This window comes from Musa acuminata, chromosome BXJ3-1, assembly GCF_036884655.1.
Source record: "Musa acuminata AAA Group cultivar baxijiao chromosome BXJ3-1, Cavendish_Baxijiao_AAA, whole genome shotgun sequence".
Classification (NCBI taxonomy): Eukaryota; Viridiplantae; Streptophyta; class Magnoliopsida; order Zingiberales; family Musaceae; genus Musa; species Musa acuminata.
In genome coordinates this window covers 40,911,156-40,983,244 of record NC_088349.1, presented here as the reverse complement: position 1 = coordinate 40,983,244, position 72,089 = coordinate 40,911,156, and the positions used below count along the sequence as shown (strand labels likewise).

The window sequence follows — 72,089 nt, the reverse complement described above, 5'->3', positions numbered from 1 at the left end:
TATTGTCCGGTCCAAGACCACCTAGATCTAATAATATTTTAATTATCTAAGTTGGGAGTTGATTCGGAGTAAACCGAGATCCTTCTTCTAAATTGATCCCAAATTAATTTCTATTAACATCGAACAAATTAGACTCCAATTATGCCTAACCTTGTAAAATTACGTTAAGATATTCTCAAAAATACTCCTTTCCAATGCTTAAGTTAGTACGTGATTTAGAGGATTTAACTAGCATTATAAGAGAAAATATTATTTAAGATGTGAGATGTTGATTATCTAATATTAAAATTTTGGTCACTTGATACTAGAATATCAACTACCCGAGGATCCAGCGCTGAGATGATGCCAACCATATTAGTATTTCTCTTTCACCATTAAATCACCTCTTCAACTGGTCCGTTTGCAAAGAGAATCACTCCAGAGGTTTCACGTTTAACAGCTATGACAAGCCTTAATGGTAACTAATAGTCAAATAACCTACTAAACTACTACTAATAGCATCAAAATTAAAAGGAGGGACATGTCTGCACTATAAACTTGACTCTTACCGGTGATAAAAGGGAAAGGAAAAATTGAGTTAACTTTATCAAATCATATTTCAAACAAGGAAAAATATAAATTTCAACTCCACCAGAACCTAGTCGGTATCAAAGTACATTTTGCTTCTCATGCTTAAGCTCCAAAATAAGCATAAAAAAAAGAAAGAAACACGTCAACAAAGTGTTTAATACGATCAAATCAATTGATAGAGTTAATGATCTAATCTATATTTTGAGTAACGGAGGACTAGCTTCGATCATAAAAAGATAATTAAATCAGGAAGAATCAATGTTAGACCATATTGGAATATGTTAGAAGATTGGACGTCGAGCCAGAGGATCGATTGACGTATCGATAGAAGGCTTTCTGCCATGAGTTCGAGCATTGGGCCAAGAAGATCGAACATTACGCTAAGGAGATCAAATGTTGCGATAAGGCAACATGCCGATTGGGTAATACGTCGAAGGAGAAGACGATGCGCCGAAGGGTCAGATGAAGCGCTGAATGAACCAATGACATATCGAACAACATGTGATTAATGCTCTGTAATAAGTCTAGATCAAAGTAGTTTTAGTTCTAATTAGATTAGTTTAGAATATAATTAGGCCTACTCAATTAGGGGCTCATTGGGCCTGAGTTACAACTATTTTGGGTCAAGTAGAAGGCCCATTCGATCACCCAAGATTATGTGGAACCACCCATGAGTTGGAAAAGTCAATAGCACACTTTTCCATGCTACCAGGCAATGATACCACTCAATGTCAAACTGGGAGGCGATGGTACCACCCAGTGCAAGCGATAGTGTCGTCTATACCCTAAAAACTCGAGGATTTGAATTTTGGCTTCAAGTTTTGAAGCCATTTGGGGTCTATAAATACCCCACAAATTCTTGCTTGCAATACATACAAAAAGAGAGCAAAAACTCAATGATTCCAATATTGTAAAACTCTTTTAAGTATAGAGTCCCTCCTCCAAGAGCTTAGTGATAGTCCTAAGGGAGGTGTGTGAGGGAACACTTATAAAAGAGGGGTGTAAAGGTTCTCTCCTGAACTTGTGAAAAGAAGAAAGAGTGTAAGGATAGTTGATTTTTGTCCATTAGAAAGAAGATCGACGGTGAAAAGTTGGTGGCCTCGAGTGAAGCAGAATCGAGAGTGGACGTAGGTCACAATGACTGAACCACTATAAATCGATTTATATTTATGTTTTGTTGTTTACCTTTATTGCAAACTGCTTTACTTCCTCGTTACTTTAGCTGCATACTCGTATGAACATTTTCAAAGTTAAACACTCCTTGATACGATTTTATCGTACGAAGATTTTCAACTCGACGTAAGTTTTACATACGCACCAATTCACCCCCCGCGCCCTTCTCTTAGTACCGACTTGATCCTAATACAAAGAACAAATATATCTACAATAAATAATGTGCAAGCTTCTTCCCCGACGAGTTAATGCTGAGTTCTAGACCAAATCTATAGGAGCAAGCTAATTGCACGTACCAATGGTGCCAGCATAAGTTCTTGAGAAATCCTAACAAATTGAACATACTGATGACAATTCAGAATTTCATATAAAATGACATTTTATTTAATTATATACTTGTACTACAATTATATACAAGCCAGTATATAATTGTATATAATTAAATATAATTGTAGTACAATTCATATACTTGTATATTTAATTATATACAAGCCAGAATTTTTTGTCACGTCTTCACTTTCACCCCATATGCATAGGACATACAAGGAAACAGCAGTTTAATTGCATAATAGCTCATTATGGATGCCCAACGATAACACAGACTTCTAACAAAGAGCCACTCATGAGCTCAGCCATAGCCTCAAGTATCAGGCACGAATTTTCTACAATAATCCATGGACTAAGTGACACAAACGGATGCAAATTTCTCCAGCCCTTCAGCAATATATTCACATTGCAGGAGAAGATATCCAAGCAACTTCATTATATACTATGCACAATGAGTAACATACTACTAGCCGTCTTTCATTGTCACCTCAGGCACTGAATCCCTTCTGGAGAGAACTCCACTGACCGGCAGGAATGCTAATGGAAGCTTCAGCAGACACCTCAGCCATCATCTCCTTGCTGATACCGGCATTGCAGATGTTTGCTAGAGACCGCATATGTTTCATCCCATACTGAGATAGAGATCCACAGTGTGCTTCAAAAGTCCTCACCTGGAAAGAGAAAAAAAAAAAAGACATCACAGCTTTATAAAATTCAAAGGAACAAAAACCAAAGAATTTCCCACATATTCCATAGGTTATAGGTTATCTAACACAAGTTTCGTTGTTGAAGTTCCTCAAGAACGAAATTGAGTACAACTGGTCTTGCAAATCATGGATCTGTAGATTGTACCTTCATATATTTTTATCCAATAGAACTGGAAATAATACACCTATTTATTCGCCAGTAAATTATAAAGCAGAAGTCTTCACTTAGATAAAAAATTGTGCCATGTCCAACCAAATTGGTACAGACAAGAAAATGCTTGAAAATAGACTCAATTGCATGATGACAAGATCATGTGATCACAGGCCACTGAAACATCAATATGATAGAAAGGTATTGCTACAAAAGCAGCCACAAACCAACTAGGACATGTTTCACAATCCGATCTTGTTATCATGGCAAACATGAGCCAGAAACCAAAATTGGTATTTCAATCTTGATTTGTGACTGCCTTAAATAGCCATAATTACATTCATAATTCATTCTGTTCATCCATAATTACATCCTTAAGGGTCTTTTTTCTTGTATTAAGTCGAAAGGAACATGCTTAAAGGCGCCCATACAGTTACAGTTAGTTTAACATTAATGAGAATCCCCATCAAGATATGATAGTGTTTGGAAATTCCCTGGTTGTTAGCATCCTATGCAACAATGACAGGCCAAGTTGTCTGCCATCAGAGGTGAAGCATAAGATACAACTTGGGAAGGACTCGTAGGCATGCTAACAGAAGACAATTTTGAAATTGTTAAAAATCATGTTGATCAATATACTCACCATCGATTTGAGGCAGGACCAATCATCCACTAAAGGCTGGCCTGCAGGGCGAACAGTTTTCAGCACTTCTGACCCTTGCTTAGAACTGAACAACAACTTCCCGATGAATTCTATACTATTGTCTACATGCAACCGATGTGATATTACTTCGAGAAGTTCCTTCTGAGCGTTACGTTTATGAGAAGAGCCTTCACGTGCCTTTTGATACTTCAATAAGAAAGGTAAAGTGTCAGTCTGAAACAACAGATGAAGCAATTGAAAGAAGTAAAAACACAAAGTTGCACTAGGTAATGCCAGAACCATGTACTGCATTTAGGGATCAGAAAGCATGAGAAGAATGAACAGAACAAGCAAAGCAAACTACATAGTAAGGATGATGCCAACCTTATGCCAGAGTAAGGAAGATGCCAACCTTTAACCGAACATCATGGTTGGTCGAGTCCCTTGAGATTATGGTGGTTCGGAGGCCGAATAGGATAGGAATCACAAAAAGTTATGATCAACAAAAGTTGTCTACCTTTTGGGCTTAGTGTGATTGGTCGAGTCCCTCAAGGTTACACTAAGACGTTGATTCGATCCCGATCCCCACTAAAAGTCTACCGAGGACTTCCGTTTCACGTGTTGAGGGTGTCGCGTGACTCGCTAGTAAAATAGTGGGAGTAGATTAAGATAGAAGTCTATATCTTGATTGTTTATTTTTCTACAAAATCTACATGTTATTTATTTCTGCTGCATTTTTATTTTCGAAAAAATCTCGCTTTCAAATCCCTTACATGGCATATTTGATGTCAACCACCTCACTAGTCCAAATTATACGGACTGGCTCCGCAACTTGAGAATTGTTCTCACGGTGGAGAAAATCACATACATATTTGATATAGTGATGCCTACGCCCGAGGAAGAGACAAGCGAAGAGACATGAGATATCGCTTTTTAGGAGTATGTCCCCAAATACTTCTGAAGAAAGGGCGAACATAGATAGAATACCCTATGCCTCAATGATAGGATCTATCATGTATGCCATGCTATGTACCAGGCTTGATATAGTGCTTGCTCTGAGTGTCACAAGCATGTATCAGGCGGATCCAGGCTTGGAGCACTAGAAAACAGTAAAGTATATCCTTAAATACTTGAGAAGGATTAAGGATCTTTTACTGGTATATGGAGATAGTAGCCTCAAGGTTGAAGGCTACACGGACTCGAGTTTCCAATCTGATATCGATGATAGCAAGTTAAATTCGGTGTATATGTACACTTTAAATGGAGGAGCAGTGTGCTGGAAGAGTTCCAAACAAGATACTATAACTGACTCGACCACAAAGGTGGAGTACATTACTATAGGAAAGGCAGTAAAGGAGGGAGTCTGGATGAAGAAGTTCATCACAGATCTAGGAGTCATGCCTAGCAACGAGGAGTCGATTCCCTTATATTATGACAATAACGGAGCGATTGCTCAAGCGAAAGAACCCAAGTATCATCAGAAGTGTTTTGATGAAGTTCCAACTTATTAAAGAGATCGTGGCCCGAGGAGATATAATAGTGGAAAGAGTTCCATCTGAAGATAACATCACAGATCCATTGATAAAGCCGTCGTCTCATATTGTCTTTGAGCGTCATAGGGATCTGATGGGGATTATACATACAGATGATTAATTTTAGGTCAAGTGGGAGATTGCTACTCATAGGTGCCCTACAAGCCAATAATGTGAGTGATGACACGTGTAACTTGACACACATTTTTTTGCTTATTATTATTATTTGATATTTTATCATTATATAGTACTTTATATATATATATATATATATATATATATATATATATATATATATATATATATATATATATATATATATATCCATGGATTTGTGCAATGAGAATCGGATCGTGATGAGGTCACGATAATGAGACCGATTCACATTTAAATACAGACCCTAAATAATCTCGGTCATATGTAACTCGAGAGGGACATCGAGATAATTAGATAGACTGGTGTGTTGTATACCCGTCCATATGATGGATGTACAGGTTCTCATTGAAGAAGGAGTTTACTGATTAATCCGCTTATGAAATGCTAGATAGTTGATTATGCCTTATAGTTAGTGATTCTGTAGTTCTAGTGGAATATTTAGTCATTCGACTAGACACCAAGGATGTCCTATATTAGTACTTCACTCTTTGATATAAACTTATAGGTTTGGAGGTTCCAGATCTAGCACAGCCGGTCATTGAGAGTGGTATCCAACCTTTCGAAGATTATTGAGTGTCGATAGAGGATCATCCGATCTTGGTGTCATAAGAGGAATATCCAATGACTCACGGCTAGCTCGATATTGGGCCCAGAGGGTCACACACACATGATAGGCGTTACGATGAATAGAGGTTCAAATATGAGATATCTGCCGGAGCCACTATTTTATTGGATATCCAATAAGCCCCTGAATTATTGAATCCTATAGATGAGATCAAATAAGAGAGATTATTGGATAGAGATCCACTAATCTAAAAGGCTTGGGTAGTTGGATTGAGATCCAATACCCATAGGGCTGGATCCACTAGGGTTAAGTTGATATGGGACAGCTATAAATAGGAGGAAACAAATGATTCATAGGCTAGAGCCTCTTTGGGTTGCCATCTCCTATTCTCCTTTCCCTTTCTCCTCCTCAGATAACAGGCCTAAAGATTTGAGGAGCATCGTTGGAGCCCTACTATGTGGATCACTACTAGAGAGAATGGCATTTGACTTCCTTTATCCTCTCCTACAGATCTATAGGGATTTAGGGATATACGATCTCCCTAGGTTACACAATATTTAATGTATACAGTTTTAAGTTTTATTGATTTTGCACAAGAATCTTCGTACGACAATGAACACATCTTTGGAAAATTTTGAGATTTTATTTTTTGTTCTTTCGTTGCGCATGTGATATTGCCCCCCAGATTTCCCCACAATGGTCTAAGAGGACAGGCTGCCTTGCCCGTGGGATGTCCCATTGTGACCCCTCCAATGTTTAAGTTAGAGGGATGAGGGAGGAGAGAGTTAATAGTATTCATAAAAGTGTAGTATTCACCCGCTTGCCCCTGTTTAGCCTAGGCTTAGTTTTTATACCTGGGCATATGACAGCAAGGACAAGGATTGGTGAGGGTGCCCCCACCCTGATTGTTAGGGGACAATAATGGAGGTGGCTTACTGACATGTTATCTTGAGGTCGACATTAACATTAGGTGATCGGGATGATATTTACTATCTAGCCTTTTAGTCGCTTTGAGTTAGATAAGGAGTGATCCCTCCTTTAGTCGTCTGAAAGGGAGGTGTCGGGGAGGCAAACCATGCCATCGATTACTAATGCAGGGGCGTGCCCCTTTCTTCAACTGTGGTGTCAGCCAGGAGTGAGTCTTGCGGGCTTTCTTTGGGAAGTTGAGACAGATAGGGATCACGGGTTGATCCCCTGTCAACAGTTGCAAAGAGTTGATGGGGGCTCCCATACTTTTACTTAGGTGGCCTCCTCAGTTCGGATGGTGGGATGAGTTAGTGGTGCTAGTACTTTCTCTCAAACTTAGTATGCTTATATAATCAATTCAAGTGTATATCACTAGTATCCTCCATATGCTATGGAATTTGAAACTATAAATTTAAATCTTGATAAAATACTAGTATCAATAATCTATTGGTTTGATATGATCATATATTGAGCAGTTCATAGACATGTACCACCTAGTATCATCCAAAAGGATCATATATAAATAATACAGACCAATATTATACCATGTTTGGAACCATGTATTTAGGTAGACATAAGGTCCTACAAAATAATATATGTAAAGATAGGGACTCATATAAAATAATCAAACAAACAATGCTTTAGCTCAAAATTCGTGTCCAGAACTTACCTATCATATTTGGCTCTTTCAGAAAATCTAACTTGTGAACCCACTAGTGTATACTAGAAAGACCAACCTATACAAGATAGTAGAATGAACTAGCGAAAAAAACTAATTAGTCCACTAGTGTATACTAGAAAGACCAACTTATGTAAGATAGTGGAATGAACTAGAGAAAAAACTAATTGGTTCTGAAATCTAAATAAGGCATTTTCACTAGGTGCTCAAACCAAGTAAATCATCTCCAAGGTGTGTAATACCCTACCTTCATAAAAAAAAAAAAAAAAAGTCTATCATAGTACTCAACTTAAAGAATTTTCTCCCGAATGGTTTGGAATTTAGGATCACTTGGCTTCCCATAAAGCTGGATGATAGCATTTCTTTTATAACCTTCCATAAACAAATTAAAACAAAGAAGATATATAACAAACAGACCATAAAACCATGAAAAAATAGATTAAAATTTAAAATAATTTATTTCCCATAATAAGATGTCAAAACCAACCATTAAATAGATATGGCAAACATATTAGTTTTGCACCATCAAATTCATTTCTAAGTTTACACAAATATATGCATAAATTTTTCTCCAAGTCATTAAGCACACCTGAAATTTAAAAAAAATTAAATAGCCTAATGGTTTAAAAAAAATTTATCTAACAAATTTCTAACACAAGAAATGTAAATTATATAATTAATTGTTCAACATTATATCTTTGAATATGTGATAACAATAATGCTCTTAAGTAGTTACACTACAATATATATTTAGAAACAAACATCAGGAAATATGTAAAGAAATATATGCAAGTACTTGTCTGTGACATTCCCATCTGCTCCAGGTTCTTCAAACACTTTCAAATATCAAAGTAATATCCTCAGCAGGAGAATAAAGATATACACTTGCCAGAATATGGAATGAAAGTCTTGTTAAATAACACAATTCCATTGAATTGGTAACTTTGCCCATTTCTCGAAGGATGATATAAGTGGCTACAAGGAAGGATTGTAGTTGAGCTCTTTCTATATACAGGACAAAGGCTAGTAACAACACCAATGCATATGTTTACTATAGCATTGAAGGGTCAGATGATGCTACTACCATCATTCTATCCCATGTCTTTGTAACTAAAATGGAAGCTACTGATTTAGGAAGAGCCCTTACTGACCAAGAGCAAACCAAATTTTGTTTAACCATGTCAGATAGTTCATTCACACCATTGAAGTCAATAATTCTTCCAAGATGATGCAATGCAATAGATGACTATTCTGGTTCTGAATGACCAACATTATGTAGAATAAGCCCACCAATAAAGCCTCATTTCATTATTAGTTTACCGTTAAGTTTATCAATGCTCATTTCACATAATGATGATAACCATTTATCAGTCTACAAATACTATGAAATTTTTGATGCATTACAATAGAAGATCAAGATTATAAAACATAGAGAAGAAACCGTAGGAGAGAGTAATGTTCTCAGGCAACTTAAATAGAAAATCAAGCATAGCAGATGCTACTTGCCAACAAAGAGATATTAAGATATGAGCTATCTCGGGCATTTTATTATCCAATGCTTGCATGTGCTCAACAGTAATCGATTCAAGCACGCAAAAAATAATAGCCTTGGCATTTCTAGCGACATGACATCCCAAAGGAATAGTATTTTTGTAACATGAAGATGATTCCTTATTGTTTCTAGAAAATGACCACCAACAAAGGTCCGCAAACTGCATGGAAGAGAGTTTAGTTGCATACCAATAGCTTCCAAAATTATTTCTCCAAACTCACCAAACTGTTTTCTTATGTTTGGGAATAACATATGCATGTGAGGAAAATGTACTTGAAATGATAGTTTAACATCTGACTGATCAGAAGACTCAAATTCTGTGGGAGTGTGTTTTGGTACCTGATGGATATGAATATGCAGATTAAAAATTCTATTACTAAATTATCGGTAAGTGCTAACTCATCCTCAAAAACTGAAAAAACGATGAAATTTGTGAAAGACCAGAGGCAATAAACAAGTGTTCCTTCAAGTATTGCTTTGTATTTCAAGATACTGACATCCATCCTAAAAGTCTAGAAAATGAACATGTGCAACTTGAAAATCTAGATATTTTCTGCATCCATGATAAATGTGGAACTAAAGTTCTGTAGATGAAACCAGCACTTTTGATACCAATGGGATATGTCCGTTCATCATTTCCAGATTAATCCTTCAAGAAGTGCCCAGCACCTTGGCAGCCCATGTAACTTTACCATTTCAAGTTGTATGTTGCCTGCTTTCAGTTGGGTGTACAAAATTGTAAATTGTCCACTAAGATTTGCAGCTGACTGCAGTATAATGTCATTAACATTCTCTACAGAACAGGATAACTCAGTTGCAGAATGCAGTAGAAAGAGGGGAGACTCTGTAGGAGGATTACAAAGTGGCAAAGCAATGGTTGATTCTGCCTAATCAAAGTTGCCACATCAGATTCAATGTCGACTTGTGATATTTCTAAAGCCTACTGATTATCTTCAAAATAATATGTACAAGGTTTCCAAAGAGCCAAAATTCTCTCAGATTCGAGGTCCAGTTTAGCGGAAGCAGAATTTGTAGAACAGTTATATCTCTTTACTTTCAAGATAAGCTATTGTCTCCAGATTGACATTACATCTCTTAAGGTCTTCATAAAACACCACTAATCCATTTTTATTCATGAATTTGGATCCAATGATTTTCATCTGATTCATAAGCTCTGAATTGCATCCATATGAAATCGATTATAAAGAATGAGTTGGCATAACATTCTGCAGCCAAGAGTATGGATTCTATTGCAGCTTCATGGCTTTCTGGGGTTGTCATGCTGGGAACACAAATCAGCTGCCAAATGTTCAAATTGGGAAGCCCTATATACCGAATCTTGATAGTTTACAAGTTGTAGATAATCTGCTTGTGAATACAAGTAATCAGCAAAGAAACCAATATTCTGAAAGTTGTTATTTGAAATCTTATTCACCTCTGAAACACCACAACTGAAATTCAATCTGATCCAGTCCCCAGTAAAATAATTTGAAACACTTGTCAGAACAATTTTTGACAGATCTCTAGGAGCAAACTACAGATTAGCATCTTGGAGTACATCTTTTCTTGTGGCAGCTTTAGATGCATCAATCTTTCTCTTTGCTTCATCCGGATTACTGGATGTGCTAGAAGCCCCATGAGAACATATCACAAAGTTAGAAGAAACAGCTAAAGACTCTTGATCAGCCACCTTAGGAAATGAACATTTGCAAAGGTCAATATCTGAAGGAAATGGCATATGTGGCCCCAAAATAAAAAGGAGTACACTGCAATATAGAAAGACAATGAAGACAGTATATTGTCAGCTAAAAACCAAGTAATGTAACAACCAACAAGGTGCATTTGATAAGATTCATTTTGTTGCAGGGAAAAAAAAATAATAATAATTTCTTCTTTTTTGACTCTCACATCTTTTTAAACTGTAGTCTTCACCGATCACTTCATTCTCTCTCTTTGCATCTCCAAAAATAAGCATTATAAAGTATAAACTATAAAGATGTTAAAATTTTTTTAATTTCTCTATGATATTAGCATATGCTGTTACAATAGACCTTGGTGCAATAGATTCACGTCTCCATTCACATTCCACAAAAGGAAGAATGGCAGGCCTTCGTAATGCAGTACATATAACATTGAATGCAATACAACAGTTCTTCTATTTCTCCAAGTGTATATCATTAGCATCTTCAGAAGTTGTATTCTTTGTTCCAGTAATCACAGGATCACGGAAGGGTTCTAGCATCTCTAAAAGAAATAGAAGCCTATGTTTAAATTCCTACAAGGATGGTAAAAGCAAGGTTCGCCATACCGATGTGTACCGCCCGGTACGGGCGGTACGTACCGGTCCGAGAGGCGACCGGTACGCGGACCGCCCTCTACCGGGCGGTACACCAAAAAAAGCCTGTATCGGGCGGTAACGGTCGAAATTTCGACCGTTACCGCCCGGTACCATTCGGTAACGGTCGATTTCGACCGTTACCGCCCGATACCACTCGGTAACGGTCGAAATCGACCGTTACCACACTGTAGCAGTGCTACAGTGCTCCAACGGTCAAATTGACCGTTGGAGCCATTTCTCCTCCTATTTAAACTAATCTTCTCTCCCCTATTTCATTATACACTCTTAAACTCTCTCTCAAACATTTCTTTTCTCTCATAAACTCTATAAAACAACGATTTGTGAATTCAATCGAGGTAAATTTGGGAAGATTAAGAGGAAGAACTTTCTAATCAAGAGGTATGAGTCAAACTGCTCGAGGAACTACCGATACCCAACGGTCACACTCGTCCGCCCAACGTGCAAAGGCAAAGGGGAAGGCAATAGCATCAGTTGCATCGTTGGAAAGAATCGAGTCGGGCGACGAGACACCTTCACAATCACATTCTCTTTCTCGTTCGGTCCAGAGACATGACAGCAACACGGACAGTAGTGCCTCAACAGATGATGGCGGTGATACCGGGCAGTCGTTGGTCTCGTCTGCACAACTTGAGGGTGGTGAATGGACTGAGGAGCAATATTTTACACATGCCACTCAAGATTCAGATCATGGAACTCGACAAGGTACTGGTTAAGTTTATGCGCGGAAGGGAAAGGAGAAGGGGAAGGCAGTGGATGAATATGAACAAATGCGACAGAGCATACATGATATAGACACAGAAAGAGACTCATCGTATTCACAGCCATCGTATTATGAAGAATCATATGGGCAACAACAGCATGGTGATAGTTGGTCATCCTTCTCTGAGCAACAGCATGATACAGAACAACACCAATATATGCCTCAAGAGCTGCCTCGGACAAATATGATTTATGACGATCAATCTACGATCAGTATCACATTGATGCATCAATGGCATACGGTGTATCAATACACTATGTCATGGGATCAATTTCATGATTGGGTCCAACAAACGTATCATATTGATATGTATCGGATCGAGGACCCCGATCCACCACCCGTGGAGGCTCGTCGTTCGTTTTGGTGGTAGAATTAACAATCAGGTATATCTAGATATATGATTATTTAATTCATTTGAATTTTAGAGTTTATATTGTAACAAAATAGTCTAACAATTCAACTAATTTTTCTATAGATATTTCAATCTATAACGAGCTGAAATACGAACCTCGAACAAGACTACCTCAAAGCCCGAAAAAAATATGTGATGCTATTTTTACCAAATTTACATTGATTTTGCTAAACTTATACTATTACTATATTTATTTATAACTTGAAAACTCTATCCTAACTTTTTTTTTAATTTTCAGGTATTTTCGGAGGGATAAATCGGTGAAATCAGGTGTACCGAGCGGTACACCTCGGTATACCGCTCGGTACGCCGTACCGTACCGTACCGAGCCAGCGTCGAAACGCCGGTACGGTACGGTTCGGCGAACCTTGGGTAAAAGCATCATCTATCTGATTGGAAAGAGTAAGCAAAATTATGCTTGATACTTTAATAGAAGGTCAAACCTTATATTTTGACAGTACATCATCCATATGCTCAGACAAGGCCAGCAAGATATATTTCAAAGCAAGGATTGAAACATCGTACCGTACCGACATTTCGAGGTTGGCTTGATATGGTACGGTACGCCTAATTTAGGTGTAATGGAGTTTAAGATAATACAAATATGAGAAAAAAAGAGTTTGAGATAGTTTAACAGAGTATGAGAATGAAATGGAGTGAAATAGGGGAGAAGAATGGTTTAAAAACATGAGAAGGGTTTGAGATAGTTTAAGCGTTCCTCCTGGTAATGGGTGGTCCGCATACCGGTAACCTATCGGACCGGTACGTACCGCCTGTACCGGGTGGTACCATTCAAAATTGTATACCTTGCTTCAAAGCAGCATAAGCACGACTAGTAGATTCTGGAAACACCCGGTAGGGGCATTATGAACAGAGTCAACCAAACATGAAGCATGAAAATAAGTGCATAATCTATCATATGAAATTTTTTCCTTTTCTTGAATTTTTATTCAGGAGGAAGTGGATAGAATTTGGATAATAACGGGGGCATTGTGATGAAATTCACAGTTTCTTGAGCACACAGATGAAAGATGGATGTCACATACAGGGTTCATGAACTAAAAAGTACTAAATGACAGTAACTAGAACTAAAGGACTTGCATTCACAGGATTAGAAGTGTATATTTTAAGTGTATATTGGTATCTTAGAAACATGTAAAAAATAATCTGTTACCCATTAAGAAATATATAGCTTTCCAAGCCACAACAGTAGTTATATTGGTCCATAAAAGTCCCATAAGAGTTGAGCACAACACTCCAAAGAACTCAGAACACTGAAACAGTAGGTTCTTTATTGGCTCTCTAGAAAAAAAGGAAAACTCCAATCCAACAGACAAAAGTTTCAGTTTCACAATAACTGCTATGATGATCAGGATCAAATTCAAGAGATCAGGGTTTTATTCAAGTGTACAAATGACTGATATTGTTGGAATCTTCATAATAAGGTAATAGATGGATCACAAAATAACATCTATGATAGGTCATAGAAAGTATTTTTTTAGTTCATCAGGATGGACATGTCAGTACAATACATGCCGATCAGCACGGTTTAAACATATGGCTGGAACAAGCCTTGTGCTTGATTGTGTGTTCAGGGACATCCTTGGTATAAAACAAAACTCCATGCTAGTATTATACTAGCATAACATAGTTCGACAATCATCAACCACTGCCATCTGAACAATCATCAAATGGTGAAACTAATTGTCATCTGAACAATCATCATCAAATATTATACCACAGCAGAACAAATTGCCTCTGAACTTCATAGTCTTTGTTATGCTAGGACTATGATGTTCAAATCAAATAACATTTTTCTCAAAATGAGGAGATTATTTCAAGAGAAAATTAGTGATTGATAATTTGACCATCCACAATAAATCACAATGTATTGACCACAAAAAAGGTCAGATCTGCACCAAGAAATGACCAAGTACTCATCAAACATAGATAGTTTTAATTGCTTATGTTAGATAATTCACCAAACATTGTTTATATATTTTCATGATGAATAGGTTAATTATGATGAATCATGATTTATATACATCTACCTATTCTAACATTAAATAAATACCAAATTTTGTCACATTAAATAGTGAACATTATACATTGATACATATCCATATCCATCATATCAATATCTTACACTTGTATCCATGACTTCATAACCAACCAACCAACCAAACGAGCATTCATTATAATAAAGAATTAAGCCTTCATAACAGTAATAAAAACAAGAAGAATGATGAAATTACTTGAATAACACCAAGAGGTCCTCCAGAAGTTCAATTGCAAGATCAACATGAAAAAGGGTCAATGCAGTTACAAAAATACAAGTTGTTGACTTAATATGTAGACTTATTATGGAAAAAGATGAAACCTTTGCAGTAATTGTATATATCCATGGTGATAATGGTCCAAAGCATAAATCAATCAATACACATGCTGCTTTTGCCTGAAGATTGAAAAATAAATGCTTACTTAGAAAGCCAAAAAGTAAGTTGTCTATTCATAATTAAACTTGGTATGAAACCAACAAACACGAGATGATAAGAATGAAAACAGATAGCCCGCACAAGCATTAAGAAGATGACGATGACATTATTATTATCTGCAACAACAAATTAATATGAATTGTTGAGACTTTTGATAAGAATACAAATGCATGTAACGTATATCACCCAGATGCATCACTGCTGAACCTGAGAGAGAGCATGCTGGACAAAAGGATGTTTCCACAAAGAAAAACTATCATCAACTTGATTTAGGAGGCTAATTGGAGGAAGACGTGCCATCAAATGAAAGGAAATCAGAATCCATCCAAATTAATTAATATATAAACTAGTAAAAGGTGTTAAAAGTTTTAACTTAAAACAGAGACCTTTCACCTGGAAGCAGTGCTTGTATAAGTGGTAATAGGGACCAAAATTTTAAATTACTGTTAGCCAATTTGCAGAACAGGAGAGGCTATCTATTCATTATAAAAGAATGTAAACACTCGACAAATTAGTTACAGAAGCAGACTCCTGGTGGCTAAAAGTTATTCCAATAGGAAAAAAACAGGATACTTAGTTTAAAAAACATTATAGGGTAGGTGATCATTTAGAACATACTTGTGAAGCACATCCAAATAAGACATGAGGACTGCCTTCTTCCGCTGCAGATATATCCAAGACATTCAAATAAGAAGCATCCCAATAATCTTCAGTTCATTTGAATTCTTCCCCAAACAAGCTCAAGTAATCAGTAGGTTGCATGTGCCTGGTTACTTCAGTTTTAACAATTTCATCAAATATTGAAGACAGACCCAACTATTCAAGTACAAAATTGCCAAATCAGGTTGTAAATTGATTTGATAAGAAACCATATCCATTCACATAATATGCATGAAAAAATAATTTAATTAACATTAGTTTCTTCATAAACTTATTGTGGAATCCTCTAAACTAAGAAAGAACACTTTTAAACACGTGGAAAGCCAAAAAGCAAAAGAATTTCTATTAAGTAATATGGAACACATCATCTATAATTATTTCAATGTTTGACACAAAATATTATAGAACAAAATGCAAAGAAGAAACAGAAGAACATCTGTAACTAACAATGTGGAGACTTGTTCATTTAAATGGCAGTCCAAATCCTTTGAGAAGATGGACCTGCATAGCCATCGTGTCTCTCACAATTCAATTGGAGATTCATATATGTCATTACAGCTGCCAATAAAAAGTTAAAAAAAAAATTAACCATCAAGTTTTAGTTCACAAAGTCAAATAGAGTGGAGTAGTTTACCTTATCATGTTCCAAGGATTGTCAATCTTAATCCAACCAATTTAGAATGATACCAACCGGTACGGGCGATACGTACCGGTCCGACGACATACCGGTTTGCGGACCACCCGCTACCGGACAGAACATGCTAGAGTGCTACAATGCTACAGTAAGAGGAAGAAATATTTAAAACTGCTCGGTAACAGTGATACAGTGCTCCAATGGTCAAATTGACCATTGGAACCCTTTCTTATGATATTTAAAAACCCTTCTTCTCCTTTATTTCACTCCATTACATTCTCATACTCTCTTAAACTATCTCAAACTCTTTTTTTCTCACATTTGTTCTCTCCTAAACTCTATAAAACAACGATTTGTAAATTGAATCGAGGCTAATTTAGGAAGATTAAGAGGAAGAACTTTCTAATCAAGAGGTATGTTTACATAAGGATAATCCGTACTAAACTGAAATATGAACCTTGCATAAGATATTCTTCAAAGCCTGAAAAAGATATATGATACTATTCTTACCTAATTTACATTGATTTTATTAAACTTATGCTATTACTATATTTATTTCTAACATAAAAATCCTATCCTAACTTTTATTTTATTTTTAGGTATTTTCGGAGGGTCTTACACCTAAATTAGGTGTACCGCTCGGTACACCCTGACGTACCGCTCGGTATACGGTATTATACCATACCGAGCCAACCTCGAAATACTAATACGGTACGGTATTGCATACCTTGATCCAACCTATAAAATTTCACCATTAAGAGCCTTATCCACATGTTGTGGTTTCCCGTCCTAACAATTATCATCCATAGAAAGCATACTTGTTGGTTTCTTATATGAGTAACTTACATTATGGACAATGCTAGTTCATGATATATAAGTTACACAGTCCCGATATTTGCATGTTAGTCAATAAAAGAAGTCACTTAAATCAAGGATTGAAATTTTGTACTATACCAAAATTTCAAGACTTATTTGATACGGTATGATACTATATACCGAGTGGTATATTTTGGTATACCGCTGTGTGTGTGTGTATATGTATGTATATATATATATATATATAGGTAAGCTGCACAGTTTACCTCTATGCGGGGTGACGTGCAGATAAAAAAAAAATTACGACATCTAAAAAACAAAAATATTGCGATAATGCCTGAGGCAACATTGCCCAATAAGAGAAGAAAAAAAAAAATCTTCAATTCTCTCCGCCCCACAAGCCGATGCCTCTTCTCCCGTGCACAGATGAGAAGTCGTCGACAGACGAGGAGGAGAGAGGTGACATCCAGGTTTTACCTTTTTTTCCTATTTCTTTCTTCGTCTTCTCCCTCTTCTTTCTTCTCCCTCGATCACCGTCGATAATAACACCTCAATCGATAACGATAATGCCTTAATTGATGGTACCGCTCGGTAGCGGGCTGTCCGTGTACTGGTCTATTGACGGACCGGTATGTACCGCCCGGTACGAGCAGTATCATTCGGTATTGTAGACCTTGATTTAAAGAACTAATGGGCACTTTAAATGTTAGAACTAGGAACAGAAAACTCTATTTCTCATAATAACTGGAGAGGTCAATATATGTTGCATCAATTTATTGTGACGGACTAGTCTTACCATGAAACAGTTAGGATCATGCTTATGAGTACTAACATGTTTTCAACACTGGCTTTTTATGGCCTTAAGCAACCCTCCACCTTTTTCATTCGGGCTTGGGACCGACATTGGCGGTGTTAGAAACATTGGTACTCATAACAAGAAATCAAGTAAAGAAACTAATTTTCTTTGAGAAAGATCAAAATTGAAACACCTAGCAGGAATTTAAAAGTGACAATTGTAGATCCGAAAAATAAGTATACTTCGGTCTAATTAGACAACAAAGAGGCCTTTGAATCATGGCACTACTCGCTTTTTTAAACCTAACAATGAGAAACATTTTTTGCCAACATATAAAAACATAAGAAAGTTTGTTTTCTCTATGGCTGTGATTTTGGTGAAGGGGGAAATTAAGCATAGCCATCTCTGAACATATCACTAACCTATGATACAATGACTTCCAATACAGAAAATCCTGGAGAAAATGAAGTTCTCGATTGAGGCATTCACATCAACATAATAACTCTACTAGATTGAACATGTTTCATCTTGTTAACAACTAAGCAAAAATTTATTTACGCCTAACACATACTTATATAAGATAAATTTGTCCATTTAAATTTGTTCCTCCTAACCTTGCCTCCTGCCTAACGTTCAAGGTGAGAACATTTTTAATTAACCTAGTCTATTGGTACTCCATTTGTGCTAAGGAAACCCAACTATATAAATATTTATCCTATTCGTTTCATGAAAGATGCAATCTTTACGTAACTTTTATTCAATTTTCAGATCCATATATCAACTGGGTAGCTTGTCCTAATATCTTAATGAGGGAATGCCTTGGAAGATGAAGAGATAGCTCCATTAACAAGTGTACTAAAATAAAAAAAATCAGAAATTAAGAAAATATGGGAAGACTCTTTCAGATAATAATTTATATAAAAGAACACAATTAAATTGATTACACTATCATGGACTTGAGTTAAAGAGACATTGTAATACAAAAAAAATGTTCAAATTTTGTCACACCATCGAGGAATTAAGTTATATCATTTTTCTTGTTGTGATCAATTGCAACTTTTATTTCGGCATATCCTAAGAGTTTTGCAAGAATATATAGAATTTTTGAAACTTGAATCATATAATGTAAACTATCCGTCCAACCCATTATTTGCTTACTTTTGTCTAGATTAGATGACATAAACTAATTAGACATCTTGTTTCTGTAGGATTTCATTCCAATACATACATTTTTAGTTTAGCAACTTAAGATCCAATATACAAAAACCAAAAACTTATAATGAATAACAAATATATATTCAGGATAAGGATTATAATGAATAATAAATGTATGTTCAGGACAAGGATTGAAATTTCATACAATATCGGAGTTTTGAGATTCGCTCGGTATGATATGGTACTTACTGTATACCGAGAGGTACATTCGATATATATATATATATATAACATAAAAAGGGGCGATTGCCTCGTCACCGTTTTTGGTACGTGGGGAGGGTTTTTTCTCCCACACGAGCAAAAAAACAAGCGACGTCACTTTGTTTTACTTATAAATTAACATATGACTTCTAAATTTTTTGCAAAATCAGTTAACTTAGTATACCAATAAAATGCATTGAAGTAATTCTTGAAATAATTGAACTCTTCAAAACGATTTGCAATATTTCATTAACAAATTCAGAAGGCTTAACAGAGAGAGAGAGATGGGGGACCAATTCACTAATTCAAATGAAGGTAAAGTGTGTGTTTAAGCTAAGCTTCTGGTTCGAATGATACATTGCCCCAAGATATAAACGTTCAGAATCTTACGAGTTCTTCCTGCATTCTTTCATTTTGTTAGTTCATTTTTAACAAACAATATCTAGCATATCAGCTTGGATATATAAATTTGTCCACTTTTGGGAAAAAAAAAGTACACTTGTTGTTCATTCATATACAAATTCTCTCAAATTTTTATCCAAAGTGGGAGGCTTCAAGTCAAACACTAACAAGCACCTAGTAGATGGATCTTTTCTGGATGGCTCCACGTCAAGCACGAAATATTCAAACCATTTGAAACACGAGGGTAACAAAAAAAATCTGACCAGTATGAATAACTATTATTCTAGATAACAAGAGTGAGCTAAGCATATGTGCATTAATAAAAAAAATACTAGATGATCTCATTGGTAATTGATAAGACATTCATTCTCTTGTTCTTCGATGCGTAATTTCACAACATAAAATAGATTTCTAGTTTTACAATTCAAACACCAACAACCACTAATCAAGAGAAAAAGAAGGTTGTATATGCACCATCCCCTTCTTGCAAAGGGTACACGCACCGTTGGCCACGAGCTTCTTGTTTGTCTTGATCAGGCTATGGAGTTTCCTGAGGATCATCAATGTCCACCGCATTAGCCTTGTCCATAAGGCCAATGATAGTTTACAAGATGTACATGACGATGGCAAGAGGCACAGAGGTAGAGGTGTTGGAAGGGATGGTAACTTTGGTGATGGAGACTTCAAATGCTTACCCAATATTCATTTTGTTTCTCCATTACATCCAACAAGATCATCAATATATTATTAAAAAAATGAGGACTTAAATAATTCAATCGGAATTATTATGTCAAATTCAAACTTGGTACCACATGTGATATTACTGGAATCGCAATAAATAATCACAACCGCTCCTGCTACCTTAATCTCAGTAAACAAATAGGGAAGTTGGAAACATGAAATACCAACTCAAAGGTCGGTGTTATACTTACAAAAGAAAAATTTCAGATATAGTGCTTGGATGCTGAAACTTGTGGTAAATGACCACAACAGTAGAATTGAAAAAATACTGAAATAGTAGCCATGTCATTAATTGGTGAACATTTATATGAAACATAACAAGCTTGTCTATCAAGCTCATGAACATTGCTACTACTCTTCTACAGCTACAACTGATTCAGCAAGATAAATCCCAAAGACTGAAACAATCACAAATCAGAACCTTCAGATTCAATGAAGATCCTGTTAATCGGAAGGACCCGAACTACTCCACTATCACCATAATGAAGCATTTGTGAACTATTGATCTAGTAAGCTAACTTCCAAAATTTAGAACCTGCATTATATCCCATTTGGCACCATTTTTCCAGCCCTATCTTAGGATCAGAAGTGTATCTATGTTGCAGAAGACCTAGTCTATTCATGGAAAGACATGTAAATTTGATATTTTTATTCATTTCACAGGGAAAAACATAATAAACAGAATTACAATGCCTCAACTTTATCAAGCTCATAGATTTATTTGTTTGGTATCTCTTTACTATTATGAAATATACTGTGGTTTATAATTCTCTTAGGTTGAAATAACTGCTTTCTACAGAAATTATGACGCATCTTACTAAAATCAGAAATGCATTGAAGTAATTCTTGGAATAATTGAACTCTTCAAACAAGTTTGCAATATTTCATTAAAAATTTCAGAAGGCTTAACAAAAAGAGAGAGGGGGGACCAATTCACTAATTCAAATGAAGGTAAAGTATGTGTTTAAGCTGAGCTTCTGGTTTGAATGATACATTGCCCAAAGATGTAAACATTCAGAGTCTTGCGAGTTCTTCCTGCATTCTTTCATTTTGTTAGTTCATTTTTTACAAACAATGTTTAGCATATCATCTTGCATGTTTAAATTTGTCCACTTTTGGGAAAAAAAAGTACACTGTTTGTTCATTCATGTAACCCAAAATAACTAAAATTGAAAAGCCCTTGCTTTTAACTAAAAGTCTTAGTCACTAAAATTGGTTGCCATGTTGACAAACTACGTAGTTGTCTTGTAGTAAAATTCCACATGTTACCATAAATAAAGTTAATACCCATAAAAATGAATTAGAACTACTCTTGTAAACAAATTGAAATAAACAAAAAACACACCAAAAAATAATATTTTCAATCTCAGTCCGTTATCGGTTTCAATAATATATCAGAGTCGTATGGTACTGGTATATAAGATAGTATACCAACATGTTCCGCCTGGTATACAAACAAGTTGTTAGTCATTTTTTATCATTAACAAATTTGAATGAAAGAGAAAGAGATACTATAATCCAGAGTCCAAACAATAGATTATAGACATCATCAAGGTATTTATTTAGAATGTGATATTTTAGACTAAAAAAAAAACTTGGTAGATCTTTTCAAATTTCAACTATGCTTCTCTTCCGCTAAAATTTGAGCTCTAATACTGCTTTATATTTATAAAATGACCTTTTCAAGTATGCATCTCCCTTCCTCTAAAATGTAATTTCTAACAATGCCTTATATTTATTAAATGATAACTGTATTTTTTATAATTACTTCTTAATGAAGACATACAAAATGGCAACAATTAACATATTTTAGCCAATTAACAAGTATTCCTAATCACCATATTCTACCTTTTGTAAACTTTATTTCAATTACATCTATTTTTTAAAAAATCAAAATGTTCATTCCTTAAAAGCTAAGTAATGCATTACATCAAAACTAAGGAGGCATGTTAAGAGTATTTTTTCTTTGTTGACTGTATCTTTTAAATTATAAAATATGTTATCATTGATGCAATAGGTGTTTGAGGGCAAGGAAATTAGCAGAGATCCTTGATCGAGTGAACTATGTTTGTTTGAGTTAATGAAGTTCAGGTAGAGGCCCAATAGGCACTCGTCATGTCCCTTATTAGATAACTATGTTTTGGATCGAATAGGTGTAGTCTATAGGAATGCCCTTGAAGATTTTGATTCTGTGATAAACTATTATGGATTTTTAAGATTTGAGAAAAATATATTCTTAGACTAAGACAACTTTTGTGAAATTTTTAATTTTCATAAATTTGTAAACATTTCTCTAACATCTTTATCAACATAAGTAGATTTTTAATTTTCCATGTTTTTATTGTGTTAAATCTTATTTAAATATTTTTTAGACTGCTTTCAATTAAATCATATTTTCCTAATTATTTTAAATATTTTATATGTTTTGTTTGTGTTATATGTCTTTGTCAACTTCTTCTTAATTGTTATCAATATTTCTTTCTAAAATTATCTATTATTTTTTCTCATGACAAAGGAAATTTAGTTATACTCCCAATTTGGTGGCAAATTTCATTAAACAGAACAAAATAATTTGGAATTTTACCACAAACAACTGTATTATGTTTAAAAGTCATAAAAAATAATTTATGTACTCCAAATTATTTTCCTCAAAATTTTTTTCATGTTTGGATTTTAGATAGCCATAATTAAAGTAACCAAGGTATATTGACAATAAGGATTGATGTTATTGATGTTCTGCCTGACTTGGTATGATATATTGACAACAAGGATTGACGTTCTAACAGAGTCAATTTGACAACATCAATCCGATCATTTGCTAGCATTAATTAATATATTGTACATTCCTAAAGATTTCAACTAACAATTTTTGTATTTTTGTGTTATATCACATCATATTGCGTTAGAATTGGTACCAATATTCAATTCATTCATGGAAGTTGGAAAGTACATGAAAAGCAAAAACAACTACATACAAACATAGCATACAAATCCAAGAGGGACAAGCATACGGGTCAACGATTAAGTTTTAATACCATATTACATGAAAAAATAAAAGAAGAAAAACAACATAAAGAATTACAGGGCATGACAATTTGCTTTATAAACAATAGAAGATGTTCATCAAAACTAAGTAGCTAGCTTCCTATTTAGTAATAAAAAAGAATATGATATGAGCCAAAGGTGTCATAATTCAGTTATGCATCTACTTTTATACCCAAATCTAGTGATTCTACAAAGCCTAACCTATGGAGACTAAAAATAAAAGTTTCAAATTACCATATCAAAACGTAACTGATTGAGTGTACCTTCAAAATGTATGGATAAGTACATGTGTTTTAACCTGATTAAGAAGCATCTTTTATTGAGATATCAGTTGAATGCTGCATAAATATGTTCCAATTAACAACTAGCTTTGTATGATACCTTTATAATTTGCTTTGCTAGTCATTTCAATTTGAGTGAGATTTTATTTACACTTAATATTTCACATTGTACATTTACCATCATAGAATTACAAATTAATTATTTTAGAAGTAATAACATGATAAGCAAAAAGGACCATAAAAATTACAAAAGGATGTTCTTTGAGTATCGAGTTGAGTAAAGTCAATTTAGCTAAAGCATAGCAAACAATATAAAATGCCACATTATAAAACCTTATTAACTATAGTAATGATTGCATCATAAATGCATAAGAACTTCTAGCTAACAACACATCATAAAAATTTATAGATCCAATGTTAAGGGCACAAAATTGCAGACGTGACTTCAGCAACATTTCAAGAGCCCATGTAATTCTCTCAATTTGGATAAGTGAACATAAACAAAAACTTCGGATCAGTGAGCATAACTAAAATCTTGATCACAAGCACTACAAAATGCTATTGGAAGTTGAATCTAGACAACATAAGAGTTAATAATCAAAGAAAAGACATTCTACCAAGTGACACTATCCCATAATTCCATATCCACATATTGCAATCGCCATCATCTGAGAAATGACCAAACTGAAACCATCAACAATTGAGTCCCAAATCCAAGACATTCAAATAAGAAGCATCCCAATAATCTTCAGTTCATTGAATTCTTCCCCAAACAAGCTCAAGTAATCAGTAGGTTGCATGTGCCTGGTTACTTCAGTTTTAACAATTTCATCAAATATTGAAGACAGACCCAACTATTCAAGTACAAAATTGCCAAATCAGGTTGTAAATTGATTTGATAAGAAACCATATCCATTCACATAATATGCATGAAAAAATAATTTAATTAACATTAGTTTCTTCATAAACTTATTGTGGAATCCTCTAAACTAAGAAAGAACACTTTTAAACACGTGGAAAGCCAAAAAGCAAAAGAATTTCTATTAAGTAATATGGAACACATCATCTATAATTATTTCAATGTTTGACACAAAATATTACAGAACAAAATGCAAAGAAGAAACAGAAGAACATCTGTAACTAACAATGTGGAGACTTGTTCATTTAAATGGCAGTCCAAATCCTTTGAGAAGATGGACCTGCATAGCCATCGTGTCTCTCACAATTCAATTGGAGATTTATATATGTCATTACAGCTGCCAATAAAAAGTTCAAAAAAAAATTAACCATCAAGTTTTAGTTCACAAAGTCAAATAGAGTGGAGTAGTTTACCTCATCATGTTCCAAGGATTGTCAATCTTGATCCAACCAATTTAGAATGATACCAACCGGTACGGGCGATACGTACCGGTCCGACGACATACCGGTTTGCGGACCACCCGCTACCGGACAGAACATGCTAGAGTGCTACAATGCTACAGTAAGAGGAAGAAATATTTAAAACTGCTCGGTAACAGTGATACAGTGCTCCAATGGTCAAATTGACCATTGGAACCCTTTCTTATGGTATTTAAAAACCCTTCTTCTCCTTTATTTCACTCCATTACATTCTCATACTCTCTTAAACTATCTCAAACTCTTTTTTTCTCATATTTGTTCTCTCCTAAACTCTACAAAACAACGATTTATAAATTGAATCGAGGCTAATTTAGGAAGATTAAGAGGAAGAACTTTCTAATCAAGAGGTATATTTACATAAGGATAATCCGTACTAAACTGAAATATGAACCTTGCATAAGATATTCTTCAAAGCCTGAAAAAGATATATGATACTATTCTTACCTAATTTACATTGATTTTACTAAACTTATGCTATTACTATATTTATTTCTAACATAAAAATCCTATCCTAACTTTTTTTTTATTTTTAGGTATTTTCGGAGGGTTTTACACCTAAATTAGGTGTACCGCTCGGTACACCCTGACGTACCGCTCAGTATACGGTACTGTACCATACCGAGCCAACCTCGAAATACTAATACGGTACGGTATTGCATACCTTGATCCAACCTATAAAATTTCACCATTAAGAGCCTTATCCACATGCTGTGGTTTCCCGTCCTAACAATTATCATCCATAGAAAGCATACTTGTTGGTTTCTTATATGAGTAACTTACATTATGGACAATGCTAGTTCATGATATATAAGTTACACATTCCCAATATTTGCATGTTAGTCCATAAAAGAAGTCACTTAAATCAAGGATTGAAATTTTGTACTATACCAAAATTTCAAGACTTATTCGATACGGTATGATACTATATACCGAGTGGTATATTTTGGTATACCGTTGTGTGTGTGTGTGTGTATATATGTATGTATATATATATATGTATATATATATATATATATATACATATATATATAGGTAAGCTGCACAGTTTACCTCTATGCGGGGTGATGTGCAGATAAAAAAAAAATTACGACATCTAAAAAACAAAAATATTGCGATGATGCCCGAGGCAACATTGCCCAATAAGAGAAGAAAAAAAAAAATCTTCGCTTCTCTCCGCCCCACAAGCCGATGCCTCTTCTCCCGTGCACAGATGAGAAGTCGTCGACAGACGAGGAGGAGAGAGGTGACATCCAGGTTTTACCTTTTTTTCCTATTTCTTTCTTCGTCTTCTCCCTCTTCTTTCTTCTCCCTCGATCACCGTCGATAATAACACCTCAATCGATAACGATAATGCCTTAATTGATGGTACCGCTCGGTAGCGGGCTGTCCGTGTACTGGTCTATTGACGGACCGGTATGTACCGCCCGGTACGAGCAGTATCATTCGGTATTGCAGACCTTGATTTAAAGAACTAATGGGCACTTTAAATGTTAGAACTAGGAACAGAAAACTCTATTTCTCATAATAACTGGAGAGGTCAATATATGTTGCATCAATTTATTGTGACGGACTAGTCTTACCATGAAACAGTTAGGATCATGCTTATGAGTACTAACATGTTTTCAACACTGGCTTTTTATGGCCTTAAGCAACCCTCCACCTTTTTCATTCGGGCTTGGGACCGACATTGGCGGTGTTAGAAACATTCGTACTCATAACAAGAAATCAAGTAAAGAAACTAATTTTCTTTGAGAAAGATCAAAATTGAAACACCTAGCAGGAATTTAAAAGTGACAATTGTAGATCCGAAAAATAAGTATACTTCGGTCTAATTAGACAACAAAGAGGCCTTTGAATCATGGCACTACTCGCTTTTTTAAACCTAACAATGAGAAACATTTTTTGCCAACACATAAAAACATAAGAAAGTTTGTTTTCTCTATGGCTGTGATTTTGGTGAAGGGGGAAATTAAGCATAGCCATCTCTGAATATATCACTAACCTATGATACAATGACTTCCAATGCAGAAAATCCTGGAGAAAATGAAGTTCTCGATTTAGGCATTCACATCAACATAATAACTCTACTAGATTGAACATGTTTCATCTTGTTAACAACTAAGCAAAAATTTATTTACGCCTAACACATACTTATATAAGATAAATTTGTCCATTTAAATTTGTTCTTCCTAACCTTGCCTCCTGCCTAACGTTCAAGGTGAAAACATTTTTAATTAACCTAGTCTATTGGTACTTCATTTGTGCTAAGGAAACCCAACTATATAAATATTTATCCTATTCGTTTCATGAAAGATGCAATCTTTACGCAACTTTTATTCAATTTTCAGATCCATATATCAACTGGGTAGCTTGTCCTAATATCTTAATGAGGGAATGCCTTGGAAGATGAAGAGATAGCTCCATTAACAAGTGTACTAAAATAAAAAAAATCAGAAATTAAGAAAATATGGGAAGACTCTTTCTGATAATAATTTATAAAAAAGAACACAATTAAATTGATTACACTATCATGGACTTGAGTTAAAGAGACATTGTAATACAAAAAAAATGTTCAAATTTTGTCACACCATCGAGGAATTAAATTATATCATTTTTCTTGTTGTGATCAATTGCAACTTTTATTTCGGCATATCCTAAGAGTTTTGCAAGAATATATAGAATTTTTGAAACTTGAATCATATAATGTAAACTATCCGTCCAACCCATTATTTGCTTACTTTTGTCTAGATTAGTTGACATAAACTAATTAGACATCTTGTTTCTATAGGATTTCATTCCAATACATACATTTTTAGTTTAGCAACTTAAGATCCAATATACAAAAACCAAAAACTTATAATGAATAACAAATATATGTTCAGGACAAGGATTATAATGAATAATAAATGTATGTTCAGGACAAGGATTGAAATTTCATACAATATCGGAGTTTTGAGATTCGCTCGGTATGATATGGTACTTACTGTATACCGAGAGGTACATTCGATATATATATATATAACATAAAAAGGAGCGATTGCCTCGTCACCCTTTTTGGTACGTGGGGAGGGTTTCTTCTCCCACGCGAGCAAAAAAACAAGCGACGTCACTTTGTTTTACTTATAAATTAACATATGACTTCTAAATTTTTTGCAAAATCAGTTAACTTAGTATACCAATAAAATGCATTGAAGTAATTCTTGAAATAATTGAACTCTTCAAAACGATTTGCAATATTTCATTAACAAATTCAGAAGGCTTAACAGAGAGAGAGAGATGGGGGACCAATTCACTAATTCAAATGAAGGTAAAGTGTGTGTTTAAGCTAAGCTTCTGGTTCGAATGATACATTGCCCCAAGATATAAATGTTCAGAATCTTACGAGTTCTTCCTGCATTCTTTCATTTTGTTAGTTCATTTTTGACAAACAATATCTAGCATATCAGCTTGGATATATAAATTTGTCCACTTTTGGGAAAAAAAAAGTACACTTGTTGTTCATTCATATACAAATTCTCTCAAATTTTTATCCAAAGTGGGAGGCTTCAAGTCAAACACTAACAAGCACCTAGTAGATGGATCTTTTCTGGATGGCTCCACGTCAAGCTAACTTCCAAACTTTAGAACTGCATTATATCCCATTTGACACCATTTTTCAAGCCCTATCTTAGGATCAAAAGTGTATCTATGTTGCAGAAGACCTAGTCTATTCATGGAAAGACATGTAAATTTGATATTTTTATTCATTTCACAGGGAAAACCATAATAAACAGAATTACAATGCCTCACCTTTATCAAGCTCATAGATTTATTTGTTTGGTATCTCTTTACTATTATGAAATATACTGTGGTTTACAATTCTCTTTGGTTGAAATAACTGCTTTCTACAGAAATTATGACGCATCTTACTAAAATCAGAAATGCATTGAAGTAATTCTTGGAATAATTGAACTCTTCAAACAAGTTTGCAATATTTCATTAAAAAATTCAGAAGGCTTAACAAAAAGAGAGAGGGGGGACCAATTCACTAATTCAAATGAAGGTAAAGTATGTGTTTAAGCTGAGCTTCTAGTTTGAATGATACATTGCCCAAAGATGTAAACATTCAGAGTCTTGCGAGTTCTTCCTACATTCTTTCATTTTGTTAGTTCATTTTTTACAAACAATGTTTAGCATATCATCTTGCATGTTTAAATTTGTCCACTTTTGGGAAAAAAAAGTACACTGTTTGTTCATTCATGTAACCCAAAATAACTAAAATTGAAAAGCCCTTGCTTTTAACTAAAAGTCTTAGTCACTAAAATTGGTTGCCATGTTGACAAACTACGTAGTTGTCTTGTAGTAAAATTCCACATGTTACCATAAATAAAGTTAATACCCATCAAAATGAATTAGAACTACTCTTGTAAACAAATTGAAGTAAACAAAATACACACCAAAAAATAATATTTTCAATCTCAATCCGTTATCGGTTTCAATAATATATCAGAGTCGTATGGTACTGGTATATAAGATAGTATACCAACATGTTCCGCCTGGTATACAAACAAGTTATTAGTCATTTTTTATCATTAACAAATTTGAATGAAAGAGAAAGAGATACTATAATCTAGAGTCCAAACAATAGATTATAGACATCATCAAGGTATTTATTTAGAATGTGATATTTTAGACTAAAAAAAAAACTTGGTAGATCTTTTCAAATTTCAACTATGCTTCTCTTCCGCTAAAATTTGAGCTCTAATACTGATTTATATTTATAAAATGACCTTTTCAAGTATGCATCTCCCTTCCTCTAAAATGTAATTTCTAACAATGCCTTATATTTATTAAATGATAACTGTATTTTTTATAATTAATTCTTAATGAAGACACACAAAATGGCAACAATTAACATATTTTAGCCAATTAACAAGTATTCCTAATCACCATATTCTACCTTTTGTAAACTTTATTTCAATTACATCTATTTTTTAAAAAATCAAAATGTTCATTCCTTAAAAGCTAAGTAATGCATTACATCAAAACTAAGGAGGCATGTTAAGAGTATTTTTTCTTTGTTGACTGTATCTTTTAAATTATAAAATATGTTATCATTGATGCAATAGGTGTTTGAGGGCAAGGAAATTAGCAGAGATCCTTGATCGAGTGAACTATGTTTGTTTAAGTTAATGAAGTTCAGGTAGAGGCCCAGTAGGCACTCGTCATGTCCCTTATTAGATAACTATGTTTTGGATCGAATAGGTGTAGTCTATAGGAATGCCCTTGAAGATTTTGATTCTGTGATAAACTATTATGGATTTTTAAGATTTGAGAAAAATATATTCTTAGACTAAGACAACTTTTGTGAAATTTTTAATTTTCATAAATTTGTAAACATTTCTCTAACATCTTTATCAACATAAGTAGATTTTTAATTTTCCATGTTTTTATTGTGTTAAATCTTATTTAAACATTTTTCAGACTGCTTTCAATTAAATCATATTTTCCTAATTATTTTAAATATTTTATATGTTTTGTTTGTGTTATATGTCTTTGTCAACTTCTTCTTAATTGTTATCAATATTTCTTTCTAAAATTATCTATTATTTTTTCTCATGACAAAGGAAATTTAGTTATACTCCCAATTTGGTGGCAAATTTCATTAAACCGAACAAAATAATTTGAAATTTTACCACAAACAACTGTATTATGTTTAAAAGTCATAAAAAATAATTCATGTACTCCAAATTATTTTCCTCAAAATTTTTTTCATGTTTGGATTTTAGATAGCCATAATTAAAGTAACCAAGGTATATTGACAATAAGGATTGATGTTATTGATGTTCTGCCTGACTTGGTATGATATATTGACAACAAGGATTGACGTTCTAACAGAGTCAATTTGACAACATCAATCCGATCATTTGCTAGCATTAATTAATATATTGTACATTCCTAAAGATTTCAACTAACAATTTTTGTATTTTTGTGTTATATCACATCATATTGCATTAGAATTGGTACCAATATTCAATTCATTCATGGAAGTTGGAAAGTACATGAAAAGCAAAAACAACTACATACAAACATAGCATACAAATCCAAGAGGGACAAGCATACGGGTCAACGATTAAGTTTTGATACCATATTACATGAAAAAATAAAAGAAGAAAAACAACATAAAGAATTACAGGGCATGACAATTTGCTTTATAAACAATAGAAGATGTTCATCAAAACTAAGTAGCTAGCTTCCTATTTAGTGATAAAAAAGAATATGATATGAGCCAAAGGTGTCATGATTCAGTTATGCATCTACTTTTATACCCAAATCTAGTGATTCTACAAAGCCTAACCTATGGAGACTAAAAATAAAAGTTTCAAATTACCATATCAAAACGTAACTAATTGAGTGTACCTTCAAAATGTATGGATAAGTACATGTGTTTTAACCTGATTAAGAAGCATCTTTTATTGAGATATCAGTTGAATGCTGCACAAATATGTTCCAATTAACAACTAGCTTTGTATGATACCTTTATAATTTGCTTTGCTAGTCATTTCAATTTGAGTGAGATTTTATTTACACTTAATATTTCACATTGTACATTTACCATCATAGAATTACAAATTAATTATTTTAGAAGTAATAACATGATAAGCAAAAAGGACCATAAAAATTACACAAGGATGTTCTTTGAGTATCGAGTTGAGTAAAGTCAATTTAGCTAAAGCATAGCAAACAATATAAAATGCCACATTATAAAACCTTATTAACTATAGTAATGATTGCATCATAAATGCATAAGAACTTCTTGCTAACAACACATCATAAAAATTTATAGTTCCAATGTTAAGGGTATAAAATTGCAGACTTGACTTCAGCAACATTTCAAGAGCCCATGTAATTCTCTCAATTTGGATAAGTGAAGATAAACAAAAACTTCGGATCAGTGAGCATAACTAAAATCTTGATCACAAGCACTACAAAATGCTATTGGAAGTTGAATCTAGACAACATAAGAGCTAATAATCAAAGAAAAGACATTCTACCAAGTGACACTATCCCATAATTCCATATCCACATATTGCAATCGCCATCATCTGAGAAATGACCAAACTGAAACCATCAGCAATTGAGTCCCAAATTTCATCAAGACAAACACACCAACATTAACACCTAAAGGTCGAGGAGAGGTCATAAACTAATCCTTATCAAGCTATGACAAATAACAATCACCAAGAGAGAACTCTAAGATCACAAGAAAGGTAGCTTTGCATTTAATATTCCATTTAAAATCACAAAAATATTTAAAGATGGACATTTGTCTTCATGATTTCTTACTTCTTGAGATTCTCTTCAATTTTTTTAAAAAAATTTCTGACCTAGTTCCTAGCTCAGAGCACCATTAACATAACCAAAAAAACTGATAGCACCAACACTTGAGAGTAAATAAATCTAAATCACCATTGTTGAAATTGTATGACACCCAATGGTTATAACCAATCATACAGCATTTTAGAAAATGATAGTAGCTACCCATGATATCTTCACTTCTTGTTGTTGTTGGTACAATGAACAATCTGAATCTTGAACGAGGCAAATACACAGAGATGCACAAATTACTAAATATGGCATGTCACGTAAAACTAGATAACTGACATCAATAAAATATTTCCTATATAAGATTAGAGAATGGACTACATAACAGCAGAAAAAAAATATCTCAGATAGATTTATTTTCTGAATTTCTATATTCATGACCAAGGTCTGCAATACCGAATTGTACCGCCTGGTACGAACAGTACATACCGGTACGCAGACCGCCCGCTATCGGGTGGTACATTCAAAAAAACCTCGTATCGAACGATACGATATAATATCGAGCGGTAACGGTCGAAATTTCAACCGTTACCGCCCGGCACAAATCTGTAACGGTCGATTTCGATTGTTACCGCACTGTAGCAGTGCTACAGTGCTCCAACGGACAATTTGACCGTTGGAGCCCTTTCTCATTCTATTTAAGCTATTCTTCTCCCCTATTTCATTATACTCTCTTAAACTCTCTCTCAAACTTTTTTTTTCTCTCCTAAACTCTACAAAACAACGATTTGTGAATTCAATCGAGGCTAATTTGGGAAGATTAAGAGAAAGAGCTTTCTAATCAAGAGATATGTATTCGCTTTCTTTAATTAGAGAGTAATTAAGATTTTAACATTATGATTAGTATGTTTCATGCATATTAAATATTGAATAATATTTATGATAGTAAAATAAGTTTAATTAAGTTTTATTAAAGTTATTTAATGCTATGATTAGTCATTTTAATGATGATTTAATCAAAATTTATTCGATTTTATATCAATTAAATGTCTTTAATACCTATTAGGGTATTTGTCATGTTTATAGTGTTGAAAGAGAAGTAATTAGTGAAAAATTAACTATGTTAATCGTATAATTAGTGTAGATAAATAATGATTTTATCATAATTTAAATCATATTGGATTAAAATTACATATTTGAATCATATTGATCCCATTGACCTCCAATTCTACAACGAAGATTCAGAGCCAATGTTAGATTGGATGGAGGCCCGTCATTCGTTTTGGTGGTAAAATCAACAATCAGGTATATCTACATATGTAATTATTTAATTAATTTAAATTTTAGAGTTTATATTGTAATAAAATAGTCTAACAATTCAAATGATTTTTCTGTAGATATTTCAATCTATAACGGGCTGAAATACGAACCTCGAACAAAACTATCTCAAAGCCCGAAAAAGATATGTGATACTATTCTTACCTAATTTACATTGATTTTGCTAAACTTATACTATTACTATATTTATTTATATCTTGAAAACCCTATCCTAACTTTTTTTTTATTTTCAGGTATTTTCGGAGAGTTTAACGGACTGAAATCAGGTGTACCGCTCGGTGCACCTGGGGGTATCGCTCGGTACACCGTACCATACCGTACTGAGCCCAGGTCGAAACACCGGTACGGTACGATATTGCGAACCTTGTTCATGACAACCAAAGCAATAATATACTCCTAAATTCTAGATATCTAGAAATGCATACTTAGAGCAATGAGGAAACTATTTGCTACCTCATGTTCAAATATGGGAAAAAAACAATTTTGAAAAGTGGAGCCAACAACTAAAAGTCCAACAACTAATTGTGCGAAGTCTTTAAGTGACTCATCAACAGCGAAGGTATTATGTTCAGTACCTTTACATGCAAATCCAACAAGGTAGGAAAACCTATATTATTAATATGATAAATTGTCAGTTTTAAAATGATAAAACGATTAGTTAAATATCAGCTACAGAATATATAGTCAGAATAGTGCAAAGTGGAAAACACACAAATAAAAGAGAAAAAACAAAGTCTAAAGGAATCAAAATGTGTCTAAAAATATTATCAATGAATGATATATAATAAAGAGCAGTATCTAAAATGCAATTCCAGAATTTGATAGGTCTTTTTTTTGCTTTCTTACGGAACAGAGAGACTAATAGAAGTCACAATTCTTTGTTAGTAATGAGTAATGACAACTAATTTGTTCGAAAGATTATGGAATGTTATTATTGATGAATAATATAACAAAAGGAGAAAAAAAAAAGTTTAAAGGAATCGAAACATGTCTAAAAATATTATTGATGAATGATCTGTAATAGAAGAGCAATATCTAGAATGCAATCCAGAATTTGATAAGATCTCTTTTTTTCTTTCTTACATAACAGAAAGACTAATAGAAGTCACAATTCTTTGTTAGTAATTATAACTAATTTGATAAAAAGATTACAGAATATTAAGAGGCAGGCCAGAAGTTAGACAAGAAAGAGAATTAATTAGAGCAGTAGACTTTTCAATGATAAAATTTGAGAAACCACCATAGATACTTTCTAGTAAAGGAGTAACCAAAATATTCAACAAAGAAAGGATACTTGAACCTGATTATCAAATTCCAGTAAATGAAACATCAATGCTCTAAGTCTCTTTGTCCCTGAATGAAAAAAAAAAGCAATGTGCCTTGATCATAACATGAATGAAAGGTAAGCCTCAACATATGACTGAAGCATCACAAATGGCAATCTATGAGAAAATTGTTAGAGGTGAAATATCTTTAAGCATGAAACAATTTGCAAACAACTTCATCTATAATCAGTGACGTTAGGCAAAATCTCATTGTATGAAGCTGAAAATATTAACGGTTATGACTAATAGTAGACATTTGTTATAATCAAGGTTTGCCATACCGGACTGTACCGCCCGGTACGGGCGGTACGTACCGGTCCGACAGACCAGCGGTACGCGGACCGCACTGTACCGTACCGACACTGTAGCACACTGTAGCTACACTGTAGCTACACTGTAGCACACTGTAGCTGGGTGTACCGCTCGGTACACCTGTGTGTACCGCTCGGTACACCGTACCATACCGGTACCGAGCCCGGGTCGAAACACCGGTATGGTACGATACGGCGAACCTTGGTTATAATATTGACAATTATGGAAAGACCCTTACCGTAAATTTATGGAGGAAAAGGAGAAAAAGAGGAAAAAATATGATGGAACTTAAAAATGGTGTCCATATTCCTTCTTAAAATCCATATGCAGGCTCAACAAAAAAATAACATGACTTCTAAATTTTTTACAAAACCAGTTCACTTAGTATATCACTAAAATGCATTGAAGTAATTCTTGGAATAATTAAACTCTTCAAAACAATTTGAAATATTTCAATAAGAAGTTCAGAAAGCACAGAAAAAGAGGGGAGGACCAATTCATTAATTCAAATGAAGGAAAAGTGTGTGTTTAAGTTGAGCTTCTAGTTCGAATGATACATTGTCCAAAGATGTAACATTCAGTCTTGCGAGTTCTTCCGGCTTTCTTTCATTTTGTTAGTTCATTTATGACAAACAATGTCTAGCATATCAGCTTGGAGATTTTATATAAAGTCGTCCACTTTTCGAAAAAAAAAAGTAAACTAGTTGTTCATTCATGTTACAAATTCTCTCAAATTTATATTCAAAGTGTGAGGCTTCAAGTCAAACACTAACAAGCACCTAGTAGAAGGATCTTTTATGGATGGCTCCACATCAGGTACGAAATATTCAGACCATTTGAAATAGAGGGGAGAATAACAAAATCTAACCAGTATGAATAATTATTATTCTGGATAATAAGGGTGAGCTAACCATATGCGCATCAATAAAAAAATGCATAATTTCACAACATAAAACTGATTTCTAGTTTTATAATTCAAACACCAACAACCATTAATCAAGAGAAAAAGAATGTTGTATATGCACCTTCCCCGTGTTGCAAAGGGTGCACGCACCGTTGGCCATGAGCTTCACTGCAGCTTCTTGTTTGTCTCGATCAAGCTCTGGAGCTTTCTGAGGATCATCAATCTCCACCGCATTAGCCTTATCCATAAGGCCAATGATAGTTTACAAGATATATATGATGATGGCAAGGGGCACAGAGGTAGAGGTGTTGGAAGGGATGGTAACTTTGGTGATGGAAACTTCAAATGCTTACCCAATATTCAATTTGTCTCTCCATTACAACCAACAAGATCATGAATAGATTATTAAAAAAAATGATGACTTAAATAAATCAATCAGAATTATCATGTCAAATTCAAACTTGGTACCACATGTGATATTACCGGAATCGCAATAAATAATCACAACCGCTGCTGCTACCTTAATCTCAGTAAACAAATAGGGAAGTTGGAAACAAGAAATACCAACTCAAAGGTCGGTGTTATACTTACAAAGGCAAATTTCAGATATAGTACTTGGATGCTGAAACTTGTGGTAAATGACCACAATAGCATAATTGAAAAAATACTGAAATAGTAGCCATGTCATTAATTGGTGAACATTTATATGAAACATAGCAAGCTTGTCTATCAAGCTCATGAACATTGCTACCACTCTGCTACAACTACAGCTGATTCAGCAAGATAAATCCAAATCGAAACCTTTAATGAAGATCCTGTCAATCGGAAGGACCCGAACTACTCCACTATCACTATAATGAAGCATTTATGAACTGTTGGTCTAGTAAGCTAACTTCCAAACTTTAGAACTGCATTATATCCCATTTGACACCATTTTTCAAGCCCTATCTTAGGATCAGAAGTGTATCTATGTTGCAGAAGACATAATCTATTCATGGAAAGACATATAAATTTGATATTTTTGTTCATTTCACAGGGAAAAACATAATAAACAGAATTACAATGCCTCACCTTTATCAAGCTCATAGATTTATTTGTTTGGTATCTCTTTACTATTATGGTATATACTATGGTTTGCAGTTCTCTTAGGTTGAGTAACTGCTTTCTACAGAAATTATGACACATCTTACTAAAAACAGAAAATTTTAGGCTTGGATTTCACTCTTGAACTTATCTTTATTTTCGAAAAATTTCAAATTGAAAGTTATTCATTTCATGAACAGTTTTTTAAACAATATCTGAGTGGTTGATCAACAGTCTTTTGATTGTCAAACACAATTCTAGTTTTGCAACTCCACAATTTTCTAAATTATTTCACCCTCTAAACAAAATCCTGAGATGCTTTAGTATCTTTGTATATGCAAATAAACATTAAAAAAAATACTATTTCAAGTGAAATGAAGTACTCCGTAGTGAAATAAGATCTACACCAAATAAAAGTTTTCACGGGTTCTAGAATGGTCCTAAAAGAACATAAAAAATCTGAAGGCTAATGGATATTTTAGGGAACCTTAAGTCACCCAAAAAATAAAGACATAAGAAGTTACATCTTAGATCAAAATTATGCATAGATCTCTTAGTTGTTGAATATGATTATAGTTGTGCAACACCATAAGTTTCCATATTTTCACCCTCTAAGCAAATCCAAAGATGCTTTAATACCTTTGTATCTGTGAATAAAGATTTAGCAAAGACACCATAGCAAGATTTTAAATTCATCATGTGAAAGTACTTTGATCTGGCAATAGAGCTACACAGTTCAATCTTCAAAGTTTCTTAATGGTCCTAAAAGAATATAAAATTCTGAAGTTCAACTTATATCATAGGAAACCTATAGTTAGAAAAGAAAAAAGAAGCATAGGGTCATAGGCAATTACCTCTTATAATGCATAGATCTCACGATTGTCAAACACACTTCTAGATATGCAATGTGATGTCTTCATGTGATAACTAGGCCATATTGAATGTTATAAGAAATCTCAACTCAAAAAAAAATGGAAAAGGAAATCTGAAGTTTGTTATACGGTTCAATCTTCAAAGTTTGTTATGGCAATGTGATATCTTCATGTGATACTTAAGGCCATATTACAAGTGCTTTGTTCTGGCAATAGAGCTATATAGTTCAATCTTATAGTCAGAAACTTATAGTCGGAAACTTATAGTCCTAAAAGAATATAGTCCTAAAAGTTTCTTTATAGTCCTAAAAGAATATAAAATTCTTAAGTTTAACTTATATCATAGGAAACTTATAGTCGGAAACAAAAAATAGAAACATAAGGCCATAGGCAATTACCTCTTATAATGCATAGATCTCTCAATTGTCAAACACTCTTCTAGGTGTGCAATGTGATGTCTTCATGTGATACCAAAGCCATATTGAATATCATAAGAAATCTGAACTCAAAAAAGAAAAAAAACAATAAGCATCTATCAGTTTGATCTAATTATGCATGATTAGCATACACAACAAAATATATAGTCTGCACAAAAATTCTCAAACAAAAATGAGATAAAGATAGTAACTTACAAAAAAGAAACACAAGAGAAGTAAATTGAAATCACTTTAAACCACATAATTAGATTATAACAATTGGGCAAAAATTATAGACCACATGTTTCATCAATTGGGCAATAATCATATCGATAACTATGAAATGATAATCAATAAATAGGAAACAAAAATCAAACTCGTAGCTGCAATGATAGTCATGTTGTAAATAAGCCTACTAAAATGCTGTAAAAGGCTGTAAGGCTTCTAACTTACCTTAGGCGGTTGCGCTCATATTTGAAGATCTCGAATCCATACGCTTGTATGAAAATGTGCTGCCTCTTTGACACCACGAAACTTCCCATTGCAATGTTACCAACAACAGATCTTCATGTCAAGCACTAGAGAAGTCTTTCATTTGGAATCTTAATCATTTCCACCTATCCGCCTTTTCATCTTATGAGAACATTAAATTGGGCAAAGGGCAGTTCAGGTTTTGTTATTTTGGGAGTCTCAAAGATATTCCAAAACCTGACTGTCTCATCTACTGCTGCAGAAGCTACTACACCTCCCAGTGGACTCCCAGCCAAGGAAAGAACCCGGGATGAATGACCGGAAACCTCAGCCACTCTCGTCATGGATGGGTAATTCCACAAGGTGAGTTGATTGTTCGGCGAACCATGAGAGGTCAGTAATTCAGATTTGTTTTTGTCCCATAGCAAAGCACAAACTTCAGAGCCAGCATCAATCGAGTTCAAGCAAGCACCATTAACGGTGTTCCAAAACTTAACGCAATGATCATTGCAACCTCCACCAGAAGCCAGCAGGTTGCTCCGAGTTGGGCACCAGTCAACGGCCTTCACAATGGAAGTGTGGCTGCTGATCCTGTGAAGCCATTGACGTTGACGTGGATGGTCACGTGAGACAGGCATGCAGGCATCCCATATGTGCACTAGTTTGTCCTGCCCTCCACTCGCCAAATACCGCCCTGACAACACGGACCATTTAAGACTACAAACTCCACGCCGATGCCCATTATAGAAACAGATGAACATGTCATCCTTTCTAAAGTCATAATCAACAACAGTGCCATCAAATCTTCCGACTGTCAAGATTGAATTACTTCTCCACGCAAATGACAACACAGGGGCCTGGTTCTCATCTTCCATCCCATCCACGACATGTCCTGTTGCTGTATCGATCAGGGATAAATCTGAATTGCCAAATGCGACAGCAAGAACTGCACAGTCTGGCGACCAGCGGATGCAAGTGATAGGTCCTCTGTCTTCTTCGGGTTGTAGAAGCTTAGTCGACTCGTTTGCAGCGTCCCAGAGATACACTGCGTCCTCAAGGCCAATCGCCAACACATTATTGCTTCCCCAGTCGAGGAGATTCAAAACATTATCATCCAACAAGCCGTGGATTACCAAAACCCTCTCTGGTTCTTTAGGGATTCGCCTCTGCTGCTTCTTCTGCGGCCGAATGGGCTCGTCAAACTCGGGCAGCTTGCTGGCCGACGCTTCAGGTGCAGTCTTGAAAGCGAGGATACGAGACCTGTTCTTCAAAATGCACTCGTCAAGAAGCTTTTGGTACGCCACGCTCGATGGGGATTCCCTCGAACCATCACGCTGCGGTCTCGAAGGCCCGGTTAGGGCAAAGCGTGCGTAGTCCATGTCCATCGCCGACCGGAACGGGATGAAGCGGTCGTACTCCACACGCCTAGAACGCGAAGAAGACATATTTTCCAATCGAAACCAGAACGAGACTGGCTAGGTGACGAAAAACGATCGAGAAAACCAGAAAGATCGATCTTCCCACAAGAAAGTCGACAACCAAGAATCGATTAAAAGAACCCCAAGACCAACAAAAATTCTGAACCCTAATCAAAATTTCGACGGATGAAGAACCAAGCGAAACGAAACAAGAGAAAAAAGAAAGGAATGAGATCACCGCAATAAAAATCGAAGGGAAGGACCCTCGCAGCTGTGCCCGTTCGTGTTCGTCGGAGAGCAGTTCCGACCTTCGCAGAACGACGAGATCGCCGAGAGTCGAGAGTCGAGAGCCGAGAGGACGAGAGCGCGCGAGGGGAGAGAAGTTGTTGTGATTGCAACAGAGTGGGCCCTCGGGTTATATAGATGCCACCCATCCCAAGCGTTACATTCTAAAATCGTTCCGTTATATTTACTCAATCTACGTAGCGGATAGTTTGACATCACACCGTTATACGCAGCTATCATCTACGTTAAATTTCGTGTACCTTACTCTTTTAGAATTTGTATGTTAAAGAAACAAGACGTGGTATTTTTTTTGTACGAAGCAATGTTTTTAAACTACTAAAATTATTATTAATATAATGAGATTTGATATTCTTTTATTTGTCACTAAAAAAGAAAATTTTTAAATAATATCTATAAACTGATAATATTTTTATTAATACACTAGGTTTTGAGTCTCAAATTATAATATATCTTATTTTTTATTTTTAATTTAGTATAATATTCATTCACATAAATTATGCATCTAATTAATCCAACAAAAATCAAACAATGAACAATTAGACAAAACTAGAAGTAAATGCTGACCATTCTCAATTTAGATGATAAATAGTTAAATGCTTGAATTATTAAGAAAACATGTTAATTAATCATTTTTCATTATATTAATTTATTATTATTATTCTAACCAAAATTCATTGAAATTTCCTCTTAAATTGTTGGAGCAAAACAATGATATACAAATTTTGATGAAGAAACAAATAAGATATTAAAATAATAAAAATAAAAAGATAAAGTTTAGAAAGAACTTAAAGACATGTAATCGATGTCTTAATATGAAAAACTCATCCTTACATATCGGATTGATCGAGATTCTAATCTCAATATTTAATCCATCTTATCTTTGCGAACATAAATAAATATTATCATAGAGTTAGTTAACTAGCCTCTCTTAGCATATCAAGTAGCCAAATAATAATAATAATAATATTTTTTAAAAATAAAGAGGAGAAATTGTATTGAAATATGAATTAATAAACTATAGCCATTTACAATTCTATTTATAGAGCCTAAAAAGCATCCTAAATGTCATAACTGATATTGTTGTAAGAGACATCCTTTCATTAAAATATCTTTTATGCATATCAAAATTATCTTTACATAATTTTAATTTTTCTCCAAGTCATTAAGCACACCTGAAATTTAAAAAAAATTAAATAGCCTAATGGTTTAAAAAAATTTTATCTAACAAATTTCTAACACAAGAAATGTAAATTATATAATTAATTGTTCAACATTATATCTTTGAATATGTGATAACAATAATGCTCTTAAGTAGTTACACTACAATATATATTTAGAAACAAACATCAGGAAATATGTAAAGAAATATATGCAAGTACTTGTCTGTGACATTCCCATCTGCTCCAGGTTCCTTCAAACAATTTCAAATATCAAAGTAATATCCTCAGCAGGAGAATAAAGATATACACTTGCCAGAATATGGAATGAAAGTCTTGTTAAATGACACAATTCCATTGAATTGGTAACTTTGCCCATTTCTCGAAAGATGGTATAAGTAGCTACAAGGAAGGATTGTAGTTGAGCTCTTTCTATATACAGGACAAAGGCTAGTAACAACACCAATGCATATGTTTACTATAGCATTGAAAGGTCAGATGATGCTACTACCATCACTCTATCCCATGTCTTTGTAACTAAAATGAAAGCTACTGATTTAGGAAGAGCCCTTACTGACGAAGAGCAAACCAAATTTTGTTTAACCATGTCAGATATTTCATTCACACCATTGTAGTCAATAATTCTTCCAAGATGATGCAATGCAATAGATGACTATTCTGGTTCTGAATGACCAACATTATGTAGAATAAGCCCACCAATAAAGCCTCATTTCATTATTAGTTTACCGTTAAGGTTATCAATGCTCATTTCACATAATGATGATAACCATTTATCAGTCTACAAATACTATGAAATTTTTGATGCATTACAATAGAAGATCAAGATTATAAAACATAGAGAAGAAACCGTAGGAGAGAGTAATGTTCTCAGGCAACTTAAATAGAAAATCAAGCATAGCAGATACTACTTGCCAACAAAGAGATATTAAGATGTGAGCTATCCCGGGCATTTTATTATCCAATGCTTGCATGTGCTCAACAGTAATCGATTCAAACACGCAAAAAATAATAGCCTTGGCATTTCTAGCGACATGACATCCCAAAGGAATAGTATTTTTGTAACATGAAGATGATTCCTTATTGTTTCTAGATAATGACCACCAACAAAGGTCCGCAAACTGCATGGAAGAGAGTTTAGTTGCATACCAATAGCTTCCAAAATTATTTCTCCAAACTAACCAAACTGTTTTCTTATGTTTGGTAATAACATATGCATGTGAGGAAAATGTACTTGAAATGATAGTTTAACATCTGACTGATCAGAAGACTCAAATTCTGTGGGAGTGTGTTTTGGTACCTGATGGATATGAATATGCAGATTAAAAATTCTATTACTAAATTATCGGTAAGTGCTAACTCATCCTCAAAAACTGAAAAAACGATGAAATTTGTGAAAGACCAGAGGCAATAAACAAGTGTTCCTTCAAGTATTGCTTTGTATTTCAAGATACTGACATCCATCCTAAAAGTCTAGAAAATGAACAAGTGCAACTTGAAAATCTAGATATTTTCTGCATCCATGATAAATGTGGAACTAAAGTTCTGTAGATGAAACCAGCACTTTTGATACCAATGGGATATGTCCGTTCATCATTTCCAGATTAATCCTTCAAGAAGTGCCCAGCACCTTGGCAGCCCATGTAACTTTACCATTTCAAGTTGTATGTTGCCTGCTTTCAGTTGGGTGTACAAAATTGTAAGTTGTCCACTAAGATTTGCAGCTGACTGCAGTATAATGTCATTAACATTCTCTACAGAACAGGATAACTCAGTTGCAGAATGCAGTAGAAAGAGGGGAGACTGTAGGAGGATTACAAAGTGGCAAAGCAATGGTTGATTCTGCCTAATCAAAGTTGCCACATCAGATTCAATGTCGACTTGTGATATTTCTAAAGCCTACTGATTATCTTCAAAATAATATGTACAAGGTTTCCAAAGAGCCAAAATTCTCTCAGATTCGAGGTCCAGTTTAGCGGAAGCAGAATTTGTAGAACAGTTATATCTCTTTTACTTTCAAGATAAGCTATTGTCTCCAGATTGACATTACATCTCTTAAGGTCTTCATAAAACACCACTAATCCATTTTTATTCATGAATTTGGATCCAATGATTTTCATCTGATTCATAAGCTCTGAATTGCATCCATATGAAATCGATTATAAAGAATGAGTTGGCATAACATTCTGCAGCCAAGAGTATGGATTCTATTGCAGCTTCATGGCTTTCTGGGGTTGTCATGCTGGGAACACAAATCAGCTGCCAAATGTTCAAATTGGGAAGCCCTATATACCGAATCTTGATAGTTTACAAGTTGTAGATAATCTGCTTGTGAATACAAGTAATCAGCAAAGAAACCAATATTCTGAAAGTTGTTATTTGAAATCTTATTCACCTCTGAAACACCACAACTGAAATTCAATCTGATCCAGTCCCCAGTAAAATAATTTGAAACACTTGTCAGAACAATTTTTGACAGATCTCTAGGAGCAAACTACAGATTAGCATCTTGGAGTACATCTTTTCTTGTGGCAGCTTTAGATGCATCAATCTTTCTCTTTGCTTCATCCGGATTACTGGATGTGCTAGAAGCCCCATGAGAACATATCACAAAGTTAGAAGAAACAGCTAAAGACTCTTGATCAGCCACCTTAGGAAATGAACATTTGCAAAGGTCAATATCTGAAGGAAATGGCATATGTGGCCCCAAAACAAAAAGGAGTACACTGCAATATAGAAAGACAATGAAGACAGTATATTGTCAGCTAAAAACCAAGTAATGTAACAACCAACAAGGTGCATTTGATAAGATTCATTTTGTTGCAGGGAAAAAAAAAACAAAAAAATAATTTCTTCTTTTTTGACTCTCACATCTTTTTAAACTGTAGTCTTCACCGATCACTTCATTCTCTCTCTTTGCATCTCCAAAAATAAGCATTATAAAGTATAAACTATAAAGATGTTAAAATTTTTTTAATTTCTCTATGATATTAGCATATGCTGTTACAATAGACCTTGGTGCAATAGATTCACGTCTCCATTCAGATTCCACAAAAGGAAGAATGGCAGGCCTTCGTAATGCAGTACATATAACATTGAATGCAATACAACAGTTCTTCTATTTCTCCAAGTGTATATCATTAGCATCTTTAGAAGTTGTATTCTTTGTTCCAGTAATCACAGGATCACGGAAGGGTTCTAGCATCTCTAAAAGAAATAGAAGCCTATGTTTAAATTCCTACATGGATGGTAAAAGCATCATCTATCTGATTGGAAAGAGTAAGCAAAATTATGCTTGATACTTTAATAGAAGGTCAAACCTTATATTTTGACAGTACATCATCCATATACTCAGACAAGGCCAGCAAGATATATTTCAAAGCAAGGATTGAAACATCGTACCGTACCGACATTTCGAGGTTGGCTTGATATGGTACGGTACGCCTAATTTAGGTGTAATGGAGTTTAAGATAATACAAATATGAGAAAAAAAGAGTTTGAGATAGTTTAACAGAGTATGAGAATGAAATGGAGTGAAATAGGGGAGAAGAATGGTTTAAAAACATGAGAAGGGTTTGAGATAGTTTAAGCGTTCCTCCTGGTAATGGGTGGTCCGCATACCGGTAACCTATCAGACCGGTACGTACCGCTTGTACCGGGTGGTACCATTCAAAATTGTATACCTTGCTTCAAAGCAGCATAAGCACGACTAGTAGATTATGGAAACACCCGGTAGGGGCATTATGAACAGAGTCAACCAAACATGAAGCATGAAAATAAGTGCATAATCTATCATACGAAATTTTTTCCTTTTCTTGAATTTTTCTTCAGGAGGAAGTGGATAGAATTTGGATAACAACGAGGGCATTGTGATGAAATTCACAGTTTCTTGAGCACACAGATGAAAGATGGATGTCACATACAGGGTTCATGAACTAAAAAGTACTAAATGACAGTAACTAGAACTAAAGGACTTGCATTCATAGGATTTGAAGTGTATATTTTAAGTGTATATTGGTATCTTAGAAACATGTAAAAAATAATCTGCTACCTATTAAGAAATATATAGCTTTCCAAGCCACAACAGTAGTTATATTGGTCCATAAAAGTCCCATAAGAGTTGAGCACAACACTCCAAAGAACTCTGTACAAGGCTGCGTCATAGTTGTATCATCAGAACACTGAAACAGTAGGTTCTTTATTGGCTCTCTAGAAAAAAAGGAAAACTCCAATCCAACAGACAAAAGTTTCAGTTTCACAATAACTGCTATGATGATCAGGATCAAATTCAAGAGATCAGGGTTTTATTCAAGTGTACAAATGACTGATATTGTTGGAATCTTCATAATAAGGTAATAGATGGATCACAAAATAACATCTATGATACGTCATAGAAAGTATTTTTTTAGTTCATCAGGATGGACATGTCAGTACAATACATGCCGATCAGCACGGTTTAAACATATGGCTGGAACAAGTCTTGTGCTTGATTGTGTGTTCAAGGACATCCTTGGTATAAAACAAAACTCCATGCTAGTATTATACTAGCATAACATAGTTCGACAATCATCAACCACTGCCATCTGAACAATCATCAAATGGTGAAACTAATTGTCATCTGAACAATCATCATCAAATATTATACCACAGCAGAACAAATTGCCTCTGAACTTCATAGTCTTTGTTATGCTAGGACTATGATGTTCAAATCAAATAACATTTTTCTCAAAATGAGGAGATTATTTCAAGAGAAAATTAGTGATTGATAATTTGACCATCCACAATAAATCACAATGTATTGACCACAAAAAAGGTCAGATCTGCACCAAGAAATGACCAAGTACTCATCAAACATAGATAGTTTTAATTGCTTATGTTAGATAATTCACCAAACATTGTTTATATATTTTCATGATGAATAGGTTAATTATGATGAATCATGATTTATATACATCTACCTATTCTAACATTAAATAAATACCAAATTTTGTCACATTAAATAGTGAACATTATACATTGATACATACTCATATCCATCATATCAATATCTTACACTTGTATCCATGACTTCATAACCAACCAACCAACCAAACGAGCATTCATTATAATAAAGAATTAAGCCTTCATAACAGTAATAAAAACAAGAAGAATGATGAAATTACTTGAATAACACCAAGAGGTCCTCCAGAAGTTCAATTGCAAGATCAACATGAAAAAGGGTCAATGCAGTTACAAAAATACAAGTTGTTGACTTAATATGTAGACTTATTATGGAAAAAGATGAAACCTTTGCAGTAATTGTATATATCCATGGTGATAATGGTCCAAAGCATAAATCAATCAATACACATGCTGCTTTTGCCTGAAGATTGAAAAATAAATGCTTACTTAGAAAGCCAAAAAGTAAGTTGTCTATTCATAATTAAACTTGGTATGAAACCAACAAACACGAGATGATAAGAATGAAGACAGATAGCCCGCACAAGCATTAAGAAGATGACGATGACATTATTATTATCTGCAACAACAGATTAATATGAATTGTTGAGACTTTTGATAAGAATACAAATGCATGTAACGTATATCACCCAGATGCATCACTGCTGAACCTGAGAGAGAGCATGCTGGACAGAAGGATGTTTCCACAAAGAAAAACTATCATCAACTTGATTTAGGAGGCTAATTGGAGGAAGACGTGCCATCAAATGAAAGGAAATCAGAATCCATCCAAATTAATTAATATATAAACTAGTAAAAGGTGTTAAAAGTTTTAACTTAAAACAGAGACCTTTCACCTGGAAGCAGTGCTTTTATAAGTGGTAATAGGGACCAAAATTTTAAATTACTGTTAGCCAATTTGCAGAACAGGAGAGGCTATCTATTCATTATAAAAGAATGTAAACACTCGACAAATTAGTTACAGAAGCAGACTCCTGGTGGCTAAAAGTTATTCCAATAGGAAAAAAACAGGATACTTAGTTTAAAAAACATTATAGGGTAGGTGATCATTTAGAACATACTTGTGAAGCACATCCAAATAAGACATGAGGACTGCCTTCTTCCGCTGCAGATATATCCAAGACATTCAAATAAGAAGCATCCCAATAATCTTCAGTTCATTTGAATTCTTCCCCAAACAAGCTCAAGTAATCAGTAGGTTGCATGTGCCTGGTTACTTCAGTTTTAACAATTTCATCAAATATTGAAGACAGACCCAACTATTCAAGTACAAAATTGCCAAATCAGGTTGTAAATTGATTTGATAAGAAACCATATCCATTCACATAATATGCATGAAAAAATAATTTAATTAACATTAGTTTCTTCATAAACTTATTGTGGAATCCTCTAAACTAAGAAAGAACACTTTTAAACACGTGGAAAGCCAAAAAGCAAAAGAATTTCTATTAAGTAATATAGAACACATCATCTATAATTATTTCAATGTTTGACACAAAATATTACAGAACAAAATGCAAAGAAGAAACAGAAGAACATCTGTAACTAACAATGTGGAGACTTGTTCATTTAAATGGCAGTCCAAATCCTTTGAGAAGATGGACCTGCATAGCCATCGTGTCTCTCACAATTCAATTGGAGATTCATATATGTCATTACAGCTGCCAATAAAAAGTTAAAAAAAAAATTAACCATCAAGTTTTAGTTCATAAAGTCAAATAGAGTGGAGTAGTTTACCTCATCATGTTCCAAGGATTGTCAATCTTGATCCAACCAATTTAGAATGATACCACCCGGTACGGGCGATACATACCGGTCCGACGACATACCGGTTTGCGGACCACCCGCTACCGGACAGAACATGCTAGAGTGCTACAATGCTACAATAAGAGGAAGAAATATTTAAAACTTCTCGGTAACAGTGATACAGTGCTCCAATGGTCAAATTGACCGTTGGAACCCTTTCTTATGGTATTTAAAAACCCTTCTTCTCCTTTATTTCACTCCATTACATTCTCATACTCTCTTAAACTATCTCAAACTCTTTTTCTCTCACATTTGTTCTCTCCTAAACTCTACAAAACAACGATTTGTAAATTGAATCGAGGCTAATTTAGGAAGATTAAAAGGAAGAACTTTATAATCAAGAGGTATGTTTACATAAGGATAATCCGTACTAAACTGAAATATGAACCTTGCATAAGATATTCTTCAAATCCTGAAAAAGATATATGGTACTATTCTTACCTAATTTACATTAATTTTACTAAACTTATGCTATTACTATATTTATTTCTAACATAAAAATCCTATCCTAACTTTTTTTTTATTTTTAGGTATTTTCTGAGGGTCTTACACCTAAATTAGGTGTACCGCTCGGTATACCCTGACGTACCGCTCGGTATACGGTACTGTACCATACCGAGCCATCCTCGAAATACTAATACGGTACGGTATTGCATACCTTGATCCAACCTATAAAATTTCACCATTAAGAGCCTTATCCACATGCTGTGGTTTCCCGTCCTAACAATTATCATCCATAGAAAGCATACTTGTTGGTTTCTTATATGAGTAACTTACATTATGGACAATGCTAGTTCATGATATATAAGTTACACAGTCCCGATATTTGCATGTTAGTCCAAAAAAGAAGTCACTTAAATCAAGGATTGAAATTTTCTATTATACCAAAATTTCAAGACTTATTCGATACGGTATGATACTATATACCGAGTGGGATATTTTGGTATACCGCTGTGTGTGTGTGTATATATGTATGTATATATATATATGTATATATATATATATATATATAGGTAAGCTGCACAGTTTACCTCTATGCGGGGTGACGTGCAGATAAAAAAAAAATTACGACATCTAAAAAACAAAAATATTACGATGATGCCCGAGGCGACATTGCCTAAGAAGAGAAGAAAGAAAAAAAATCTTCACTTCTCTCCGCCCCACAAGCCGATGCCTCTTCTCCCGTGCACAGATGAGAAGTCGTCGACAGACGAGGAGGAGAGAGGTGACATCCAGGTTTTACCTTTTTTTCCTATTTCTTTCTTCGTCTTCTCCCTCTTCTTTCTTCTCCCTCGATCACCGTCGATAATAACACCTCAATCGATAACGATAATGCCTTAATTGATGGTACCGCTCGGTAGCGGGCTGTCCGTGTACTGGTCTATTGACGGACCGATATGTACCGCCCGATACGAGCAGTATCATTCGGTATTGCAGACCTTGATTTAAAGAACTAATGGGCACTTTAAATGTTAGAATTAGGAATAGAAAACTCTATTTCTCATAATAACTGGAGAGGTCAATATATGTTGCATCAATTTATTGTGACGGACTAGTCTTACCATGAAACAGTTAGGATCATGCTTATGAGTACTAACATGTTTTCAACACTGGCTTTTTATGGCCTTAAGCAACCCTCCACCTTTTTCATTCGGGCTTGGGACCGACATTGGCGGTGTTAGAAACATTGGTACTCATAACAAGAAATCAAGTAAAGAAACTAATTTTCTTTGAGAAAGATCAAAATTGAAACACCTAGCAGGAATTTAAAAGTGACAATTGTAGATCCGAAAAATAAGTATACTTCGGTCTAATTAGACAACAAAGAGGCCTTTGAATCATGGCACTACTCGCTTTTTTAAACCTAACAATGAGAAACATTTTTTGCCAACACATAAAAACATAAGAAAGTTTGTTTTCTCTATGGCTGTGATTTTGGTGAAGGGGGAAATTAAGCATAGCCATCTCTGAACATATCACTAACCTATGATACAATGACTTCCAATGCAGAAAATCCTGGAGAAAATGAAGTTCTCGATTGAGGCATTCACATCAACATAATAACTCTACTAGATTGAACATGTTTCATCTTGTTTACAACTAAGCAAAAATTTATTTACGCCTAACACATACTTATATAAGATAAATTTGTCCATTTAAATTTGTTCCTCCTAACCTTGCCTCCTGCCTAACGTTCAAGGTGAGAACATTTTTAATTAACCTAGTCTATTGGTACTCCATTTGTGCTACGGAAACCCAACTATATAAATATTTATCCTATTTGTTTCATGAAAGATGCAATCTTTATGTAACTTTTATTCAATTTTCAGATCCATATATTAACTGGGTAGCTTGTCCTAATATCTTAATGAGGGAATGCCTTGGAAGATGAAGAGATAGCTCCATTAACAAGTGTACTAAAATAAAAAAAATCAGAAATTAAGAAAATATGGGAAGACTCTTTCATATAATAATTTATATAAAAGAACACAATTAAATTGATTACACTATCATGGACTTGAGTTAAAGGGACATTGTAATACAAAAAAAATGTTCAAATTTTGTCACACCATCGAGGAATTAAGTTATATCATTTTTCTTGTTGTGATCAATTGCAACTTTTATTTCGGCATATCCTAAGAGTTTTGCAAGAATATATAGAATTTTTGAAACTTGAATCATATAATGTAAACTATCCGTCCAACCCATTATTTGCTTACTTTTGTCTAGATTAGTTGACATAAACTAATTAGACATCTTGTTTCTGTAGGATTTCATTCCAATACATACATTTTTAGTTTAGCAACTTAAGATCCAATATACAAAAACCAAAAACTTATAATGAAAAACAAATATATGTTCAGGACAAGGATTATAATGAATAATAAATGTATGTTTAGGACAAGGATTGAAATTTCATACAATATCGGAGTTTTGAGATTCGCTCGGTATGATATGGTACTTACTGTATACCGAGAGGTACATTCGATATATATATATATAACATAAAAAGGGGCGATTGCCTCGTCACCCTTTTTGGTGCGTGGGGAGGGTTTCTTCTCCCACGCGAGCAAAAAAACAAACGACGTCACTTTGTTTTATTTATAAATTAACATATGACTTCTAAATTTTTTGCAAAATCAGTTCACTTAGTATACCAATAAAATGCATTGAAGTAATTCTTGAAATAATTGAACTCTTCAAAACGATTTGCAATATTTCATTAACAAATTCAGAAGGCTTAACAGAGAGAGAGAGATGGGAGACCAATTCACTAATTCAAATGAAGGTAAAGTGTGTGTTTAAGCTAAGCTTCTGGTTCGAATGATACATTGCCCCAAGATATAAACGTTCAGAATCTTACGAGTTCTTCCTGCATTCTTTCATTTTGTTAGTTCATTTTTGACAAACAATATCTAGCATATCAGCTTGGATATATAAATTTGTCCACTTTTGGGAAAAAAAAAGTACACTGGTTGTTCATTCATATACAAATTCTCTCAAATTTTTATCCAAAGTGGGAGGCTTCAAGTCAAACACTAACAAGCACCTAGTAGATGGATCTTTTCTGGATGGCTCCACGTCAAGCACGAAATATTCAAACCATTTGAAACACGAGGGTAACAAAAAAAATCTGACCAGTATGAATAACTATTATTCTGGATAACAAGAGTGAGCTAAGCATATGTGCATTAATAAAAAAAATACTAGATGATCTCATTGGTAATTGATAAGACATTCATTCTCTTGTTCTTCGATGCGTAATTTCACAATATAAAATAGATTTCTAGTTTTACAATTCAAACACCAACAACCACTAATCAAGAGAAAAAGAAGGTTGTATATGCACCATCCCCTTCTTGCAAAGGGTACACGCACCGTTGGCCACGAGCTTCTTGTTTGTCTTGATCAGGCTATGGAGTTTCCTGAGGATAATCAATGTCCACCGCATTAGCCTTGTCCATAAGGCCAATGATAGTTTACAAGATGTACATGACGATGGCAAGAGGCACAGAGGTAGAGGTGTTAGAAGGGATGGTAACTTTGGTGATGGAGACTTCAAATGCTTACCCAATATTCATTTTGTTTCTCCATTACATCCAACAAGATCATCAATATATTATTAAAAAAATGATGACTTAAATAATTCAATCGGAATTATCATGTCAAATTCAAACTTGGTACCACATGTGATATTACTGGAATCGCAATAAATAATCACAACCGCTCCTGCTATCTTAATCTCAGTAAACAAATAGGGAAGTTGGAAACAAGAAATACCAACTCAAAGGTCGGTGTTATACTTACAAAAGGAAAATTTCAGATATAGTGCTTGGATGCTGAAACTTGTGGTAAATGACCACAACAGTAGAATTGAAAAAATACTGAAATAGTAGCCATGTCATTAATTGGTGAACATTTATATGAAACATAACAAGCTTGTCTATCAAGCTCATGAACATTGCTACTACTCTTCTACAGCTACAACTGATTCAGCAAGATAAATCCCATAGACTGAAACAATCACAAATCAGAACCTTCAGATTCAATGAAGATCCTGTTAATCGGAAGGACCCGAACTACTCCACTATCTCCATAATGAAGCATTTGTGAACTATTGATCTAGTAAGCTAACTTCCAAAATTTAGAACCTGCATTATATCCCATTTGGCACCATTTTTCTAGCCCTATCTTAGGATCAGAAGTGTATCTATGTTGCAGAAGACCTAGTCTATTCATGGAAAGACATGTAAATTTGATATTTTTATTCATTTCACAGGGAAAAACATAATAAACAGAATTACACTGCCTCACCTTTATCAAGCTCATAGATTTATTTGTTTGGTATCTCTTTACTATTATGAAATATACTGTGGTTTACAATTCTCTTAGGTTGAAATCAAGGTTTGCCATACCGGACTGTACCGCCCAGTACGGGCGGTACGTTCCGATCCGACAGACTAGCGGTACGCGGACCACACTGTACCATATCGATACTGTAGCTACACTGTAGCTGGGCGTACCGCTCGATACACCTGTGTGTACCGCTCGGTACACCGTACCGTACCGGTACCGAGCCCAGGTCGAAACACCGGTACGGTACGATACGGCGAACCTTGGTTGAAATAACTGCTTTCTACAGAAATTATGACGCATCTTACTAAAATCAGAAATGCATTGAAGTAATTCTTGGAATAATTGAACTCTTCAAACAAGTTTGCAATATTTCATTAAAAAATTCAGAAGGCTTAACAAAAAGAGAGAGGGGGGACCAATTCACTAATTCAAATGAAGGTAAAGTATGTGTTTAAGCTGAGCTTCTGGTTTGAATGATACATTGCCCAAAGATGTAAACATTCAGAGTCTTGCGTGTTCTTCCTGCATTCTTTCATTTTGTTAGTTCATTTTTTACAAACAATGTTTAGCATATCATCTTGCATGTTTAAATTTGTCCATTTTTGGGAAAAAAAAGTACACTGTTTGTTCATTCATGTAACCCAAAATAACTAAAATTGAAAAGCCCTTGCTTTTAACTAAAAGTCTTAGTCACTAAAATTGGTTGTCATGTTGACAAACTACGTAGTTGTCTTGCAGTAAAATTCCACATGTTACCATAAATAAAGTTAATACCCATAAAAATGAATTAGAACTACTCTTGTAAACAAATTGAAATAAACAAAATACACACCAAAAAATAATATTTTCAATCTCAGTCCGTTATCGGTTTCAATAATATATCAGAGTAGTATGGTACTGGTATATAAGATAGTATACCAACATGTTCCGCCTGGTATACAAACAAGTTGTTAGTCATTTTTTATCATTAACAAATTTGAATGAAAGAGAAAGAGATACTATAATCCAGAGTCCAAACAATAGATTATAGACATCATCAAGGTATTTATTTAGAATGTGATATTTTAGACTAAAAAAAAAACTTGGTAGATCTTTTCAAATTTCAACTATGCTTCTCTTCCGCTAAAATTTGAGCTCTAATACTGCTTTATATTTATAAAATGACCTTTTCAAGTATGCATCTCCCTTCCTCTAAAATGTAATCTCTAACAATGCCTTATATTTATTAAATGATAACTGTATTTTTTATAATTAATTCTTAATGAAGACACACAAAATGGCAACAATTAACATATTTTAGCCAATTAACAAGTATTCCTAATCACCATATTCTACCTTTTGTAAACTTTATTTCAATTACATCTATTTTTTAAAAAATCAAAATGTTCATTCCTTAAAAGCTAAGTAATGCATTACATCAAAACTAAGGAGGCATGTTAAGAGTATTATTTCTTTGTTGACTGTATCTTTTAAATTATAAAATATGTTATCATTGATGCAATAGGTGTTTGAGGGCAAGGAAATTAGCATAGATCCTTGATCGAGTGAACTATGTTTGTTTGAGTTAATGAAGTTCAGGTAGAGGCCCAGTAGGCACTCGTCATGTCCCTTATTAGATAACTATGTTTTGGATCGAATAGGTGTAGTCTATAGGAATGCCCTTGAAGATTTTGATTCTATGATAAACTATTATGGATTTTTAAGATTTGAGGAAAATATATTCTTAGACTAAGACAACTTTTGTGAAATTTTTAATTTTCATAAATTTGTAAACATTTCTCTAACATCTTTATCAACATAAGTAGATTTTTAATTTTCCATGTTTTTATTGTGTTAAATCTTATTTAAACATTTTTCAGACTGCTTTCAATTAAATCATATTTTCCTAATTATTTTAAATATTTTATATGTTTTGTTTGTGTTATATGTCTTTGTCAACTTCTTCTTAATTGTTATCAATATTTCTTTCTAAAATTATCTATTATTTTTAATCATGACAAAGGAAATTTAGTTATACTCCCAATTTGGTGGCAAATTTCATTAAACAGAACAAAATAATTTGGAATTTTACCACAAACAACTGTATTATGTTTAAAAGTCATAAAAAATAATTTATGTACTCCAAATTATTTTCCTCAAAATTTTTTTCATGTTTGGATTTTAGATAGCCATAATTAAAGTAACCAAGGTATATTGATAATAAGGATTGATGTTATTGATGTTCTGCCTGACTTGGTATGATATATTGACAACAAGGATTGACGTTCTAATAGAGTCAATTTGACAACATCAATCCGATCATTTGCTAGCATTAATTAATATATTGTACATTCCTAAAGATTTCAACTAACAATTTTTGTATTTTTGTGTTATATCACATCATATTGCATTAGAATTGGTACCAATATTCAATTCATTCATGGAAGTTGGAAAGTACATGAAAAGCAAAAACAACTACATACAAACATAGCATACAAATCCAAGAGGGACAAGCATACGGGTCAACGATTAAGTTTTGATACCATATTACATGAAAAAATAAAAGAAGAAAAACAACATAAAGAATTACAGGGCATGACAATTTGCTTTATAAACAATAGAAGATGTTCATCAAAACTAAGTAGCTAGCTTCCTATTTAGTGATAAAAAAGAATATGATATGAGCCAAAGGTGTCATGATTCAGTTATGCATCTACTTTTATACCCAAATCTAGTGATTCTACAAAGCCTAACCTATGGAGACTAAAAATAAAAGTTTCAAATTACCATATCAAAACGTAACTGATTGAGTGTACCTTCAAAATGTATGGATAAGTACATGTGGAGTGTACCTTCAAATTACACTTAATATTTCACATTGTACATTTACCATTATAGAATTACAAATTAATTATTTTAGAAGTAATAACATGATAAGCAAAAAGGACCATAAAAATTACACAAGGATGTTCTTTGAGTATCGAGTTGAGTAAAGTCAATTTAGCTAAAGCATAGCAAACAATATAAAATGCCACATTATAAAACCTTATTAACTATAGTAATGATTGCATCATAAATGCATAAGAACTTCTTGCTAACAACACATCATAAAAATTTATAGTTCCAATGTTAAGGGCACAAAATTGCAGACTTGACTTCAGCAACATTTCAAGAGCCCATGTAATTCTCTCAATTTGGATAAGTGAAGATAAACAAAAACTTCGGATCAGTGAGCATAACTAAAATCTTGATCACAAGCACTACAAAATGCTATTGGAAGTTGAATCTAGACAACATAAGAGCTAATAATCAAAGAAAAGACATTCTACCAAGTGACACTATCCCATAATTCCATATCCACATATTGCAATCGCCATCATCTGAGAAATGACCAAACTGAAACCATCAGCAATTGAGTCCCAAATTTCATCAAGACAAACACACCAACATTAACACCTAAAGGTCGAGGAGAGGTCATAAATCGTTGGAATTTGTCTGTATTAACATCTACTTGATAGCAAATTTTGAAAATAAAAAAGAAACAACCCATATTAAGTGAGTGTCATCTAGTTACTAATCCTTATCAAGCTATGACAAATAACAATCACCAAGAGAGAACTCTAAGATCACAAGAAAGGTAGCTTTGCATTTAATATTCCATTTAAAATCACAAAAATATTTAAAGATGGACATTTGTCTTCATGATTTCTTACTTCTTGAGATTCTCTTCAATTTTTTTAAAAAAATTTCTGACCTAGTTCCTAGCTCAGAGCACCATTAACATAACCAAAAAAACTGATAGCACCAACACTTGAGAGTAAATAAATCTAAATCACCATTGTTGAAATTGTATGACACCCAATGGTTATAACCAATCATACAGCATTTTAGAAAATGATAGTAGCTACCCATGATATCTTCACTTCTTGTTGTTGTTGGTACAATGAACAATCTGAATCTTGAACGAAGCAAATACACAGAGATGCACAAATTACTAAATATGGCATGTCACGTAAAACTAGATAACTGACATCAATAAAATATTTCCTTTATAAGATTAGAGAATGGACTACATAACAGCAGAAAAAAAATATCTCAGATAGATTTATTTTCTGAATTTCTATATTCATGACCAAGGTCTGCAATACCGAATTGTACCGCCCGGTACGAACAGTACATACCGGTACGCAGACCGCCCGCTATCGGGCGGTACATTCAAAAAACCTCGTATCGAACGATACGATATAATATCGAGCGGTAACGGTCGAAATTTCAACCGTTACCGCCCGGCACAAATCGGTAACGGTCGATTTCGATCATTACCGCACTAGCCCTTTCCATTCTATTTAAGCTATTCTTCTCCCCTATTTCATTATACTCTCTTAAACTCTCTCTCAAACTTTTTTTTCTCTCCTAAACTCTACAAAACAACGATTTGTGAATTCAATCGAGGCTAATTTGGGAAGATTAAGAGAAAGAGCTTTCTAATCAAGAGATATGTATTCGCTTTCTTTAATTAGAGAGTAATTAAGATCTTTAACATTATGATTAGTATGTTTCATGCATATTAAATATTGAATAATATTTATGATAGTAAAATAAGTTTAATTAAGTTTTATTAAAGTTTTTTAATGCTGTGATTAGTCATTTTAATGATGATTTAATCAAAATTTATTCGATTTTATATCAATTAAATGTCTTTAATACCTATTAGGGTATTTGTCATGTTTATAGTATTGAAAGAGAAGTAATTAGTAAAAAATTAACTATGTTAATCGTATTATTAGTGTAGATAAATAATGATTTTATCATAATTTAAATCATATTGGATTAAAATTACATATTTGAATCATATTGATCCCATTGACCTCCAATTCTACAACGAAGATTCAGAGCCAATGTTAGATTGGGTGGAGGCCCATCGTTCGTTTTGGTGGTAAAATCAACAATCAGGTATATCTACATATGTAATTATTTAATTAATTTAAATTTTAAAGTTTATATTTTAATAAAATAGTCTAACAATTCAAATGATTTTTCTGTAGATATTTCAATCTATAACGGGCTGAAATACGAATCTCGAACAAAACTACCTCAAAGCCCGAAAAAGATATGTGATACTATTCTTACCTAATTTACATTGATTTTGCTAAACTTATACTATTACTATATTTATTTATATCTTGAAAACCCTATCCTAACTTTTTTTTTATTTTCAGGTATTTTCGGAGAGTTTAATGGACTGAAATCAAGTGTACCGCTCGGTGCACCTGGGGGTATCGCTCGGTACACCGTACCATACCGTACCGAGCCCAGGTCGAAACACCGGTACGGTACGATATTGCTAACCTTGTTCATGACAACCAAAGCAATAATATACTCCTAAATTCTAGACATCTAGAAATGCATACTTAGAGCAATAAGGAAACTATTTGCTACCTCATGTTCAAATATGGGAAAAAAACAATTTTGAAAAGTGGAGCCAACAACTGAAAGTCCAACAACTAATTGTGCGAAGTCTTTAAGTGACTCATCAACAGCGAAGGTATTATGTTCAGTACCTTTACATGCAAATCCAACAAGGTAGGAAAACCTATATTATTAATATGATAAATTGTCAGTTTTAAAATGATAAAACGATTAGTTAAATATCAGCTACAGAATATATACTCAGAATAGTGCAAAGTGGAAAACACACAAATAAAAGAGAAAAAACAAAGTCTAAAGGAATCAAAATGCGTCTAAAAATATTATCAATGAATGATATATAATAAAGAGCAGTATCTAAAATGCAATTCCAGAATTTGATAGGTCTTTTTTTTGCTTTCTTACGGAACAGAGAGACTAATAGAAGTCACAATTCTTTGTTAGTAATGAGTAATGACAACTAATTTGTTCGAAAGATTATGGAATGTTATTATTGATGAATAATATAACAAAAGGAGAAAAAACAAAGTCTAAAGGAATCGAAACATGTCTAAAAATATTATTGATGAATGATATGTAATAGAAGAGCAATATCTAGAATGCAATCCAGAATTTGATAAGATCTCTTTTTTTCTTTCTTACATAACAGAAAGACTAATAGAAGTCACAATTCTTTGTTAGTAATTATAACTAATTTGATAAAAAGATTACAGAATGTTAAGAGGCAGGCCAGAAGTTAGACAAGAAAGAGAATTAATTAGAGCAGTAGACTTTTCAATGATAAAATTTGAGAAACCACCATAGATACTTTCTAGTAAAGGAGTAACCAAAATATTCAACAAAGAAAGGATACTTGAACCTGATTATCAAATTCCAGTAAATGAAACATCAATGCTCTAAGTCTCTTTGTCCCTGAATGAAAAAAAAAAGCAATGTGCCTTGATCATAACATGAATGAAAGGTAAGCCTCAACATATGACTGAAGCATCACAAATGGCAATCTATGAGAAAATTGTTAGAGGTGAAATATCTTTAAGCATGAAACAATTTGCAAACAACTTAATCTATAATCAGTGACGTTAGGCAAAATCTCATTGTATGAAGCTGAAAATATTGACGGTTATGACTAATAGTAGACATTTGTTATAATATTGACAATTATGGAAAGACCCTTACCGTAAATTTATGGAGGAAAAGGAGAAAAAGAGGAAAAAATATGATGGAACTTAAAAATGGTGTCCATATTCCTTCTTAAAATCCATATGCAGGCTCAACAAAAAAATAACATATGACTTCTAAATTTTTTACAAAACCAGTTCACTTAGTATATCACTAAAATGCATTGAAGTAATTCTTGGAATAATTAAACTCTTCAAAACAATTTGAAATATTTCATTAAGAAGTTCAGAAAGCACAGAAAAAGAGGGGAGGACCAATTCATTAATTCAAATGAAGGAAAAGTGTGTGTTTAAGTTGAGCTTCTAGTTCGAATGATACATTGTCCAAAGATGTAACATTCAGTCTTGCGAGTTCTTCCGGCTTTCTTTCATTTTGTTAGTTCATTTATGACAAACAATGTCTAGCATATCAGCTTGGAGATTTTATATAAAGTCGTCCACTTTTCGAAAAAAAAAAGTAAACTAGTTGTTCATTCATGTTACAAATTCTCTCAAATTTATATTCAAAGTGTGAGGCTTCAAGTCAAACACTAACAAGCACCTAGTAGAAGGATCTTTTATGGATGGCTCCACATCAGGTACGAAATATTCAGACCATTTGAAATAGAGGGGAGAATAACAAAATCTAACCAGTATGAATAATTATTATTCTGGATAATAAGGGTGAGCTAACCATATGCGCATCAATAAAAAAATGCATAATTTCACAACATAAAACTGATTTCTAGTTTTATAATTCAAACACCAACAACCATTAATCAAGAGAAAAAGAAGGTTGTATATGCACCTTCCCCGTGTTGCAAAGGGTGCACGCACCGTTGGCCATGAGCTTCACTGCAGCTTCTTGTTTGTCTCGATCAAGCTCTGGAGCTTTCTGAGGATCATCAATCTCCACCGCATTAGCCTTATCCATAAGGCCAATGATAGTTTACAAGATATATATGATGATGGCAAGGGGCACAGAGGTAGAGGTGTTGGAAGGGATGGTAACTTTGGTGATGGAAACTTCAAATGCTTACCCAATATTCAATTTGTCTCTCCATTACAACCAACAAGATCATGAATAGATTATTAAAAAAAATGATGACTTAAATAAATCAATCAGAATTATCATGTCAAATTCAAACTTGGTACCACATGTGATATTACCGGAATCGCAATAAATAATCACAACCGCTGCTGCTACCTTAATCTCAGTAAACAAATAGGGAAGTTGGAAACAAGAAATACCAACTCAAAGGTCGGTGTTATACTTACAAAGGCAAATTTCAGATATAGTACTTGGATGCTGAAACTTGTGGTAAATGACCACAATAGCATAATTGAAAAAATACTGAAATAGTAGCCATGTCATTAATTGGTGAACATTTATATGAAACATAGCAAGCTTGTCTATCAAGCTCATGAACATTGCTACCACTCTGCTACAACTACAGCTGATTCAGCAAGATAAATCCAAATCGAAACCTTTAATGAAGATCCTGTCAATCGGAAGGACCCGAACTACTCCACTATCACTATAATGAAGCATTTATGAACTGTTGGTCTAGTAAGCTAACTTCCAAACTTTAGAACTGCATTATATCCCATTTGACACCATTTTTCAAGCCCTATCTTAGGATCAGAAGTGTATCTATGTTGCAGAAGACATAATCTATTCATGGAAAGACATATAAATTTGATATTTTTATTCATTTCACAGGGAAAAACATAATAAACAGAATTACAATGCCTCACCTTTATCAAGCTCATAGATTTATTTGTTTGGTATCTCTTTACTGTTATGGTATATACTATGGTTTGCAGTTCTCTTAGGTTGAGTAACTGCTTTCTACAGAAATTATGACACATCTTACTAAAAACAGAAAATTTTAGGCTTGGATTTCACTCTTGAACTTATCTTTATTTTCGAAAAATTTCAAATTGAAAGTTATTCATTTCATGAACAGTTTTTTAAACAATATCTGAGTGGTTGATCAACAGTCTTTTGATTGTCAAACACAATTCTAGTTTTGCAACTCCACAATTTTCTAAATTATTTCACCCTCTAAACAAAATCCTGAGATGCTTTAGTATCTTTGTATATGCAAATAAACATTAAAAAAAATACTATTTCAAGTGAAATGAAGTACTCCGTAGTGAAATAAGATCTACACCAAATAAAAGTTTTCACGGGTTCTAGAATGGTCCTAAAAGAACATAAAAAATCTGAAGGCTAATGGATATTTTAGGGAACCTTTAGTCACCCAAAAAATAAAGACATAAGAAGTTACATCTTAGATCAAAATTATGCATAGATCTCTTAGTTGTTGAATATGATTATAGTTGTGCAACACCATAAGTTTCCATATTTTCACCCTCTAAGCAAATCCAAAGATGCTTTAATACCTTTGTATCTGTGAATAAAGATTTAGCAAAGACACCATAGCAAGATTTTAAATTCATCATGTGAAAGTACTTTGATCTGGCAATAGAGCTACACAGTTCAATCTTCAAAGTTTCTTAATGGTCCTAAAAGAATATAAAATTCTGAAGTTCAACTTATATCATAGGAAACCTATAGTTAGAAAAGAAAAAAGAAGCATAGGGTCATAGGCAATTACCTCTTATAATGCATAGATCTCACGATTGTCAAACACACTTCTAGATATGCAATGTGATGTCTTCATGTGATAACTAGGCCATATTGAATGTTATAAGAAATCTCAACTCAAAAAAAAATGGAAAAGGAAATCTGAAGTTTGTTATACGGTTCAATCTTCAAAGTTTGTTATGGCAATGTGATATCTTCATGTGATACTTAAGGCCATATTACAAGTGCTTTGTTCTGGCAATAGAGCTATATAGTTCAATCTTATAGTCAGAAACTTATAGTCGGAAACTTATAGTCCTAAAAGAATATAGTCCTAAAAGTTTCTTTATAGTCCAAAGTTTCTTTATAGTCCAAAGTTTCTTTATAGTCCTAAAAGAATATAAAATTCTTAAGTTTAACTTATATCATAGGAAACTTATAGTCGGAAACAAAAAATAGAAACATAAGGCCATAGGCAATTACCTCTTATAATGCATAGATCTCTCAATTGTCAAACACTCTTCTAGGTGTGCAATGTGATGTCTTCATGTGATACCAAAGCCATATTGAATATCATAAGAAATCTGAACTCAAAAAAGAAAAAAAACAATAAGCATCTATCAGTTTGATCTAATTATGCATGATTAGCATACACAACAAAATATATAGTCTGCACAAAAATTCTCAAACAAAAATGAGACAAAGATAGTAACTTACAAAAAAGAAACACAAGAGAAGCAAATTGAAATCACTTTAAACAACATAATTAGATTATAACAATTGGGCAAAAATTATAGACCACATGTTTCATCAATTGGGCAATAATCATATCGATAACTATGAAATGATAATCAATAAATAGGAAACAAAAATCAAACTCGTAGCTGCAATGATAGTCATGTTGTAAATAAGCCTACTAAAATGCTGTAAAAGGCTGTAAGGCTTCTAACTTACCTTAGGCGGTTACGCTCATATTTGAAGATCTCGAATCCATGCGCTTGTATGAAAATGTGCTGCCTCTTTGACACCACGAAACTTCCCATTGCAATGTTACCAACAACAGATCTTCGTGTCAAGCACTAGAGAAGTCTTTCATTTGGAATCTTAATCATTTCCACCTATCCGCCTTTTCATCTTATGAGAACATTAAATTGGGCAAAGGGCAGTTCAGGTTTTATTATTTTGGGAGTCTCAAAGATATTCCAAAACCTGACTGTCTCATCTGCTGCTGCAGAAGCTACTACACCTCCCAGTGGACTCCCAGCCAAGGAAAGAACCCGGGATGAATGACCGGAAACCTCAGCCACTCTCGTCATGGATGGGTAATTCCACAAGGTGAGTTGATTGTTCGGCGAACCATGGGAGGTCAGTAATTCAGATTTGTTTTTGTCCCATAGCAATGCACAAACTTCAGAGCCAGCATCAATCGAGTTCAAGCAAGCACCATTAACGGTGTTCCAAAACTTAACGCAATGATCATTGCAACCTCCACCAGAAGCCAGCAGGTTGCTCCGAGTTGGGCACCAGTCAACGGCCTTCACAATGGAAGTGTGGCTGCTGATCCTGTGAAGCCATTGACGTTGACGTGGATGGTCACGTGAGACAGGCATGCAGGCATCCCATATGTGCACTAGTTTGTCCTGCCCTTCACTCGCCAAATACCGCCCTGACAACACGGACCATTTAAGACTACAAACTCCACGCCGATGCCCATTATAGAAACAGATGAACATGTCATCGTTTCTAAAGTCATAATCAACAACAGTGCCATCAAATCTTCCGACTGTCAAGATTGAATTACTTCTCCATGCAAGTGACAACACAGGGGCCTGGTTCTCATCTTCCATCCCATCCACGACATGTCCTGTTGCTGGATCAATCAGGGATAAATCTGAATTGCCAAATGCGACAGCAAGAACTGCACAGTCTGGCGACCAGCGGATGCAAGTGATAGGTCCTCTGTCTTCTTCGGGTTGTAGAAGCTTAGCCGACTCGTTTGCAGCGTCCCAGAGATACACTGCGTCCTCAAGGCCAATCGCCAACACATTATTGCTTCCCTAGTCGAGGAGATTCAAAACATTATCATCCAACAAGCCGTGGATTACCAAAACCCTCTCTGGTTCTTTAGGGATTCGCCTCTGCTGCTTCTTCTGCGGCCGAATGGGCTCGTCAAACTCGGGCAGCTTGCTGGCCGACGCTTCAGGTGCAGTCTTGAAAGCGAGGATACGAGACCTGTTCTTCAAAATGCACTCGTCAAGAAGCTTTTGGTACGCCACGCTCGATGGGGATTCCCTCGAACCATCACGCTGCGGTCTCGAAGGCCCGGTTAGGGCAAAGCGTGCGTAGTCCATGTCCATCGCCGACCGGAACGGGATGAAGCGGTCGTACTCCACACGCCTAGAACGCGAAGAAGACATATTTTCCAATCGAAACCAGAACGAGACTGGCTAGGTGACGAAAAACGATCGAGAAAACCAGAAAGATCGATCATCCCACAAGAAAGTCGACAACCAAGAATCGATTAAAAGAACCCCAAGACCAACAAAAATTCTGAACCCTAATCAAAATTTCGACGGATGAAGAACCAAGCGAAACGAAACAAGAGAAAAAAGAAAGGAATGAGATCACCGCAATAAAAATCGAAGGGAAGGACCCTCGCAGCTGTGCCCGTTCGTGTTCGTCGGAGAGCAGTTCCGACCTTCGCAGAACGACGAGATCGCCGAGAGTCGAGAGTCGAGAGTCGAGAGCCGAGAGCCGAGAGGACGAGAGCGCGCGAGGGGAGAGAAGTTGTTGTGATTGCAACAGAGTGGGCCCTCGGGTTATATAGATGCCATCCATCCCAAGCGTTACATTCTAAAATCGTTCCGTTATATTTACCCAATCTACGTAGCGGGTAGTTTGACATCATACCGTTATATACAGTTATCATCTACGTTAAATTTCGTGTACCTTACTCTTTTAGAATTTGTATGTTAAAGAAACAAGACGTGATATTTTTTTTGTACGAAGCAATGTTTTTAAACTACTAAAATTATTATTAATATAATGAGATTTGATATTCTTTTATTTGTCGCTAAAAAAGAAAATTTTTAAATAATATCTATAAACTGATAATATTTTTATTAATACACTAGGTTTTGAGTCTCAAATTATAATATATCTTATTTTTAATTTTAAATTTAGTACAATATTCATTCACATAAATTATGCATCTAATTAATCCAACAAAAATCAAATAATGAACAATTAGACAAAACGAGAAGTAAATGCTGACCATTCTCAATTTAGATGATAAATAGTTAAATGCTTGAATTATTAAGAAAACATGTTAATTAATCATTTTTCATTATATTAATTTATTATTATTATTCTAACCAAAATTCATTGAAATTTCATCTTAAATTGTTGGAGCAAAACAATGATATACAAATTTTGATGAAGAAACAAATAAGATATTAAAATAATAAAAATAAAATGATAAAGTTTAGAAAGAACTTAAAGACATGTAATCGATGTCTTAATATGAAAAACTCATCCTTACATATTGGATTGATCTAGATTCTAATCTCAATATTTAATCCATCTTATCTTTGCGAACATAAATAAATATTATCATAGAGTTAGTTAATTAGCCTCTCTTAGCATATCAAGTAGCAAAATAATAATAATAAAAATATTTTTAAAAAATAAAGAGGAGAAATTGTATTGAAATATGAATTAATAAACTATAGCCATTTACAATTCTATTTATAGAGCCTAAAAAGCATCCTAAATGTCATAATTGATATTGTTGTAAGAGACATCCTTTCATTAAAATATCTTTTATGCATATCAAAATTATCTTTACATAATTTTAATTTTTAATATATAATACTAATAAAATTATATTTATTTATAAGATAAGATCATTGGAAAAACTTTTTATTTTTTTTCTTTTTACTTGGAAAATGATGACTTCACTAGATTATGTAAAAGACTGAGATACTTTTCTCTCCCTTTATCAAAAGAAAATATAAAAATATCAATAAACCAAATATGACTATAATGATATATTAAATAATAAAATAATACTTTTAATTAATATCTTAATAAATATAGTATGAATTATTAAAAATATAATAGTATTGTCAAGAAATAATCATATAGGTTGTTGTTATTAGATATCAATTTAATTAACCTTAAGTATTTTTTGCTATTTTTGACATAATTTTGATTAAAATGTGTTAGAACGGATAAAAGAGCAAAAAAATTAAATTAAATTTATAAGTTATGAAATCCATAAAATAGATTAGAAAATATTTATAAAGAGTATTAAAGAGTTTATAAAAGGTAGAACCAAAATATATGAGATACATTGTTCTTAAAATAGATTCCACTACTTCATAAATTTATAAAATTATTATAATTTTATTTAGCTAAGGTAAACTCGAAATAAAAAACATTCTACATGAAACCTTTATAAATATTTTGTAGATTGTTTCAGTATTTAAAACTTTGATAAAAATTTATTGGTTTTTTTACCTTTTCATCACATTTTAACTTGATATGTTAAGAGAACTATTTAGACTTTGGATCACTTAAAAAAAAGTATATTATTATCCACTTAGAATACTCTTTAAAAGATCCATAATTTGTGAAAGAGGTTTTGGGGGAGATAGATATAAGTGTCTTATTATTAAATAAAAGTAGAAAAAAATATCATTTCCAAAATTCTTTATTACAAATGATCATTAAATTAAAACTAGGATACTTTATAAAGTGATATAATAAGCACTAAAATTAGAATGTCTTATGAAAAGATATAATAAGCATGTAAAAGTTTTTGTTATACAAAGCTGATTGGAAGTTTCTACGAGTACATTTACTCCCATTAATATATATCTTAAAAAAAAGTTTTGTGATCCTTGGTATTCTTTTATATTACAAATAATGTTATTTTTATCATAATATGAACACCAGAGCTTATCCAAGTAAGATTTTCTTTTTAGGAAATATTTTGATTTTCTAAAATAAAATGATTGAAGGTAAAATCCATCAAACAAAATTACATATGTAGCAAAAATCGTCATACCACCTAAAATGGCATAAAATATATTGTACGTACTAGTCTAGATGTGGATCGGTATGTGAATTGTTTTTTTTTTAATTATATAATCTAAATTATATATGAAAACCTTAGAATCACCATATTTCTCATTATGTTGTTGTCATTGGATGGTGCTCACTCATTAGCCATCATTTCTCTCTTTGGTACATATTTTCTTCTTATCCTTCTCTTCTTTCATCATGTCCTTTCTCGTTACTTTGTCTCCTCTTCCTCCTCCCTCCTTTGATCCATCTTCTTTCTTCTTTCTCCTTCACTACTTCCTCTTCTTCCTTCTTCTTTCTTCCCAATCCAACACAAATTTATATAGGACAAAAGCATATTATTGGATTCTCTTATATTAACAACTACATAAATGCTTTTATGTTCAACGTGATCTCTTTTGAGTTTGGCTTCTCAAATTGGATTCTCATATTATTGGATACTTCAATCACCATCATTTTGTATTTGTCCAATGATCTTATATAGTATAAGGTTTATATATTTTATTTTCATATACAAAATATTTAAAAATATTAAGGCCATATATAAGATGTTTAAAAATTTTAAGAAAGACAAGGTTAAACAACATAATTGTTCCATTTATTTATAGTCATAGCTTGAAATATCCGAAAGAAAATATATTAGAAAAATATATTTTCTATTAGTAACTCATTGCAAAATTACCATCATATTTGGTATATTTAGATGCTTTCTCTATTAATAACCTTTATTACTTGAGAGGAGTCTTTTCTAAGTGGAATTAGAATACTTTGGGTGATATTAATGCCAAAGTTGATATTAATAAGTTAGAGCTTTTAGATGTCATTGCTATTATCTTAAACAAGGATGTTATAGAGTTGGGATCCCTTTATAATTACATTCAGTCTCTTACTATATATGTTTACCTAAAGACTTGGGTTAAGATCAAGTTTAAATAGATTCAGAACGAGGATAGGGATATGAGATTTTATCATAATTTAATTATTGATAGATATAGTAGAATTTCATTCATAATATTCAGAGTGACCAATAGTATATTTATCAACCTGAGCTTATCTCTCATAAATTCATCTCCTTTTATTCTTAATTTTGTGGTGGGGATATGAATAAGCCCATTTTTAATTTTAATTCTAAATACCTTTAGCCTAATATGAATAGTATTCTTAATAATCAAGGTTTTGAGTTAATTAGATACTTTAACAAATATAAAATCTGTAGGTTTCTTAGGTCGTTCGACTTTAGTAAAAGTCCTGGGACTGATGGGTATACTTTTAAATTTTATCAATACCACTAAGATACTAAAAAAAGATTATCTTGTTGAGGCCTTTAATTAATTATATTTTCATGCCTTTTTGTTGGTTATTAGGCTAGAACCTTCTTTGTCTTTATCCCTAAATATTTAATTCCTAGAAATGTGGTATATAATGTTTTGTCTAAGCTTTTGGCTTCTCATATTAAATCTCTCTTGAATAATTTGTTTCATATTGAGTAATCAGCTTTTCTCTCGAGTAGAAGTATTCATGATAATATTTTAATAGCTTAAGAAGTGGTTCATTCTACATTTGAAATAAGGGTAAGAGTCCTTTAGTTATGTTTAAAATTGATCTTGAAAAAGAATATGATCGTCTTTCTTAGGATGTCATTTTTTGCATTTATACTCTTTTAAATTGTTTTATATAATTTGTGTCTTGGATTAAAAATTATATTTCTATTTATATCTTTTTATATCTTATTAATTGTAAGGGCTCAAGGTATTTCAAGAGCAATAGGGGTATCGGGGACTATTATCCCCATATCTATATATCATTGTGGTCCAAATCCTTTTTTGCCTATTTCATAAGGCTATTAAAGATAAGTTGCTCACCCTATTTAAATTTAAAAATGTATCTGTTTCTCTCATATTATATATGCAAATGATATTTTGACATGCTTTAGGGTGAATAAAAGATTTTATGAAACCATTAAGAATAATCTCAAGGTTTATGAGACTCTTATGAATCAACTCATTAATCTTAGTAAATATGATTTTTTTTTTCTTGTAGCATGAGAGTTGGTAAGAGACATGATGTCCATTCCTTTAATATCAAAGTAAGAAAGTTCCATTTTAAATACCTTAGTACTATGATCATCCCTCATAGAATTCTCAAATGGCCCTTTGATATTATGTTGAAGTCTTAATGGTAAGATTGATTCTTGGAATAGGTCTAAGTTATCCTAGGCTAGTAGGTGTTAGGATCATAATGACACTGAGAGGGGAGGGTGAATTAGTATTACAGTAAATTTCAATCGATTTTAAAGGTCCATCAATAAATCTATATTGGAAATGAAATTAACAAAAAATGTGTGTAAGGGTTGTGAGTAAAGTAAATTAGTAAGTAACAACAAATCAAAATCAAGAGAAGCAATACAAATCGATTTATAGTGGTTCAATCTTTCCGACCTATATCTACTCTCGATTTCTCTTTCGTCGAGGTCATTGGCTGTCACTACTAATCTTCTTTCCAATGGATAAAAATCAACTATCATTGTTATAGCTTTTATCATTTTAATAGGCTTATGAGAGAACCTCTACACTCACTCTTTTATAATATCTCTCATCTCCTATAACTCAGAATCACCTCTAAACTCAGAGAAAGAGACTCAAATAATATCCAAAGAGAGAGCTACAACTCTTCACCAACTCAAAAATTGATGCTCCATTAACCAAACCTTAGTGGGCTATTTATAGGCCCCAAGAGGCTTAAAAAATAGAGCCAAAAAATTTAAATCCTTGAAATTTTAAGGCATAGGCAGTACTATCGTTGACACATGGTAGTACTACCGTTATAACTTTTGATATTACAATTTTAGACTTTTGGACAATACCATTATCATAATTTTTAAATATTAAGTAGTATCACCATCAATATAGGTGGTACCACTACCGGTAGCATTGACAAATATTGTTTGTGCTTATCGGTTGACTTAAGCGGTACCATCGCTTGGGCCTAGCAGTACCACTATCCAAGCCAACTCAAGTCCATTGTTTTAGCCTTCTAATAGGCTTAATTTAACCTTGGTCAAAGCCCATTGGCTTTATCAACAAGTTGGCATGGTTTTGGCCCAATCCTAACTTAGTTTGACCCAAAAAGACATCAAATAAGACTTTAACATTTCAACAACATATCCTGCACAATTACAAAGCTTTCAACATATTGTATGCTATTTTGGCAAGTCGTCCAATCTTTCGATACTTTATCTAAAACTCTGGCATGTCGCCCTTTCCATCGGCATATCGCTTGATCCATCGACATGTCAACTTTTCTATGATATATGATATTTTAGCATAATATCTGATCTTTCTAGCAAGATGCCCAAACTTCTAGCAAGATGCTCATTAGAGAATGAGTTCCTTGATTGATCTGGAATGCTGGATGGTTGATGATGCCTTATTGTCAGATAGTGATTCCGTAGTCTTAGTGGTATATTTGGTCCTTAGACTTGAGACACCAAAGATGTCCTATATGAGTGCTCTACTCTTTGATACCAAACTTATAGGTTTGGATGTCCCAAATCTAGTATAACTAGTCATTGGGAGTGGTAGTCGACCTTATGAAGGCTATTGAGTATTGATAGAGGATCATCAACTCTCGGCATTATCAGAGGAATATCCCAAGTGTTCTTGCTCAAACAAATCCCTAGCCAGGGTCATTCGAATTGAGAGAGAAAGAGTTTTCCGGGAGAATCTGATTAGAGCGAGACTCGAGAAGAAACCGTATAGGTCTAATAGCACCATGCCCGATATACAGTCTCTGGGATATTAGATGGATGAGGGACTATAGGTATATGGTAATTAAGGACAAATAGGTCCAATGGATTAGATTCTCTTGTATCGTTTGGGGACTATGGCGTAGTGGCCTAGTACGTCCGTAGTGAGTCAAGTGAATTATTATAGAGATAATAATTCACTAAGTTAGAAGGAGTTCTAACAGGTATGACTCACGGCGAGATCGATATTGGGCCTAAAGGTCACACACATTGTTGAATCTCGTATTTTGATGATGAAACCACTTGATATGTGTTTA

The 72,089-nt window shown here is 33.7% G+C and overlaps 2 protein-coding genes and 2 long non-coding RNA genes across 8 annotated transcripts in view; all 4 read right to left on the bottom strand.

Moving 5' to 3' along the window:
- Positions 1-3,883, bottom strand: part of LOC103973257 (cell division cycle 20.2, cofactor of APC complex) — a 21,247-nt gene extending 17,364 nt beyond the window's left edge. The window contains exons 1-4 of the mRNA XM_065136460.1: positions 3,872-3,883; positions 3,572-3,805; positions 2,597-2,741; positions 2,347-2,405 (exon numbers count right to left, since the gene is read on the bottom strand). Coding sequence (XP_064992532.1) covers positions 2,347-2,405; positions 2,597-2,741; positions 3,572-3,805; positions 3,872-3,883 — 450 coding nt within the window. The remainder of the gene's footprint in view (positions 1-2,346; positions 2,406-2,596; positions 2,742-3,571; positions 3,806-3,871) is intronic.
- Positions 3,884-9,555: 5,672 nt separating this feature from the next.
- Positions 9,556-16,865, bottom strand: LOC135628832 (uncharacterized). Its single transcript, XR_010493010.1, has 2 exons — positions 15,666-16,865; positions 9,556-15,007 (listed from the first exon to the last, which is right to left on the bottom strand). It is a non-coding gene; the product is annotated as an uncharacterized LOC135628832 (long non-coding RNA).
- A 22,391-nt stretch (positions 16,866-39,256) lies between these two features.
- LOC135628271 (cell division cycle 20.2, cofactor of APC complex-like) lies at positions 39,257-41,044 on the bottom strand. Its single transcript, XM_065134876.1, has one exon. It carries the CDS (start codon positions 40,705-40,707, stop codon positions 39,421-39,423), a length of 1,287 nt encoding a protein of 428 aa, XP_064990948.1. The 5' UTR covers positions 40,708-41,044; the 3' UTR covers positions 39,257-39,420.
- Positions 41,045-43,656: 2,612 nt separating this feature from the next.
- Positions 43,657-50,886, bottom strand: LOC135628839 (uncharacterized). 5 transcript variants are annotated; one of them, XR_010493024.1, is made up of 3 exons: positions 48,182-50,886; positions 47,324-47,523; positions 43,657-44,887 (listed from the first exon to the last, which is right to left on the bottom strand). It is a non-coding gene; the product is annotated as an uncharacterized LOC135628839 (long non-coding RNA). The 5 variants fall into 5 exon arrangements; XR_010493025.1 differs by having other exon boundaries at positions 47,449-47,523; XR_010493021.1 differs by lacking the exon at positions 47,324-47,523.
- Between the last annotated feature and the right edge of the window lie 21,203 nt (positions 50,887-72,089).

What these genes read in the sequence shown, in the direction of transcription:
- LOC135628271 (XM_065134876.1), bottom strand. Translation starts at nt 40,707, where the DNA reads ATGTCTTCTTCGCGTTCTAGGCGTGTGGAGTACGACCGCTTCATCCCG.